Below are 56143 nucleotides of genomic sequence, written 5' to 3' on the forward strand. Positions count from 1 at the left end.
GGGAACCAGGGCAGCCACCCCCACCTGTTCCCTCAGCTCCACCTGAGGCCCTGGCACTGCTGGAGCCTCCCAGGCACTCGTCTGACGCAACCGGGTGCCCAGAGTGAGCTCAAGCTGTTGCCACGGCAGGGAGCTGGCTCTGCACGCTACAGCCCAGGGCGCCAGGCCTCTGGGAACCCCTCAGCCCCTCCGTGCGCCTGGACCACCTGAGCCCCGGGCAGAGTGAAGGGGTGACGGGTCCCCAAGGCAGGAGAGGAAACATCCACCACCTACTGGCTCCCGCTGGCTTCTCCCACTCCCAGCTCCTGGCTTGGGGGGTGGGGATGGGGCAGATGGACTTGGAAAAGAGTTTGTATTGGACAGAAATTCACAAATCCAAAAGCTAGCTGCTTTAAGGTGAGCATTTGAGCGGATTCACTGCGTTGATCACACTGGCTCAGTCGTAACACCATCATTGTCAAAAACCCTCCTTAAACACTGGTCCCCGCCTCTGATTTGTGACCTTACCCATCCTGGGGTCCAGCCAAGCTGAGTTTATTAGGGCAGTGTGGGGATCGAGTGAGGAGTTACTGTGAGGGGCTGGGGAGCAGGTGGAGGAATCAGCTGACCTCTGCTGACCCCAGCTGACCTGTACCCTGACTCTGACCCCAGCCCCATGCTGTGCCCACCTCCCATACCCCAGGGTCAGGTGTAGCTAAGGGGGCTCAGCACCAGAAAACCTTGAGAGTCCAGGGCTGCAGAGTGAGAAGACAGAGGTGGGATGGGAGGAGGACCGACCTGTCCCCGCTGCATCCCACACCTTCTGCCTAGCAGAAGTTTAGAGGCCACTTTATAGGCTGGCCTGGGAGAGCCATTCCTCCCTGCCCACCTCTGACCTCTGAACCCGGGAACTCAAATCAGATGCTAATGCTGCTTTGGGAGGCAAATCCTAGGCTTTTTATCCTGCCAAGGTTGGGTGGTGGGTGGGGGGGAGCTGGCATTATTCCTTCCTTCACTCCTCATTCATTTGTTTGGCAGAGGCTTGGGTGCCCTGTGTGTCCCTGGACAACACAGGTGCAGAGTACACACACTCCCTGGTGAGGAGGGGAGTCCACAGGCGATTCGGAGCTTAGCTTGGTGTTAGGGGGAGGCAAGGCAACAGAGATAGGTGGGGTCTGGGCCACTGGGCTCTGAGGAGCAGCTGCTTTAGGAACCTCCAAATGCCAGGGTCCAAGTGGGGTATGGCAGGCGGGGTCAGCTGCTTCCTCTTGGGGCAGGTGTATGACCACAGGCCCTAGGCCCTATGCCCCCGAGGCTGTCCCTGCACCTGCAGGATGCCCACCCCACCCCATTGCTTTGGGTCTCTTCTGCCCTGAGGGTCCTAGATCCAGGTAGGTATGGAATCTTCCCCTCCCAGCCAATCCCCAGGGCCAACCTAGCTGCCCAGGCCATGGCTTCCCACCCTGGGTCCCTGTGTAGCTGGAGCTGGTGGGCAGGGTGCCAAAAGGGTCAGGGTTGGAGGCACTTGGCAGCTAGGAGACGGACTGGGGCCTCGCTGCTGTGGGATTTCCTTCAGCTCAAAGACCTGTGGGCCTCAAGCTCCACCCAGCAGGACCAGGAGCAGGTTGGGGGGCTGGGGGCTCAGCCAGCACCCGGCCTGAAGACCCAGCCCACTTTTATTCACAGATTTGATTTGTTTGGAGGGCAGAAGTTAGAGACAGAGACTCAGAGAGAGAGCGCTCATCTCTGCGCACTCTCCAGAGAGCTGCACTGGCTGGGGCTGGGCCGGGTCTAAACGGAGCAGGGACCTGCTGGCCACTGTCCTGCCCTGGTATTGCCATGTCCTCGGCAAGGGCCTGGGCTGCTTGCCCCGACTCCTAAGTTCTCCGGACACTGCACTCTACTGCCCGGACAAGGGTCAGGGATTGCCAATCCTGGGGACACCCTGGGCTTCTGTCTGAGCTGACACCGAGCCGTCCTGGACGCCCAGTGGCTGCCCTCCTGCTGGCACTGCTTGTTCAGACTGAGGTTCCCAAGTCTTGGGCCCTGGTGTGTCCTTTCACCATTCTGCATGTCCCCAACACTCTCTCCAACCCCTTCTTGTTGGCCGGGCCATCCACCAAGGTCAGCTGTGGCTCTGGTCATACGTTCCTCCCAAGCCCATTGGCTTTCCTGATCTGCTGGTCATTCCTTACCACGACCCTCCTCCTGGCCGCTCCCCCCCTGCTGCCCTCCTCCCGGTCACTCTTCTGTTGTCCTCCTCTGGGCTCTGACCTGGTCTCTTGCATGTCTGCCTTCCCCGGCAATGGTGAACAATGCCCACATCCTGGTGAGTCCGAGTCTGCACATGTTCTGTCAGGGTCCTGGATAGGCATCCGCAGGAGAGTTGCTAACTTTCCCAGGATGATGTCTGCCTGCCAGACACCTAGGTCCAGGCCCCCACATGAGGCGCCTGAAGGAGCCAGGTGGCCTGCACTATGACACAGGACCCCTGGGCAGAGCCCCTTATGTGTCATCCTCAGTTATAGGTGGAGCCTCTAGTGCTTGCAGGCTTTGTGGGGAGGGTCCCTGCACATGCATGTGAACACAGACACGTGTGCACACACAAACATGTACATACATGCATAAATACACGCGTATACACATACTAATACATGTATGGGCACATGCAGTTACACATACTTGGACACATGTGTGCTCACACAGAGACACAAAGCATAATCACACATACATGTGTGGGCACACATATGCACGTAGGACACACATGAGCATATACATGTGTCGACACACGTGTATGAACGATACATATATGGACACATATGTGCAGCACCACATACATGTGTGGACAGACTCATAAAGCCACAGAGGACACGTATATGTATGGGTACACATGACATGTATGTATATGAACACATGTGTGAATACACAGACACGTGGGACACACATGCACAGTATCACATATATGTGTGGGCATCGAGAGACACACAGGGCACACATGCATAGGAACACATACATGTATGCACAGGCAGGCTGGAGCCCTGAGCTGAGGCCGCTTTGCTCAGCCTAACAAGGCCACCAAGCAGGAATCCTGGGCTGCTGAAAACGCCCTGGGGATGGAGCTGAGGTTCCCCCCTTGTGCATCAGCCCAGAGCCCTTGGCTGCCCTCTGGAACGCTCTCAACCCCATCATGGCCCCTCACCTGCTTTCCAGCTATGCCTCCAGCAGACCCTAACCCATCAAGAGGAGGGGCTGAGCCGAGGGGGCCTCAGGCTAGAACCTGCATCACTCCTCCCTGGGCTCCAGGTCCTGGAACCCCTCTCTCCCAACCCTCCCTGGGGCCCTCTCTGGGGACACTTGGGAACATGCATCAACCCATGGACCAAGACCCAGGACATTGTGGGCTGGCAGTGCATGCTGGCCACTGGGGCCTAGTGCGGTGGCCACATGTCTCCATGGTGGACAGGCTGGTGTCCAGCCTCCTCCCCATGATGGAAGACTCAGAGGGGCAAGCAGGGGGTGTAGTCTGGGCCCAGAGTGGGAGGCTCTGCTTAGTTCAGCACCAAGTTCCTTGGCTTGGGGCCCTGGGCCTCATGGCGCCAGGACCCCACACAAGGACGGCTGAGGCTGGTGGCCATACAGGAAGTGGGCTGGATGCTGGGCGGACAAAGGCCTTCTGTCCTTCCTGCCACGCCCCCAGAGGCCTGGGACCCGGCTGGGGCTGGGTGTTCAGTCCCCTGCATGCAGAAGGCTTTCACATGGCCCTCAGCCCACGCTTCCCTCTTCCTGCTCCCACACCCAGCAAGTGGGCGGCCGCAGCCTTTGTCTGTACTCACCTGCCTGGTATGATGCCTGCCCAGGGCTTGAGGCTGCCCTGAGGGAGAGAGAGAAAAAAAAGAGGAGAGAGAAAAAGAGAGCGAGTGAAAGAGGTGCTGATTAGGGTCCAACCCTGCTCCTGATGGAGCCATCTCCCTCAGTAAGAGCCTCAGGGCTGGCCTGGGCAGAAACCGGGAGCCCTGGCAGGGCAGCCAGGACTCCTAAGCCCTACAAACCAGTGTAGGACTCCCAGTGTCCCTCCCTGCCGGCCCTACAGACAGGCTAGATCTGCTGGATGACTCCATCCTGGGCTCCATAACCCAGACAGGTCCCTGGTCCAGAGCAGGTGGCTCCAGTGCCCAGGTCTGGGAGAGCCCAGAATGGGTGACCAGATGCCCAAGTTTGGGACAAATGCCTGGGTGATGAGGTAGGGCATGGCCACCACAGCCCATGGGCCAAGAGGCCAGATGGAGGTCAGAGGTCACTGCCACCCCAGGCCGGGTTTCCCAGGAAGACCTGGAGAAATGGGGTCAGCACAGCTTCTCTGGGGTCAGGGATGGAGCCTTCACCAGTTCAGTGCCTTAGATGGGGCAGTGGCTGGGGTGATGGCCCAACAACCTGAGCGTTGGTGCCTGGTGGCCTGTGACCTCAGGCCTCAGCCAGCTGCGCTCAGGCTGTGTGCAGTGGGAGCCCAGGGGACAGCTCCCCCACCAGGAGTTCGTTATGGAAAACTGCATGCAGGCCCCTGGGGCTCGTTAGGCCCCATCCATGGGGCCAGAGGCAAACAGCTCCCTGCCTGAGCCTCAAGAAACTCTTAAAGTGTCTGGGGGGCGGGGCACTGCCATCTGCCCCCAGCTCAGGGGTCTCTCAGGGCAGTCCAGCACCCAGCTGTGGGTCACCTGCCCTGGGGGTGTTGCTGGGCACACCTGCTGGGGTGGGCTCAGACCTGACAGAGCCACTGAGGACACTCTCTCTTTCTCTCTCTCTCTCACACACAGCCACTCGCGGGCAGGGGCCAGGGTCTGGGTGGGTGGGGACCTGGGGTGGGGGAGCCCCAGCTCGCGCCTCCTGCCTGGGGTCTGCTCAGCTGGCGCAGGGCTACGGTTGAGGCGGAGCAGGAACATGGGGCTGCGTCACCAAGCTGCCTCCCTCCCGGCCTATGGGAGCCCGGGGGACACACCTGTCGGTGGCCTGCAGCCGAGATTGGCCGCCCGGGAGCAGGCACCTGCGGGCGGGCGGGGCGGCTCATGTAAGCCCGCGAGGGCCCTGCTCTTCCCCCGGTCGCGCCAGCCCGGCTCGCGCCATTGTTCCCCGGCACAGCTCCTGGCTGCCGTCTGCCCGGCCTGCGGGCCGCCTGGCCGCTCCCTCCTGTACCTGCCCACACGGCCTCCGGCGCCCGCAGGCCGGGCCCGGCTGCAAGGTCTGCGGCCAGGGAAGCTCGGTTCACACCCTGCCCGGTGGGGCCCGGTGCAGGGACGGTGCCGGCAGCGGCCGGGGAGGGAGCGGTCTCCAGCTTGGCGGCTGCCGGAACCTGCCTGGGCAGGTAAGGGCGGGCAGGAGGGAGGCCCGGCCGCGCCCGCCGCGGAGGATGGGGTGACGGTGACACAGGGCGCCTTGGCAGCAAGGCGGCTTTCGGGGAGGCTCCGGGCGAAGAGGTGGGCGCGCAGGCTGGGCCGCGGCCGGTTCCGGGTGTGGAGCCATCTTGGCCAGGCCTGGGAGCTGCTCAGGGGCCTGTAGGCCAGGCTGCGAACCCGAGTTGTGCAGAAGCCCCAAGAGTGGACGTCCTCCTCTCCACCTGGTCACAGCACCTTCTAGAAGGTTCTTCCCTCCAGAGGTGGCCTCCGTGGCCTTGGAGGTGGGTATGGGATGGATTCTGGGACATGGCTGTCTCTGGCCCCAAGGTTCGGGGTTCTGGGCTTCTGATTTGCAGAGCTTGGTCCCGCCAGTCCCCAGGCCGTGCACGCAGTGAGGCGGCTGCAGCTGGCCAGGCCTGGGAGATGCCGCCCCATCCTGACCCTACCCAGCTTCATGGCCTGCAGTGCCCTGGGGCCTGAGGGCTTGGTCACCCTGCTGGTGTTGGGTGGAGGACCGACCGCAGCGTCTGTGTACACTTTCAGAGTTTTGCCTTTGTGACAGTCAAGCCACATCGAATTGGGTTTTGTCCCAGTGTCTACAGCGGCCAGGGGCAGCTGAGGCCAGGAGGGGTGGAGGATGCCTGCCACGTGTGGCGGGGATGAAATGGCGGCTTTGCCACTGACACGCAGTGCAGCAGCCTCTGGCACAGGCCTGGCCGCTCCGGGGAGGGTGGGCGGCTGGGTTCCAGGACTTCTGGCAGGTTAACCGCCAGGGAGCTTCAAGCCCAGAGACCGGAGACTGCATTCCTGCCCAGGCTGGCGCTCCCTTCTCCTCTTCCTGGTCAGCGCTGCAGGGGGGGCCTGGCCTCTCCACTCAGCCTGGTCTTTGATGATTAACCAGCATGGCGGAACCGGGAGCTTGGGTGCTCATGGTCTGTCTGCTGGGCTGTGGTCACGGTAACCCTGGGCTGCAGCCACACCCACACACCCACACATCCACACGCTCCCTGCAAGCTCTAGCACAGGAAAAGCCTGGGGGTCTGTTTTGGGCCTCAGCCTCATCCCCCTCCCCCATCTGCCCCTGTACCCCCAGGCCCCCAGGGGAGCTGGCTGGGCAGGTTGAGGGGAGGTTGGACTCAGTCCCTCTGGGCTGGGTCAGGCCAGGCCGGCTCAGGCTGTCTGTGCTCCTGAATGGCAAGGACGGCGCCCGAGCCCTGGGGGCTTTGTCTCAACCATGAAGGGTGGCAGTCCCTTCCTGCTGCGCTGCGTTATGGTGCTTGGGTCTCCTGCATGGACCAGAGAGGGAATGCTGGGCAGGGGCTGAACTGTGGCCAGCAGGAGCCTGAGGGTGAGCTGTGGGCAAGGCGCCAGGGCTTTTGCTGTGGCATCTAGGTCTGGAGAGCTTGGGGAGCCACCAAGAGACTGCCTGTGAGCGATGGCCGGCCCCCGGGGCCTGGGAGGGAGGGCTGCTAACCACCCACACGGTTAGGGGAGGGGCAGGGTTGCCCTGCTCTAGCCACAGGCCCGTGGCCTGGCCAGGGTCAGTGAGAGGACGAAAGCAGGCTCTCAGGGGTGGGGGCCCTCTCTGGGCAGCGCAAGTGGCAGGCATGGACACATACTGGGGCTCTCCAGGGGAGCTGGACCCACTGTCTCCCAGGCTTCCCCCGCCACCGGTGTCCATGCAGTCCCAGGTACAGGGCTACCCCCTTCCACGGAGCCCCCTTCTCCCCCTCCCTGCCTCCAGGCCTCTCTCCCCAGGACTCCCCATCCCTGCCCCCTGTTGGATGGCCCCGGACCCCTCGGGTGGCCGTGGTCATCTTACTGGGCAGCATTGGATGTATCTGATCTCTAATACTGCCTGGTAATGATGACGGCGGGGCCCAGCGCTGCACCGGGGCCGCCCTCTGTCCCCCTGCTACCACTCATGACGGCCTGAGCAGATGCCACTGCTGCCCCTGGCAGGTCTGGGCTGGGCAGAACCGCAGCAAAGGACTCTGCAGAGAAAGGTCACCTCACCCAGAGCCAGGAGCTGAGGCTGCTGGCAACTGCCCCGGTCCTGGCCACCACCTCCTACTGCTGCCCCAGAGAAAGGGCACCCTCGGAGTCCATGGTGGCTCCCCCACCAAGGACCTTTTCTGGGTCTTGTGCTGCCCTGTCTGCCCTCGGGCCTCTGTGGGCATCTTACTGGACAGTGCTGGATTTCTTGGCTCGACTCTAACACTGTCTGGTAACGATGTTCAAGGTGACCCACAGTCATCGGATTTAACTGGGAGGGAGCTGCCGTCCAGAGCACTCCGGTGGGCCTCTGCCGGGGCCTGGACCCCTCCCAGACTGGCCGTGGAGTGGCTGGTCTCAGCAGGTGGGGGTTGGGAGGGGTGGCCAGGCCTGGCTCACAGGCTATGATGGATGCTCCAGCTGCCCTGACCGAGGAACAGGAGGCTAGGCTGCAGGGCCTGGGAACCCCAGGTGGCCTCGCCTAGGGAGGGGAGTGGGTTTGGGGTCTGCCCTGGCCTGGCTGCTACACATTACCCTAAGGCGATGGACACAAGTCAGCCTTTGCCCCAGACGGCCCATTGTACCTGCAGTCAATGGGCTGGGAGCAGCCTGAGGCACAGTGGGACCCCAGGAGCTGCAGCCCAAGCCGGCGTGAGGGCCAGAGGCCCCCCCGGCCACAGTACCAGGCCTGCTGCCTGGAAGCAGGAGGCTGCCTGCCGACAGGCGTCTTACCAGGCATGGTTAGATGTGCGTGCTGTGTCTAATACTGTCTGGTAACCCATCTGTCCGCTGGACCCTCACCACCTGCTGGGCTTCCAGTACTGCCGTGCTCCAGCCCTGGCCCAGAGGGCACCTCCAGAAGCCACACTCCGCATCCCAGTCCTCCTCCCGCTGTGATCTCGGTGAGGGTTAACCTGGCTAAGATGAACACTGCACAAGGAACATGTCACCCACAGACTCCTGAGTTCCCTGAGTCCTCCTGGATCTGCTATCACCCTCAGACCCCTGGATGTACCCCACCTCTGCCTCAGTTGAGGACTCGCCATAAGAGCTGGGCCGGCCGAGGCAGGCCCTTGGCGCTCAACACGCCCATCCTACAGATCCCCCCACATGCCTCACAGGATCTGCTGACTCCGGGAACTGGGCACAGTGAGCCTGGCAGGAACAGAGCAGCATGCAATAAATGGCACCACAAAATCACCATGGCTGGCATCCTTGCTTTAGGTCACCCAGGGCCACAGCCAGGCCTTGGCAGGGGCAGGGGCCAGACTCAGGCCCCTCGTGGTGATGGGGAAGGGGAGACGGGGTCTGTGGGGTCGGTTTCGGGCCCTCAAGCTCTCTGCCCCCCCCAAGCCAAAGTGCACTCTGAAGAGATGGGGTTCCCCAGGACAGGTGGGGGTTACGGGGTGGAAGAGAGGCATGGGGGAGGATGAGGCCAGAACCCGAGGGGGAGTGGCCACCCCAGGGAGGGGCCCTGATCCTTTGTGCTCTGCAAGTCAAGAGTCTAAGCTGTGGGGTGAGGATGTGCATGAGGGAGTACCACCCATGTTTGGAGCTCAGGGTTCATTTCCCGGGGCTGCCATCAGAAGAGCACCTGCTGTGCCACCATTCCAGGTGGGCACTGGCCCAGCTCATCTGCTCCGCTTCCCGTACAACTCCCTGCTGCTGGAGTCATGCTTGGGCCCTGCACCCAGAGACCTGCATCAGGCTGCTGGCTTCAGCCAGCGGAGAAAGGGGATGGAAGAAATCTTGGCGGTCTCCTTGGTGGGTCATGAGGGCAATGGAATAACAGGCCACGGTTGAGCCCAGCAGGTGGGGGTACACATGGCTGCCAGCTGCCCATACCCAGGTCCTCCAGCCTGACCTCTCCCCCCACCCCCCGTCCACCGCCAAATCCACCTGAAACCCATTGGGGCCTTCTGGATCTTGTTGCCAGGTAACAGTTGCCAGGGAGGAATTGCCTGGTCACCACTGTTGTTTCTGGGCAGAGGGCGCTCGTGACCTTGCCAGGCAGGTGAGAGGAACAAGCCTTCTGCCAGCCGCACCTGCGGGTCCTGGTGGGTCCAGAGCAGAAAGAAGGCAGGAGGCAGGTCCTAGATACAGCCTGGGAGGGCAGACTGGCCAGTTGGGGGCCCTGGGCACAGCCTGGGGGGACAGACCGACCAGCTGGGGGGCCTGGACACAGCCTGGGAGGGCAGACTGGCCAGTTGGGGACCCTGGACACAGCCTGGGGGGACAGACTGACCAGTTGGGGGCCTGGACACAGCCTGGGAGGGCAGACCAGCCAGCTGGGGGCCTGGACACAGCCTGGGAGGGCAAACTGGCCAGTTGGGGGGCCTGGACACAGCCTGGGGGGGGGGAGCAGACTGACCAGCTGAGGGCTATGCGTCCAGGGAGGGCTGGGTACTCCCCAGGACCATCCATCCCCCCACACTGACAGCTCCCCTCCCACCCTACCCCATCCCCAGTGTCCATACAAGTCCCTGGCCAGGAGGTACCCAACTCCCAACCCACGTCAGCACCTCAGCTGTGTGGTCTACTGCCAGGCTTTGTCTCTCCAGGTAAAGATCTCTCCAGGACCCTGTCTGGGCGGCTCCTGCCTGGGACAGCTAGCTCAGTTGCCTGTGCCCCGTGTCTGGACCCAGCGCTGTAGCCTGCAGCACACACAGCTCAGAAATGGAGTGCGGCGGGGGGTGGGGGTGGGGGGATGGCACCCCCTAGCTCCCAGGACACCTCCACCCTCCTCCCCCACAGCAGGGCGGACGCGGCCCCACACCCACCTCTACTCTCCTGAGTTGCCCCAGCCCTTGAGCCCTGTAGGTGGTGGGGGGCTGCACAGCAGCCTTCTTAGGCTGTGCCCCCTTCCTGGAGTTGCCCAGGAGCCCCCCCGCAGGCTGCGCCCTATCCCTGGTTCCTGGTGGGGCTGGAAGGGCCTTCCTTGCAGCTCTATAGGGCTCCGAGCCCTGGTGTCCACGTGTTCACTCTCCAACCGCCAACAGCCCAGCCCCCAGGGCGCCAACAGTCCTATCTCCCTTGTGTGTGGGTGTTTATGTGTGTGTGTCCACGCCCTTGTCCACGTGTGTCCACGCCTGTGTGTAGGTGTCCATGTGTGTCCACACTGTGTGTGCAGGTGTCCATGTGTGTCCATGCCCTTGTCCATGTTGTCCACGCCTCTGTGTGTGCTTGACTGTGTGTGCAACCACGTCTTTGCTCATACTTGGAACTCTTCCCTAAGAAACCAGCTCGGGGTGGCTCTTGGGCTCCCAAGTCCCCCGCAGGATTTCCTGGCCAAGGCGCTGGGAGCCTGGGGGGTGGGAATGGGCCGAGCTCCATGCTGGCCTGCATGCCCATCCTTCCCGCTCTGTCCTCCCTACCCCAGCCCTGGACCCTGCTGAGGGCATCAGGCAGCCTGGCAGGTGGCCACAGGTTCCAGAAAATGCTGCCCAGGTGGCGATCCCAGGGAGGAGTCTGGGGCACAGCCACGGGGGCTGAACTGAGGACCCAGGCCCAGGAAAACGCCCTTCCCCCCCAGTCCTGCTACCTGGGCAGCACCCAGCCCGTCTTGATGGCTCCCTCCTTGCAGCCGACACCCAGGCAGCACCCAGCGAGGCCAGATGGATGGGCACAGCAAGGGGGGGCTTGCACCGCAGAGACCCACCTCCGAACACACCTCCGCCCCCACCAGTCAGCTGGGCGTTGGGGGCGGGCCTTCAGGGGAGGCCTCCACCCAGCCCCAGGGGTGCCGTCCTTCCTCGGGCAGGGGGGGGTCCACCCTGCACCCAGCCCAGGGGCCCCGCAGGAGGGGGGTGGCACCTTGCCAGCGGGACGCCTGCTCCGGCGCCCCCAAACCCCCTGTTTGCAGCCGCACCCGTTTCGTTCACCACCGGAGACCGTGCACTCGGGCCCAAGTCAACGGTCAGAGAAGCAAGCGGCCTCGGTTGTCTCGATGCCGCCCCAGGGTTCCGGGTGAGCAGACAGCGAGGTGGGAAGGGAGCATGGCGCCCGCCCTCGCTCGGAAGCCCAGCAGTGACCTCTGGGCACGCTGATGTCACCATGGACATTGTGACCCCCCAGCCCTCCCGGGGGTCCCTGCCTGCATCTGCGCCCACCTCCACCCCAGGCTGCAGCCAGCTGCTGCGGGGCTGGGCCAGGACAGGCGGCGCCTCCACCCACTCGCCCTGCCCCTCCGCAGGCTGGGCCCCGCCGAGACGCATGGGGAGCCGAGAGGACCTCCCCGCACGGGGCCAGCTGGGCCGGAGCGCAGGTGGGGGGCCCTGGCGGGGCTGGAAGGGCCCGGGCAGCTCCAAGGGCTCCGAGCCCGGCGAGGCGCGCACCCCTGACAGCCGCCCGCCCGCAGACCACCCGGACGCGGCTGTGCTCCCGGAGGAGCTGCCCGAGCCCAAGGACGAGAAGCAGCCGGTCGGCGCCGGGCAGGGTCCCCTCTTCTACATCGGGGGCTCCAACGGGGCCTCCATGTGAGTGGGCCAGGGTCAGGGGAGGGCCTGAGCGCCCCCCGCCGCCCCGTCACCGCGTCCGCTTCCCGCAGAATCAGCTCCTACTGCAAGGGCAAGGGCTGGCAGCGCACGCTGGACGGCCACTGCCCGGACTACAAGCTCAAGTGGTGCGAGGTCAAGAGCCGGGACAGCTACTGCAGCTTCCGGGAAGGTGGGCGGGGCCTCCGGGCTGTGGGCGGGGCCTCCGGGAGCGGGTGGTTGGAGCGTGGCTCCCGGTGGGCGCGAGTTGTGGGCGGGGCCTCCCAGGGCGGGCGCAGTTTATGGGCGGGGCCTCTGGGGGCGGGGCCGGGGGTTGTGGGCGGAGACCTCACGGGGAGCGGGCGGGCTGTGAGCGTGGCCTTAGAGATTGAGGGCGGGGTCTCCCTAGAGCTGTGGCTGTGGCCTTGTGGGTTGTGGGCGAGGAGCGGGCGGGTTGGGGGCGGGAGCACGGATTGTGGGCGGGGCATCCTGGAGTTGTGGGCGGGGTTTACCTAGAGCTGTAGGCGTGGCCTCCGCTGGGGCGGAGCGCGGGTTGTGGGCGGGGCACCCTGCGATTCTGGGCGGGGCCTCCGGGCGTGGGCGGGGCTCGCCGGGAGCGCCGTGAAGGTAGGCCGGGCTGTGCCAGAGGAGGCCGTGCAGGGCCGTCCAGGGCGCTGGCCCAGGCCTCTCCCATGGTGCAGGGCCATCCAGGGCGGTGCAGGGCGCTGGCCTAGGCCTCTCCCATGGTGCAGGGCGGTCCAGGGTGGTCCAGGGCGCTGGTCCAGACCTCTCCCGCGGTGCAGGCCAGCAGCTGCTGTTCCAGTTCCCCAACAACAAGCTGCTCACCACCAAGATCGGGCTGCTCAGTGCCCTGCGGGAGTACGCGCGGGTCTCCGGCAAGATCCACCAACCGGCACCCTGCCTGCAGGCCAAGTGAGCCCCGTAGCACAGCCTGCCCCCTTCCCTGTGGAGTGATCCTCTATCCACCCCCCTCGGCAGATGCCCACCAGGCCCCATCCATCCCAGAAGCGCCATCCCCCCACTCACTCCATGCACTGTCCCAGGGAGGGTCCGCTCAGGCCACATCCTGTGTCCCTGGCTCAGGTTTGCAAAAGAAGCGGCACCTGTCCTGGAGGAGCTGGCATGGAGCAGCCCCGGACACTGCCGGCCCTGCTGGGAGGCCCTGGCCGAGGGGGCGGTTGTGTCAGATGAGGGGTCAGGAGGTAGAGTGGGGAAGCACAGGGCCGGCCCAGGTGGCCAAGAGCTTCCTGACTGCCCACAGCCGGCGGCCCTGTCCTGGCACTGGGCTGGGGGCACAGTAGGCCCCCTTGTCTGGTTGGCCTCCAGGACACCGGAGGGGCTCGCCGAGTCCGGGGACCCAGGCCGTCCTGCCCACCAGGCTCTCCCCAGGGCCCTCAGGATGGAGGAGTTTTTCCCAGAGACCTACCGCCTGGACATGCGGGAGGAACGGGAGGCCTTCTCCACGCTGTTCCATGGTGAGGAGCCACTGGGCAGCTGGGACCAATGGAGGCTGGGGCCAGGACGCTGGGGCCGAGACAGGGCTAGGGGCCAGGACGCTGGGGCCGAGACAGGGCCGGGGCAGGATGCTGGGCCCCTGCAGTGGTGGTAGCAGGGCCATGGGTGGCAGAGGCTGAGAGCTGCTCTCCACAGAGTCACAATTGTGGATCTGCAAGCCGACAGCCTCGAACCAGGGCCGAGGCATCTTCCTGCTCCGGAGCCAGGACGATGTGACCGCCCTGCAAGCCAAGGCCCAGAGCATCGAGGATGACCCCATGTTCCGCAGGATGCCTTTCCGGGCGCCCCAGGCCCGGGTCGTTCAGAGGTGGGGGTCACAGGTGAAGGGTCAGAGGCCATGGGAAGCTTGCCCCTCAGTCCCTAACTCCCTGACCCCTGCTCAGAGCTGACGGCTCTTCTCCATGTACTTTGTGGGCTCAGGAAAGTCTGCTGGCACGTGCCCTGGTCAACCACGGGCCCTGGGCATGCTGTGTCCTCCCCCCATCAGGCCCTGCTGCCTGGGAATCCCTTCCCCTACAGGGAGCCCCCAAGCTGCATGCTGAGGAGACACCTTCTTGCCCACCCTGACCCTTGGTCTCCCAGTGCGGGGGACATGGGGAGGAGGCAAGGAAGCTGCCTTCCGGTCAGATAGGGGTGAGGGTCTTGGGCCGGTGTGGCTCCTGCAGCCCCCACTGCCCCCAGGTACATCCAGAACCCCCTGCTGCTGGACGGGAAGAAGTTTGACGTGCGGGCCTACCTGCTCATCGCCTGTGCTGTGCCCTACATGGTGTTCTTTGGCCACGGCTACGCCCGCCTCACCCTCAACCTCTATGACCCGGACTCCAGCGACCTCAGTGGTCACCTGACCAATCAGGTGAGCCTCCTCGGGCAAGATGTGGGGACTCTGAGAAGCAACTCCAGACAGCCAGGGAGCTTAGATGGAGAGAGGGTCACAGATCAGGGCAGCTGGCCTGTGTGTGGGAGTGTCCGGGTGGGCGGCTGGCCTGTGTGTGGGAGTGTCAGGGTGGGCCACGGGCCTGTGTGTGGAGGGCTGTCCGGGTGGGCGGCTGGCCTGTGTGTGGAGGGCTGTCCGGGTGGAGGGCTGTCCGGGTGGAGGGCTGTCCGGGTGGAGGGCTGTCTGGGTGGGCGGCTGGCCTGTGTGTGGGAGTGTCAGGGCGGCTGGCCTGTGTGTGGGAGTGTCAGGGCGGCTGGCCTGTGTGTGGGAGTGTCCGGGTGGGCAGCTGGCCTGTGTGTGAAGGGCTGTCTGGGTGGATGGCTGGTCTGTGTGTTGGGGAGGAGATCACGGGTGGGCGGCTGGCCTGTGTGTGAAGGGCTGTCTGGGTGGATGGCTGGTCTGTGTGTTGGGGAGGAGATCACGGGTGGGCGGCTGGCCTGTGTGGGGGGGGTTCCTGGGTGGGCAGCTGGCCTGTAAGGGGTAAGGGGTCCCAGGCAAGCTGGTAGCAGGCTTGTGCTGGGCTATGGGCTTCCTAGGCATGCAGCAGGCCAGTGGGCCAGGTAGGTGGGGGTCTGCAGGTCCTGCCCGCCCCTTCCAGTTCATGCAGAAGAAGAGCCCCCTGTACATGCTGCTCAAGGAAGACACAGTCTGGAGCATGGACCACCTCAACCACTACATCAACAGCAAGTTCAGCAAGACACCGGGCCTGCCGCGAGACTGGGTCCTTACCACCTTCACGGTGCGTCTGCACACGCAGGGGCCCGTGTGTGTGTGTGCGTATGGCCCAGCCTGGAGTATGTGTGTCACCGGGAGAGCAGTGTCCACTTTCGGTACCTCGCTGGTATGACCCCTCCCATGGGAAGGGCAGAATCGGAGAGGGAGAGAACCTGCCAGTGAGTACCCCATGTGACCACTAGGGAAGGGGTGGGCCAGAAGCAGGGAACCTCAGCTGGACCATCCTCTGCTCTCGCACTGGCCCTCAGCAAGAACTGGGCAGGAAGGGCTCCACTTGGTGCGTCTGCTGAAGCTGCCAGTGACAACAGGGCCCAGCCACTCCTGGAATAGCTTGATGTTGTGGGTGAAGCTGCCACATGCCAGGGCAGCACCCGACGGAGGACAGCTGAGGTGCCCTTATGGGAGACTGGAGGAGACTCCTTATTTCTGCCCAGCGAGCGGCAAATGGATGGAGGGTCTGTCTCCCGTTTTTTCCTCTCCATCTTTCTCTTTTCGTCTCTCCCTCCCTCTTCCTCCCCCAGCTCTGCCTTTCAAATACACAAATCTTTGAGAGGAGGAGTTTTTAGCGAACCAGGGGCGAGGGTCTTGCCTCTCTGAAGGATGAAATGTGTGGGAGACGGGGTAACAGAGCTGGTGTCCGCCTTCCTGCCTCAGCACGTGTCTGTCTGCCCCTCCAGGAGCCCGTATCTGGGAGCTGTCCTATGAGGACACGGCCGTTTGTTCTCCTTGAGGGGTAACAGTCCGCAAGTCTGCTGGAGGCTCTGGGACCTCAGAGTCATCGTCTCAGATCCCCAACCCCAATGATTCCCAAACCCAGGCTGCCCTGCTCCCCCTAAGCACCATGGTGATGGGAATTAGCTGACAGGAAGCTCCCTGAAGGCACACCAGGCCTCTGTCCTCAGTTGGGTGTACCGGGCTTTCGGGGCATCCCAGGATCCTAGGCTGCCTACAAGTGCAGGATCATAACACCGCTTTCATCGCTGTGCTCTCATTCTCTAGCACTCAGTCCCCCGCCATTCTCTCCTCCATCACTCCTCTCACACTGGCTCTTCCACCATGGCCCAGCCAGAGGTGGCCTGTCCCATCATGTCGTCCACTAGTGGGTGCTACAACCTAGCTTCACCCTGCCTGCCCACAGTCCCAGCTCTCACCGGTCCAGCCTGGTCCACCCCCAGCCATCATACTAACTGGCAGATGCTACACTACAACCCAGAGTGGCTTGTGCCCTGTCCTGACAGCTGCAGCCCAGCTTTGCCCATCCCATTCTGCCCACAGCCCTGGCTTTCACATTCACCAGTGGGAGCTGCAGCCTAGCAGGGAAGTCCCAGGAGTTCCCCTATCAGTCCCACATCCAGCTCTGCATCTTCTGCATGCTGCTGAGTGCTCCACTCCAGCCTGGCATGACCCACCAGCAATTTCAGCTCTTGCTGGCTGGTGTTGCCAAGCAGCCCAGCCTGGCATGGCCCACATCATGTCCTGCTCTTGTACATACCAGTGGGTGTTGCAGTCCTACAGAGGCAAGCCCACAAGTCCCCTACAGAATCTGCCCCTGGATTCAGTTCTCGTGTTTTTGGTGAGTGCTGTGGCCCACTCCCTGCTCTGACACAAGTAGGTGCTGTGGCCTAGATCATCCAGGCACCCCCGCCAGCCCCAGCTTTTGCACATACCAGCGGGCAGCAGGCGATGCTACTTAGCCCAGCTCAGGTCTTCCACATTGACGGGCACCTTGGTCTGATCCAGGCATGCCCTCCAGTTTTCTTCCTCTAAGCCACTCCATCTCAGCCACCTTGCCTACCTGTGAGTCCAGTGGCCCAGGCCATGAAAGCCCCAGAAGTCATGTCCAACTCGTGTTGGACAGTCATGTTGGACAGTCATGTTCCTCCCCTGTCCAACATGTCCTCAGCTGCTCCCACTCCAATACGTCCCCAGAACATCTGTTCCCCCACCCCCAACTGGGGCCAGGGTGGCATGTCCTAGCCAGGTGTTCGTGAGTTCCCCACATAGCTTTAAGAAAGAAAGAGAAGAAACTAGAATAGGTAAGTGGCACACTGGTGCAGTTAGCACAGACTTGGCATTAACCAGGCCCAGGATGCCCGCCGGCTGCTCTTCTCCCGGCGGTGTGATACTCGCCTAGTACAAGGCAACCTAGGCGATTGCCACAGCTGGGGTTATTTTATTTTTAAAATTTTAGTATTACAAAGGTGAGGGGGTTGCAGACCCACATGAGCTTCCAACTACAATGGAGAAGATTTTCTCTCCTCTGTGGGTGTGGGGTCAGGAAAGGTATACACCTCCTTGCCGGGGGACCAAGACAGTCATTTGATGTCACCTTGGAGACCCCGATGTGGGGAAGAATTCTCCAAGGGTTTTACCTGAGTGGGCTTGATGATTCTGACAGGTCGTGAGCTTCGTTGTGATAGAAGTGAGAAATTCTTTTTAAGATTTGTTTTTGTTAGAAAGTCAGATATACAGAGAGGAGAGACAGAGAGGAAGATCTCTGTCCATTGATTCACACCCCAAGCGGTCACAACAGCTGCAGCTGAGCCGATCCAAAGCCAGGAGCCCAGAGACTCTTCTGGGTCTCCCATGCAGGCGCAGGGTCCCAAGGCTTTGGACCATCCCCAACTGCTCTCCCAGGCCACAAGCAGGGAGCTGGATGGGAAGCAGGGTTGCTGGGATTAGAACCCACACCCATATGTGATCTTGGCGTGTGCAAGACAAGGACTTTAGCTGCTAGGCTACCACACTGGACCCAGAAGTAAGAAATTCTAAGGCCTGCTGTGTGTTCTTGTGTATCTCACTGCGCCTCAGGTCAGTTGCTTGTTGTATAGCCTGTCCTTTCCATCCTTGGAAGAGGCACTCGAAGTCTTCTGTTGGCTCAGATGAGCTGGCTGTCTTGTCTTTGATGTGCATGGATAGCCCAGTCCTGCAACACATGCTCCAGGATCAGACCACGTGTCTGTGGTTTCCCTGAGGTCAGGGATCAAGTGCAGCAGTCCAGTTAGGGAGCCTTTAAGAAAAGTCATCTGGTTGGTCCTCCGACCTGGCTCTCATGCCCAGACTGCCTCCTGCACCAGTCACCACACATACCAAAGGGAGCAGCTCCTGATCAGTATCACCCTTAGCCCTGACTTTCATGAGAACCAGTGGCTCTGCTCTCGCCTGCAGGAGAGTCCCCAAAGTTCCCCTACTAGGCCCACCCCCAGGCCCAGTTCCTGTGTGGCTGGAGGGGCTGAGGAGGACCAGTCTGGAACGCCTTCCCAAGGCCTGCCTGCCTCATTGTTCCTGCTGCTGCTGATGCTGGCACTGGGTTAACCTGCCATTCCCCAGGGTCAACATCCCATACAGGTGCCAGCTGGAACCCTGGCTGCTCCACCACTGCTCCAGCTCCCTGCCAGTGTGCCCAGGAAGGTGGCAAAGGATGACCAGATTCTTGGGCCGTTGCACCTGTGTGTGGGACCTGGAGTGAGCTCCAGGCTGCTGGCTCTGGTGTGGCCCGTGTCTGGGATGTGAGCGCTTCCTCTCTGTCACTCTGCCTGTCCAACAAGACAGCCGCCAGTCATGCTTGTCCAGGCTGAGTTAACTATGGCAGATTTGGCTGCGGCCCACAAGGGCGTCAGATGTGGGCACCCTTCCTCTTCTCTGAGACCCCTCTCTGCCTGTGCTATCCCTGCTGGTGCCCCTCAGAACTCTGCCTCAAGCAGGCCACATCCACCATGGACCTTTCCATTCCAGAATGCTCCATCCCCCTACATTCTGTCTAGGGGACACCCTTCGCCTTGGTCTCTCCCAGAGTCCGTCCCAGCAGGTGCATCCTGGCACCACAGACAGGAAGACAGACCCAGCCACCAGTGCCGCACCTCAGATTCCCAGAGCCGAGGAGCCAGGGCCAGCATCCCCTACGCCAGCCTCTCGGGGGTGGTGCTCTGTGTGCCTGGAGGAGTGTCCCTGGCCTGGACGGGGTGGAGTGCGGTGCCTGTGACGGCAGGGTGTCCTCCCACTCCACCCACAGAAGCGAATGCAGCAGATCATGGTCCACTGCTTCCAGGCTGTCAAGTCCAAGCTGGAGTGCAAGCTGGGCTACTTCGACCTCATTGGCTGTGACTTCCTGGTGGATGAGAACTTCAAGGTGCTGTCCTCTGCGCCAGGCTCGAGGGGGCAAGTGTGTGCCCAGGTAGGCCTCTGGGAGCTGGGGTCCATAGGGATGACCGCTGTGTCCTGCCCAGGTGTGGCTGCTGGAAATGAACGCCAACCCCGCGCTACACACCAACTGCCAGGTCCTCAAGGAAGTCATCCCGGGCGTGGTGGCAGAGACCTTGGGTGAGCTGTGGTAGCTTCCCACCCACCCACCCACCCAGCCTGCACCCCTAGGCCCTGAGGTAGCCCTGTCCTCCTGCCCCCAGACCTGGCGCTTGAGACCTTCCACAAGAGCCTTCTTGGCCAGAAGATGCTGCCGCTGCGCTCCCAGCGCCGCTTCGTGTTACTGCATAACGGGGAGGCCGAGCCGCGCCCGCGCCCCAGGGGCGCTCGCCCCCCACCCCGCGCGCCGCTCGCCGCCCTCCGGGCTCTCGAAGGCACCCCGGGAGGGGAGTCTGGAAACCTGGGCGCAGCGGAGGCGGAGCGCGAGGGCCGCAAGCGCGCTAGCCCGCGCGGCTCCTAGGGCGGGCGCCCGGGAACCATAAAGGCTACTTTGCTACAAGTTGGGTCAGTCCGGGGCGTTTGACAGGGCCCGTCCAGCACCGCCCCCACCACCATCATGGTCTGTGCCCTCCGACCTTACCACACTCTACCTGCTTCCCGGGTCAGACTGCAGTCAGGTCACTGGGGAGCCACGCAGGTGGTGATCCTGCGGCGCAGGAAGAAGAGGGCCCACACACCTGTGGGTCTCCGCGCTGTCCCCACCCCAGCCGCTTGGACCTTACTCTGCAGAGCCTCAGGCCCACCTGTGCGTCGGTTCCCTGGTGAGCCCGCCACCTCTCAGTGCCCCACCACCTGTGCAAGGCGCTGCCTGCAGCGCGGGGGTCTGCTCCGGTCAGGGCCATACGGGACTTGACCCTGGGATCCCGCGGCCGCCCCCACCCTCCCTGAGGGGTCCTCTGTCCAGGCTCTCAAGGGACTGGACCATGGCTGCCCTGGGCTCTGGGCAGGCACAGTGAGCCGCGAGGGAGGGGCCTGCCCCTGTAGGGACAATGGTTGCCACCCGCTAAGGTTGGCCCCTGCTCATTCACCCGCTCGGGCAGGCACCCTCCCTGCCACCCCAACTCAACCACACCTGGGTGCTCTCCGACCACAATGCAGCATACATAGGCCCCGCTCTCAGCTGGCCTGTCTGGCACAGCGGTGGACGCCCAGGTGCTGGCCACTGCAGCTCCCACAGAGCTGAGTACCACTGACACTTGCTGGGCACGGTGGTGTGAGCTGTGGCTGTGTCACCATCCTTCCTGCTATTGCTCATTAGCTACAGTGAATAAACGTTCCTTTTTAAAACAAAGGGGTCAGCCATAGGAGGAAGACTGGGGCAGTAAAACCTCTGGGCATTTGGGCAATAGAGTTTGGCCTCCACTTGCATCAGCCACAGCCTGTCGTCCCAGGCCTGGCTGCCACCTGCTTTTCAAGATTTTTTTTTTTTTTATTGCAAAGTCAGATATACAGAGAGGAGGAGAGACAGGAAGATCTCCCATGTGATGATTCACTCCCCGAGTGACCATAGTGGCCGGTGCTGTGCCGATCTGAAGCCAGGAGTCCGGGCCTCTTCCAGGTCTCCCATGAGGGTGCAGGGTCCCAAGGCTTTGGGCTGACCTCCACTGCTCTCCCAGGCCACGAGCAAGGAGCTGGATGGGAAGTGGGCCGCCGGGATTAGAACCGGCGCCCACATGGGATCCCACATGGGATCCCACCGTGTCCAAGACGAGCACCTTAGCCACTAGGCCACAGTGCCGGGCCTGACTCTGGCTCTCTGTCTGCTCTCTGCCAGCCCTCCTTCACACACCAGTCAGGTCTGAGGTCACTGGGTCATGGTCCCCCTTCCAGATGGAGCCCAGGGGCCTGAGGCAGGTGGAGCACATAAGTTCCTCATCAGCATGCCCTCACCTCCACATGCAACCCCTCACCTCCACATGCACAGCGTCACTCCACACACAGCACCTCACCTCCACAGGCACACCCTCACCTCCACACGCACAGCCTCACTCCACACACAGCACCTCACCTCCACATGCACACCCTCACCTCCACACACAGCATCTCACCTCCAAATGCACACCCTCACCTCCACATGCACAGCCTCACTCCACATACAGCCCCTCACCTCCACACGCTCACCCTCACCTCCACACACAGCATCTCACCTCCAAATGCACACCCTCACCTCCACATGCACAGCCTCACTCCACACACATCTCACCTCCAGACACAGCACCTCACCTCCACATGCACACCCTCACCTCCACATGCACACCCTCACCTCCACACACAGCACCTCACCTCCACGCACACCTCACCTCCACATGCACAGCCTCACCTCCACACGCACAGCGTCACTCCACACACAATCCCTCACCTCCACACACAGCCTCAACTCCACACACAGCACCTCACCTCCACAAGCACACCCTCAACTCCACACACAGCACCTCACCTCCACATACAACCCCTCACCTCCACACACAATCCCTCACCTCCACACACAACCCCTCACCTCCACACAGGCACACCCTTACCTCCACACAGACACACCCTCACCTCCACACAGACACACCCTCACCTCCACACAGACACACCCTCAACCCTCACCTCCATACAGACACACCCTCACCTCCACACAGACACACCCTCACCTCCACACAAACACACCCTCACCTCCACACAAACACACCCTCAACCCTCACCTCCACACAGGCACACCCTTACCTCCACACAGACACACCCTCACCTCCACACAGACACACCCTCACCTCCACACAGACACACCCTCACCTCCACACAGACACACCCTCACCTCCACACAGACACACCCTCAACCCTCACCACCATACAGACACACCCTCACCTCCACACAGACACACCCTCAACCCTCACCACCATACAGACACACCCTCACCTCCACACAGACACACCCTCACCTCCACACAGGCACACCCTCAACCCTCACCTCCACACAGACACACCCTCACCTCCACACAGACACACCCTCACCTCCACACAGGCACACCCTCACCTCCACACAGGCACACCCTCACCTCCACACAGGCACACCCTCACCTCCATACAGACACACCCTCACCTCCACATGCACACCCTCACCTCCACACAGGCACACCCTCACCTCCACACAGACACACCCTCACCTCCATACAGACACACCCTCACCTCCACACAGGCACACCCTCACCTCCACACAGGCACACCCTCACCTCCACACAGACACACCCTCAACCCTCACCACCATACAGACACACCCTCACCTCCACACAGACACACCCTCACCTCCACACAGATACACCCTCACCTCCATACAGACACACCCTCACCTCCACACAGACACACCCTCACCTCCACACAGACACACCCTCACCTCCACACAGGCACACCCTCACCTCCACACAGACACACCCTCAACCCTCACCACCATACAGACACACCCTCATCTGTATACATCCTTCCAGCCGCATCTTGCTGCAACACTCAAGGAAGGAGCAAGGAGAGTTTCTGGCCTGAGTTCATTTGGGGGTAGGGCCCCAGTGCTTGCAGGTCTCAAGGGAGAACAAGAGGTGGGTGTCAGACCCGCACACACTGCTGCCTCCATGGAGGTGATGGCCTAGCTGAGTGGCCGGCCCTCCAGGAGAAACCCCTCCTCTCTTCAGGGAGCCCAGCCAGGTCCCAATACCTGCACTAGCATGTGACCTACCTGGCGATAACGGGGGCAGCCAGGGACCACCTGCCTCTCAGAACTCTCGGGGAGGGACAGAGGTGGTTGGGAGCCACTGCTGCCTGGGGACCTGCTTCTTTGAAGCCTGGGGCCCATGTTGGGGGTAGAACAAGTGAGGTAAACTCCAGCGGGTAGAGCACTTCCTGTGGTTTCCTGGGGGAGGGGATTTCCATGGGAGCCTGCAGGGCCAGGCCGGCCTGGTTGTCACGCTCTGCACTTGGGCCTGACCGTCCCCTGCCTCAGCGCAGGCAGTGGGCCCTGTTTCAGTCCCTCCTCCACCCCAGCTGAGTCAGCCCTGGATGCTGCCCTCGGCCTTCCTCCTTTCTGCAAACCCTTAAAGGGCTGGGCACAGACATAGTGAGGGCGGAGATGGGGGTGGGGGGACTCAGGCTGGCCCTGCCTCCAGTCACGCCTCCCCCATATCCACACCATGTGGCAGGCATTGCCTGAGGGACGCCCTCTGCCTAGAGCAGAGGCTGTGCCTGCTGGGTCCCTGAGTTGCTGCTGGGCGAGGCCAGAGCCTTCTGCCAGGCGTGGGAGCGAGGCAGTACTGGGTGATGCCTGTCTGCTGCCACACCCAGCACAGCTGTGCCCAGGTGTTCCCGGTAGCTCCCTCAGGCCCAAGGGGGAGGGACACCCAGCACAGCTGTGCCTAGGTATTCTTGGTAGCTCCCTCAGGCCCAAGGGGGAGGGGCCCACGGGGTGGGGACTGGCAGGAGACTGAGGCAGGGTCCAGAAGCCTGAATCTTGTGGTCCTGGAGGAGTGCTGTGCCCAGGACTTAGCAACTGCCAGCTGGGCCAGCTGGGGCCCCTGGGCCAGCCTGGGTTGTGGTCCCGATGGACAAGGGGGCGCAGTGCCCTGCTGGGTCACTCAGCACTGAGGAGTGTTTATTGAGAACCTGCAGCCAGGCCCTGAGCTGGACACTACAACTCCTTGGGCACAGCCTCTGCTCTAGGGGAAGGGCTAGCCACCACACCCCAGCCCTCTGCCCAGCAGAGCCCCTCCACAGCCACTTCACTGTCCGACACCCAGTTTCACAGGCGCAGGGAGCAGGGCCAGCCCTGAGGCGGGCAGCAGGACCCCCAGGGCCACTGGGGTTCTGCCCCTGTGTTCAGGCCAGCTCACGCCTGCAGGATCCCTCGGGCCTTCTCCTCTGCTAGCCGCTCTCCACGCTCCTCCTCTGGGAACTGCCAGCTGCAGGAGTCCTCGGCTGCCAGTGGTGGTGGCTCCAGGGACAGCAGGGCCTCTGTGGGGAGCTGTGGTCAGCAGGTGCCCAGAGCGCCCCACCGCTTGCTCCCCCCTGGGACCACTGACCTGGGGGCCACCTGCGCCACCTGTTCAGCTGCCAGATGTGCAGGCCAAGCTGAGCAGCAGTCAGGAACAGGATACAGGCTGCCACGGCCAGTAGGACTGGCAGCAGCCAGCCGGAAGGCTCTCTGGGCACCGGGCCCAGGACGCAGGCTGCATTGTGGGTCTTGTTCCCTGGGAAGGCAGTCAGAAAACCAAGCAGGGAACAACTGGGATGGACAGGGTGGTCAGCCCCCGCCCCGCCTGGAGAGCTCGCCCCCAGGGCTGCATGCCAGGACTTACTCTGCCCAGGGCCTGCAGAGGGCCCCGCTGCCCGCGGAGAAGGTGCCCTCAGCACACTCCACACACTGGAAGCCGAAGCTGAAGCTCCCTGGGACAGAGAGTCGGGCAGCTGGAGCAAGGAGGTAGGTGCAGGGCAGCCCCACCGAGGCTCCCCAGCGGGAGCGTCCAGGGGAGCTGGCAACCAGGTGCTGGTGGTAGCCCTGGCTGACCCTCTCAGAGCCCTGAGGCCCCCAGGTGCTGGGTCAGGAATGTCCCATCAGAAAACAGACCTTGGGCTGCACCCCACCCCTCTCCACCCGCCTTTCCCCAGACCAGGCAGGAGGCATGGGACTGGGCCAGGTCAGTCAGCTGTGCCCCCTCCCCTGCCAGTGTTGAGGGGTCCGTGCCCCCTCCCAGGCACGGGAAAGGGAATGACTGGTGCTGCAAGGTTAGGGGGTGCATGACCCAAGTCCTACAACCCCCTCACTGCCCACAATCTCGGCGCCACCCCAGCTCACCTCGAGGCTGAGCCTCCTGTCCCGGCGGGCACACATGGTGTTTGCAGGTGCTGCACTGGGGGTCTCCGCAGTGGAACTCGGCTTGAACACACGTGCAGTTCCGTCCGGGGCACGGCGCCTCCCCTGGGCAGCAAAGGACACCCCGCGAGTCCCACCTGCCCTCCCGCCTCGCCCAGGCTCCAGGGCATGGGTCCGGGCCCCGTCCTGCTCCTCCTCCTCCTCGCGGCCACAGAAACGCCCTGGGCGGGTCCCGCGGGCCCCCACCCACAGCTGCGCTCCCGGGACCCCACTGCGGGCCGTCCCGCACCCCTCCGGCCCGCGCCTTACCCGGGGCGCAGGGGCCGCAGCAGCGCGCGGCGGTGCCCTGCCCGTCCAGGAAGCGCCCGGGGCCACAGCTCGGCATCGCGGCGGGACGCTGACCCAGGCCCAGAGCGCAGAGCAGCGCGACCCCGCACAGGGCTGCCGTCGCGCCCATCGCGCCCCTGGTAGCGCCCGCGCAGGGGATTTCAGCAGGCCCGCGCCCCGCCCTGCCCCGCCCCGCGCGATGGGCCCGGAAGCAGGTACTCTGCGGGCGCTCTCAGCCGCGCCGCTGGAGCTCTGGGGGTTCGGAGCCCAGAGGAGGCGCTGGCGAGGAGAGACCATGGCATGCACGATTGGATTTATTAGAGAGGAGAGAGAGTTCTCCCGTGAAGACCCCTTCCCAGATGTCCGCACAGAGGGACTGCTGGCTGGGGTAGGAGTTGAGAGCAGAGCTGACTCCCTGGGCCACCTCGCGGGCGTGCAGTCCCAAGCCCTGGAGTCAGGATTTGAACTCTAGACCCACCCTGGACTCACGTCTGGAATCCCAACCAAACCCCCTTGGACTGAAGAGCGGATCTGATTGTGGCTGCTGGGGTTCTAGGACGGACACAGCCATGGTCTGGGGCAGGGGGCTCCCGGGGAGGGCGGGGTTTGGTGAAAGGGGGAAAACCCCCAAGGAGGTGAGGTGTTCTGGTAGGGGGAGGGGTTCCCCCAGGAAAGGCGTGCTGGTAGGGGGAGTGAGGCCCAGGGAGCTGATGTCATGGTGGGGTGCAGAGGGGCCCCAGGAGCCACGCCCATAGCGCCCCAGGACAGCAACTCCTGTAAGCCACCTCAGCTGAGGCGGCAGTCCACCTGTAAACAGAAACAAGGTTTTTTAAAGACCAGAAGATGGAAAATCCTGACTGGACTGGCTGAAGCCAGGAGGCAGGGACCAGGGACCAGGGGCCTGGAGCTCCAGGTCACCCACATGAGCCCAGGGACTCAGATCATCCTTCGTGGCTTCTCAGATACAGCAGGGAGATGGATGGGAAGCGGTGCTGCCAGGACTCGAGCCAGCGCCCATATGGGATGCTCCGGTCCTTCCGTCCCCGGGGGCTGCCAGGTGTCAGCAGTTTATGAGCCCTAGGTCTCTGCGGGAGCAAAGCGCATGTCCAGGGCAGGCTGTGGCTCCAGGGAGGGGCCGTGCTGGCCAGGGCATGGGGGTCTCTCCAGGGCCCCAAGATCAAGCTCCTGGACCCCAGAAGAAGGGACAGTCAACACCAGGACAGGAGCTGGGGGCCTTCTGTGGCTTAGCCAGAAACCAGGGATGCCAGTTGCGCTTCCATCCAGCTCCCTGCTCACAGCTCTGGGAAGCAGCAGGGGAAGGCCCCAGAGCCCACCAGGGGAGACCTGGGGGGGGGCCCTGGCTCCTGCTTGCTCCCGCCCCGACTGGCACAGCCACCTGGGAGTGAAGCTCATACTCTCTCCAACTCTGACTTCAAATAAACCAATTTTTAAAAAGGATTTATTTATCTTTATTGCAAACTCAGATATACAGAGAGAAGGAGAGACAGAGAGAAAGACCCTCTGCCTGATGATTCACTCCCCAAGTGATCGCAATGGTCGGTGCTGAGCCGATCTGAAGCCAGAACCAGGAACTTGCGCCAGGTCTCCCTTGGTGGTACAGGGTCCCAAGGCTTTGGGCCATTCTCAACCTCTCTCCCAGGCCACAAACAAGGAACGGGATCACCGGGACCAGAACCGGCGCCCACATGGGATCCTGGTGTGCTCAAGACAAGGACCTCAGCTGCTAGGCTACTGTGCCGGGCTCTGTTTCTTTGTTTCTTTAAGAAGAAAGAGAACCACTGCTGTAGGCCCCTGCCTGGGTTGCCTTGTTCCTAGGCACGCAGCCGTGGCTGGCGGGCACCCTGGCCCATACGACTCTGTGTTAACTATGCTGGTATGCCAGCATAGCTACCTACTTAATGTTAAATCTGTGGGGGGCGGCGGGGAACGGGTCAGGGGGCATATGTGCTGGAGGAGGCCACCCTGCTGCATTTGGGGGGAACACATGGCCTGGGACTGGGGGTCTGGAAAGAACTGTAATGGGGCCACTGAGGGCTTGTCTGACATGTAGAAAATGACAGAAGAGAGGGAAGCTGCTGACCTGCCTGCTGGGCAGGTGCAGGGGTGCTGGAGGCTGGACTTCTGGACCTGCCCCTGTTGCTGCTCAGACCGGGGGGCAGGAACAGGCAGCAGGGACAGAGGACAGAGCAAGGACAGAAGGCAAGGGACAGAGTAGGGGGCAAGGGCAGGGACAGCGACAAGGGACAGAGACAAGCACAGGGGCCAGTGGGCAGGAGCAGTGGAGACAACTCCAACCCCCGTCAGTGCCTGGGACAAGCTCCGCTCCTGCTCAGTTCTCAGTGTAAGGTGTTTGGGTCCTTGCCATTCACACGCCGCCCAGCTGCAGGGCAGGCTCACGTGGCCCTGGCTGCTGTGGGTGCTAGGAATGGACCTAGATCTGTGGCGCTCTCTCTCTCTCCCTCACGCTTTGCCTTCCTCTCCTGCATCTAATAAACAGATAGCGGGGAGGCAGCACTGGAGCCCAGCTGCTCTGCTTCCCAGCCAGCTCCTACTGCTGCACCTGGGAGGCAGTGGCAAAGACGTGCTGACACCCACATGGGAGACCCACGTGGAGCTCCCGGCTCCTGGCTCTGGGCTGCTTGGTAAATGAATCAGCCAGCGATGGATGGTCTTATGCACCTCCCTCTCTCTCTCGGGTCGGAGGCATGGCAATGCCTCTACCTGCAAACCAGCACCCCACATGGGCACCAGTTCAAGTCCTGGCTGCTCCACTTCTGATTCAGTTCCCCGTCAATGTGTTTGGGAAAGCAGCAGAGGCCAGCCTAAGTCCTCGGGAGCCTGCACCACCGAGGGAGACCCTGGCTCCTGGCGTCAGATTGCTTCAGCTCTGGCCATTGTGGTCACTGGGGAGTGAACCACTGGATGGAAGCTCTCTCTCTCCCTGTAAAACCTTTCAAATAAATATTAAAAATGAAGAGCATTTGGTAAGATTAACTTTTAGTATCAGCACTGCCAGTGGCCTTTATTTTTGTTTTATATTGCTGCACAGGAAATTTTCACATAAAGCTCAAGTATTTTCACCTTTTACTCCCAGTAACTTGTTGTAAATTTTGCTCATTAAAAAAAAAGTTGATTTATTTACTTGAGAGAGTTACAGAAAGAGGGAGACACAGGGAGAGAGAGCTTCCACCCACTGCTTCACTCCCCAAGCGGCTTCAATGGCTGGAGCTGAGCTGAGCTGACACTGGCAGGCAGGAGCTTCTTCCAGGTCCCCCATGCAGGTGCAGGGTGGCTTCGGGCCGTCCTCGACTGTTTTCCCAGCTTACAGGGAGCTGGATGGGAAGTGCGGCCACCAGGACATGCATCTGTGCCCTTCTGGGATGCCAGCATTGCAGCGGGAAGCTTTATGGCTGCACCAGGCCTCAGCCAATGCTCACGGCTTGCTTGTAGGTGTTGGTCTCTCGTGTTTGGTTGTTCCGCTGAGTCAGGTAGGTGTGGGGGCGGCCCACAGGATGGGCGTGATGGAAACCCCAGGCGCAGGCCGGACGCAGGGCAGACGTCAGCCACTGGCCGTGCCCACGTCCCCTTCCTGCCCCCGGAAGCTCCTCACTGGGTGCTCAGCGGTTTTCGTGACCAAGGAGGTCTCTCCATGGTTCTCAAAGCCTCTGCTCACACCACAGGTGCCTGGCCCTGGGCAACCCATGCAAGGGCATACACAGCTGGAGGGCAGAGGACAACAGTGGACAGGGAGGCCTGGCTGGGGCAGCAGGTCCAGAGGGAAAGGCCTAGTCCTGTGGCCTTCGACCTTGCAGCCCAGCTGCCCAGCTCAGCCTTTGGGGAACCCGGGAGGGGGTGAGGGGTCAGAGTCCCCAGGAGAGAGCAAGCTGGGCTGCTCCACGGTCAGGGGAGGACACCGTGCCATCACGGGGACAGAGGATCAGGGACCTGTGCCTGGCTCGGTCATCAGCCTTCCGCCCACCTCTCCCACGTGCTCCTGCCGTGGAGGAGCAGAGCCCAGGACCCTGAAAGGAAGCCAAGAGTGGCAGCCAGTGGGCTCCGGGGCCACCGCCCACTCCCCTCCCTCATGGAGCCGGGCTTCTTCGCCATGGGGCTGCACATTCAGAGCCACAGTGGCTGGTGTGTTTATTGAGGCAGCACCAGGCAGGGTCCGCAGGACACACATGCCTGGGGGGCAGGGGCTGAGGTCCACCTGTGGCTTCCCCTCCCTGAGGCGTTGTTCAGATCTTGGCCATTGCAGAATGTGCATGCGCCTGCTCCTCCTGGACAGGGGTCCGGAAGCTGCTTCCCCCTGGGGATGAGGCAGGAGCCAGAGGTTGGGCGGGGGCTCAGACTCCCCTGCCAGGGGCGGTCTGGGCTGGCTCCACCACGGGCACTCACCAGGGGGCTTGGGGTTCCTCCAGGTCCTTCCAGGCAGGTATACAGCCAGCAGGGCAGCCAGTGGGGCCAGCAGGCCCAGGCCCAGGCCTAGGCTCAAGACAATGGCCAGCTCCGAGCCTGTGGGGAAGGACTTGGTGGGCGGGCCATGGGGACCCCAGGAAGGCTCCAGGACAGCCCTACCTAAGGCCGCAAGTCCCTTACCCCTGGAGGGTTCCAAGGCGGTGGGCAGAGGGTCCTGTGTGGTCCTGGGCCAGGCCGTGGTGGGCTGGGCAGAGGAGCTGTGGGTCTCCTGGGGTAGAGTTGACGAGGCGCCCCAGTCCGCGCAGACAGCGTCCGAACTGCTGCTGGCTGGCCGCAGGGTCCGCTTGCCAGCCACAGAACAGCTGGTGGGGGGACAGTAGGATGAACCAGGCTGACACCCCAGGACCACCCTGGACTACAGCCCAAGGCAGCCGCTCGGAGGGAGGTCCCACCTGAGCGCCCGCCCAGTGTTCCGGGCACTCACTCAGTCCAGGGCCTGCATCTCTGGTTGTTGCCTTCAGAGAAGTGGCCCTTGGGGCAGGGCTCGCAATCTGCAGCACAGAACAGGAGGTGAGGGGACAGCGTGCTGGGCTGGTGGGGACAGGGAAGGGGTGGCCACAGCACTCCCCGACGGACTCCCCAGCCCCACGGCACTCACCCACACCGGGCTTGTAGCCAGCCTGGGGCTGTGTGCCAGGCCGGCAGCGGCAGATCGTGTCCCGCGTGGGTGAACACCGCTGCCATAGCTCGCTCCCACTCTCTGGGCGGGGAGACGGACAGTCAGGGTTCTCACCGCTCCCGCTCACCTCCCCTTTCCCACAGCCCTAACCCGGTGCCAGCCCCTCCTGCTTGTGGTCTCTAGCCTGCAGCAGTGGAGGTAGAAGCAAGCAACTCTGGACCCGACTGGGGCCCTTCAGAGGACCCCACGTGACCCCGAGCAGGTGCTGGGGACCCCCGCCACAGTCTGTGGTTTGGGGGGGAGGAGGAGGCACGCGGGTCTCCCTGCGGTCGCACGGGGTGGAGGAGGGGCAGAGATCTCACCGTGGTTGCACTGCGTGCAGGGCTTACAGGCCTCATAGTTCACCACGTCGTTGTAGAAGCCAGGCGCACATGGGCGGCACTCCGTGTCCCTGGCATGGTCGCAGCGGCTGACCATCTCGCTGCCTGCAGGAGACCCCAACGTCAGCCCGCGCCCCCCGCATGAGGCTCGCACCCACCGTGTACGGCCTGGCCCCCCCATCCACACGCAGCCCTGGCAACCCACCCCTGTCCTCCACCACGAACCCCCACCCCTACCCTGATGGACCTGGCTGACACTCTCGGCAGCACCTATGGTCGCCAGGGTAGGTGTCCCCGACGCAGGAAGGCCTGGCCTGGGTGCTGAGCCCCAGCCCCAGGAGCAGGAGTGCCAGGCAGGGCACACCAGACCCTGCCCCAGTACGCATCCCAGCTGCTGCTGCAGGGCAGGAGTTGGGGCTGTCTCGCAGGATGTGGCTATAAGAGCTGGGGGAGTGGCGGGGAGAGGGGATGAGCGGGAGGCAGGTGCACACGTGTGCGGCTGGTGCGTGGGAGAGTCCTGCCCCTCCCGTTAGAGCCCAGGGATAGGGTTAGGCAGCAGGGTCTAGCTATGGCCACCACCCTGGGTCTTGGGCAGGGACAGAGAAGATGAGGCAGCCTCTGGGTTGCCTTTGGGCCAGGGTCCATGCGGTGGGTGTCACACGTGTGCATACACCTACACACACAGGCCATCCAGCAGGCATCACACGTGTGCACACACATGCCTACAGCACAAGGCCATCCAGCAGGCATCACACGTGTGCACACACATGCCTACAGCACACAGGCCACCCAGCAGGCGTCACACGTGTGCACACACATGCCTACAGCACACAGGCCACCCAGCAGGCATCACACGTGTGCATACACCTACACACACAGGCCATCCAGCAGGCATCACACGTGTGCACACACATGCCTGCAGCACAAGGCCATCCAGCAGGCGTCACACATGTGCACACACATGCCTACAGCACACAGGGTCACACATGTGCACACACATGCCTGCAGCACACAGGCCATCCAGCAGGCGTCACACGCGTGCACACACATGCCTACAGCACACAGGCCATCCAGCAGGTGTCACACCTATGCACACAACCACTACAGATTCACATGTGTGCACACAGCATTTTGCTGAGGAGGGGCCTGGAGTTTGGCAGGGGCAGTGGCCACTGCAGGATTGTTCAGAGTTCAAGCACAGCACTGGAGGGGGGGCGGAAACCCTGTGTCCTAGCCAGCAAACCCACCAGTGACACCAGCATCCCGTGTGGGCACCAATATGAATCCCGGCTGCTCCACTTCCCGTCCAGCTCCCTGCTCATGGCCTGGGAAAGCAGCAGAGAATGGCAAAATTGCTTGGACCCCTGCACCTGCTTGGGAGACTTGAGGAAGCTCCCGGCTTCTGGCTTCAGTTTGGCCCACCCCCAGCATTGCGGCCATTTGGGGAGTGACCTAGCAGGTGGAAGACCTCTTTGCTCTATCACCGTTTCTGATCGATAGGTCACTAAACAGATGGACAAGCAGGCGACTGATACATATGCAGACTTTGGAAAGAGGCCCAGCAGTGCAGTGCCCTGCACCGACAGGATGGCAGGGGAGGGTGGAAAGCCCCTTGCTCCTCCCTGCTCAGGCGGGGGAATTCCCAGCAGCCGGGAAGGGCTCGGGTTTGGGTAGAGGCTGCCCATGGCCCGTCCCGAGCTCCTGAGGCGCAGAGGGCCCAGGGTGGGCGCGGCTGGTCCCCACATGCCCATGTGTGTGTGGTAGTACGGTGTGTGCTGGTGTGTGCTAGGGAGCCGCTTCCATCTGCCTCAGAGGGGACAGTTGCCCAGGTTGTGTCCCCCAAGATGTCTCCCTGGAGGCTAGTCCAGGGCTGGCACTCAGTGCTCCTGACACCCTGGCTGCCCACTACTTGTTTCTTTTTAAAGATTTAATTTTTATTGCAAAGTTATATACAGAGAGGAGAGGACGGAAGATCTTCTGTCTGATGATTCACTCCCCAAGTGACTGCAATGGCCGGTGCTGAGCTGACCTGAAGCCAGGAGCCAGGAACTTGCTCCAGGTCTCCCACATGGGTGCAGAGTCCCAAAGCTTTGGGCCATCCTCGACTGCTTTCCCAAGCCACAAGCAGGGAGCTGGATGGGAACTGGAGAACTGCTGGGATCCCAGCGCATTCAAGGTGAGGACTTTAGCTGCTAAGCCACCACACCGAGTCCCCCAGTATGTTTACTTACTTGTTTGAGAAGCAGAATCACAGAGGGAGAGGGTGACAGGACACAAGCTCTCCAATCCACCAGTTTACCTTGCCAATGGCCGTGAGCACCAGGGTGGGCCAGGCCAGCACCAGAGCCTCCCACACAGGGGTACTAGCAGGGAGATGGATCAGAAGCGGGGTGGCTGGCACTTGACTCTGCACCCACATGGCATGCTGGTCGCACAGGAAGCTTTACTCACAACACCATAGCTCTGGTCCCTCCCTGCTCTTCTGATTCAGCTCTGTGCTAAAGCACCTAAGAGGCAACAGGCACGAGCCAGCGCCTGAGGCATTGGGCCTTGTAGGCGACCAGGATGGAGCTTCCGGCTCCCAGCTTCAGCCCAGCCCAGCCATCTGTGGCCATTCAGCCCGGCCCCACCAGGTCCATCTCCATGATCATCACCCCTTCGCCTGGGCCCTCCTGGGCTGCGACCCCTTCGCCTGGGCCCTCCTGGGCTGCGACCCCTTCACCTGGGCCCTCCTGGGCTGTGAACCATTCGGTCCTGGTGAGAGGTCCCAGCTCAGCACTGTTTTGGCTCCAGGAGACACTGCGGATAGGGCACTGGTCTTGGGGCAGGAACAGCTCGTGCCCCCAGACCACAGGCTGAGGCCTGCAGCCCGGCATCCTGCCCACACACACCTCAGGAGGGCAGCAATGGCAAGTCACTTCCACTCCCACAGAGACCTGGACCAAGTTCCCAGCTCCTGACTTCAGCCTGGCCCAGCCGTATGGGCACCGAGCGAGCAATGCACTTCAGCCTGGCCCAGCTGTGTGGGCACCAAGCAAGCAACACACTTCAGCCTGGCCCAGCCGTATGGGCACCGAGCGAGCAATGCACTTCAGCCTGGCCCAGCCGTGTGGGCACCGAGCAAGCATTGCACTTCAGCCTGGCCCAGCCGTGTGGGCACTGAGCGAGCAACGCAGCAGACAGCTGTATGGGCTCATCTGTGCTCTCAAGCAGTACAGAAAGGCACTGACTCCAGCGTGCAGTGGAGAACTGAAGACCCTTGGCCAGCCAAAACCGAAGCAGTCTGTCTCCGAGCCTGGAGCCACACAAGGCCAGCACGCTGCACAGTGCATCCGTGAGCTGCTCAAGATCGCCCCTGCACCAGCAAGACCAGCAGGACCAGCACAACCCCTGGGATGTGGAGGGCAGCTCCTTAGGGCCCTTCCTGCTGGCCACCCCATGAGCCTGTTCCAGGACAAGGCACCCTGCCTGGTGACATTCTTGTGTGCAGCCACTGGGCCCCTGGGGCCAGCGACAGCACCTGCAGGCCAAGCAGTGAGGAAGACAAGGAGCCTGCCTCTCAAATGTGTACACGATGCTCCCTGGAGTGTTACACAGGACAGAGGGAGGCAGATCCCCACCAAGTCAGGCCTGGCCAGGTTCAAGGCTGCCACGGGGCTGCCACGCAGACACAACAGCCCAGGGACACCGGCAAAGGGGCCTTCCCAGGCTGTGCTGCACCACCTGCCCAGTGTCGTTTGGAAGGACAAACCCTGAGGCCAGGGCTGGCAAGCTATCTGGGAGCCCTGCCCTCGGCTGCCCCTGCCCGTTGGGATACGACTTTCTGTCCAGGTGGTGCTGAATGACCGGGGGCGCTGCACAGCCAGCCGACCCTGGGACAAGGACCTCGGCAGTAAACCTCTCTGGCTCCGAGCCACAGCCAGGCATGACAGATCTTAAAGCAGAGCTGAGTCCACTGGTCTGGCCACCCAGGGGACAACGGTCCATAGCAGCCGGTAGGTGGGGTCCCCGCCTTCTTGCAGGGCACAGACTTGGAGGGCCTCTCCTGCACAGGGCCCCCAGGCACCCAACCCCCATGGTCACAGAGGTCCCCAGCCGTCGTTTGTGGGTTTTTTTTTTTTTTGTCAACAAAGAACCAAAGTGGAGAGAAAAAGGCAACTGTATTTTAAATTAATGTGACTTCTGTCACAACCCCTGTCTGCACTGCACCCGGCGACACCTGCGGGACCGGGGCCACTCCCCGCCAGCGCGCCACCGAGGACACCGCAGGAACGGCGCTTTCCCACGCCCTCAGAACTCCTCGTGCACGTTGCGCGCGTAGTCCATGAGCTTGCTGCCCGTGAAGAACTCGCTGTAGCGGAGGATCTCCTCGAGCTCCAGGTGCTGGTTTTGGTTCTCGTCGGCGATGGCGATCATCTGCTTGGCCTCGTTGAGGGCGTTGTACTCGTTCAGGGGGTCCATGTAGCTCTAGGGGGGCGGGCTGGTCACACCGCCCGCCCCCGCGGAGGGGCCTGAGCCACCAGGGTGCCCAGTGCTCTGCCCCCGTCCTCCCCGAGGACAGAAGAGTCAGTGCCCATACGCAGGGCAGGACGCACAATGACCACACACGGGGCACACGCCTCAGTGCCCACACATGGATACATACACGCTTCAGCGCCCACACATGGATACATTCACGCCTCAGCGCCCACACACGGGGTACACGCCTCAGCGCCCACACACACGGGGCACACACACGGATACATACACGCCTCAGTGCCCACACATGGATACACACGGGGGACACACGCCTCAGCACCCAGGTGGTGCAGCTCACACGTGGGCACAGGCAGAGCCCCTCTCACCTCCAGCTCCTCCGAGGTCACAACCCCGTCGTGGTTGGAGTCGATGAGGTCCTCAAACTCCTTCCTCCTGTCCCTCACCCAACTGTCGTCCATGTCCTGACCCTGCTGGTTCTCCACGGTGCCCACGGGCAGGGAGATGAACTCGGGCAGCGAGAGCCGCTTGTCCCCATCCTGGTCTGAGCAGGGACTCACATGAGGTGCCAGCCTGGTCCCACTCAGTGCCCCAGTCTTCCCTGCCAGGGCCAGAGTCCCCACCCTGTGCCCCAGCCAGCCTCACCCAGGTCACGGATGATCTCCTTGACCATGAACCTGAGCATGCCACGGCTGTGCTCGGGGTGCAGGAAGGACAGGAACTCCTCCTCGGTCAGCAGCAGGTCAGCAGGGGGGTTGTCCGCCTGGTACCAGCGGTCCTTGAGGTTCTCAAGGGCTTCCTGTGCTGAGGGGGTGGCCCATGAGCACCGGGGCCCACACTTCCCAGGATGCTGTCTAAACTCGGTCCCGCCAGAGCCCCAACATGGCCCAGGACACCCCAAGGAGCCCGGATACTGTCCAGGACACAGCCCTAAGGAGACCCAAAACAACCCAAGGAGCCCCAACATGGGGCCAAGGACGCCCCAAGGACACGACCCTAAGGAGAACCAGGACTTGACCAGGACACCCCAAGGAGTCCAGGACACGGCCCAGGATGCTCCAGGGAGCCCAGGACACGACCCCAAAGGGCCCAGGACATGGCCCAGGACTCCCCAAGGAGCCCCGACATGGCCCAGGCTCCCCCTCCCCCCACGGCTGGGCCCTGGGAAGACGGAACCAGCTTGGCTGACTCAGCCGCCAAGAAGCGCAGCGTCTGCAGAAGGGTAGCGTCCCCGCCTTCACGTGCAGCCAGGCAGCCCGAGCGGGAAAACCCAAGTCTGGAAATGACTTGTAGCAACCTACACAGCCACCCGCGGGACAGGGCTGGAGGCGACCATGTGTCCACCAGATACTGTGGGGACACTGCAGACTGGCTACTAACCCAGCTGTCACCACGTCCACTACTGTCGCATCCACCACAGCCCTCACCACATCCATCACAGTCCTCACCATGTCCACCACAGCCGTCACCACGTCCACCACAGCCAGCACCATGTCCACCACAGCCGACACGTCCACCACAGCCATCACCACGTCCACCACAGCCATCACCACGTCCACCACAGCCGTCACCACGTCCACCACAGCCGTCACCACGTCCACCACAGCCGACATGTCCGCCACAGCGTCACCACGTCCGCCACAGCCATCACCACGTCCGCCACAGCCCTCACCACGTCCACCACAGCCCTCACCACGTCCACCACAGCCGTCACCACGTCCGCCACAGCCGTCACCACGTCCGCCACAGCCCTCACCACGTCCACCACAGCCCTCACCACGTCCACCACAGCCAGCACCACGTCCACCACAGCCAGCACCACGTCCACCACAGCCCTCACCACGTCCACCACAGCCCTCACCACGTCCACCACAGCCCTCACCACGTCCACCACAGCCCTCACCACGTCCGCCACAGCCAGCACCACGTCCGCCACAGCCCTCACCACGTCCACCACAGCCCTCACCACGTCCACCACAGCCAGCACCACGTCCACCACAGCCATCACCACGTCCACCACAGTTGTCACCATGTCCACCACAGCCGTCACCAAAGCTCTCACCACATCCACCACAGCCCTCACCACGTCCACCACAGCTTTCACTCATATGGTGACTCCAGAGCATGAGCGCTGCTTTCCCCACCCTCGACTCCAGCCCCCAATTCCATCCCTCTCCTCTTCTCAACCCAGACCCTGATTCCCCAAACTCAGCCCTATCTACCTTTGTCCTCCTCATGGCTGTACACACTTCACATGGAGGGCTCATCTGGTGTCCCATGCCCTCCCTCCTCATAAGATGTCCACACCTACCCTCTCCTAGATGTGAGAATGTGCCAGAGCCCATCAGGGTCGGAAGCCCCCCATGCTGCAGCCTCGGCACCCCCTCCGTCCCAGGTGCCTGGGGACAGCCCAAGTGGACTGCTCAGTGCTGCAGTCAGTACGGATGACAACACTGACACACGGTCTCACAGGACACAAAGGCACACCTGGCGTGACAGTGTGCACTGCAAGGGTGCCCGCTCCCATCGCTTCCCGCCCGGCCTGTGCACTCACTCTCCTCGTCCACCTGGAGCCCCTGTTTGCTCTGCAGGGCAGCGGCGACCTCCTTCTCACTGTGGCCTTTACTGACCAGGAACTTCACTTTGTACTCGTCCCATGACACACGGCCTGAGAGAGACATGGCCAGTAGGGGTCAGGGGCAAGGGCCTCTGGGGAGCAGACTCAGTCACCCCAGGAAGCCAGCTGCCCGTGCCTGAGCCACAGCATCGGCAGAGGCCCAAGTGGCAGGCGGCTGGCTCCGACCACACAGCCGTGCCCAGCACTAGGGGACAGAGCACTTGGGCCACATACAGGGCTCCCCCGCCCACCGTCGCCATCGGGGTCCACGGCCCGGAAGTGCATCCTGTTCTCCCGGACAGCCTCCTGGAAGTGCTCGGCCGTCTTCTCCATGATCCAGCGCTGCATCTCCTTGGCACTGACCTTCCCGTCTGCGTTCACGTCCACCCTGTGTGTGGGCAGGTGTGGTATCACACGGAGCCCTAACACAGACCCCACCCAGCAATGAGGAGGGGAGCCCTCAGGAGACACGGGCGGGCTGAGGACGGCCCTGACCCTGCCGTCGGCTTGCTACCCGGTCTCTACAGCTGCAAGGAAAGGGGCCTTTGGGGGTGTAGAGAAGACAGCCGGGAATCCAGGGTGCTGGAGAATGTGGCCTGTAGGTGTCAGTGCGAGTCCCGGGTGCTCCACTTCCCATCCAACTTCCTCCTTACGGTCTGGGAAAGCAGTGGAGGATGGCTCAAGTGCTCGAGCCCCAGCACCCACGGAGGAGACCGGAGGAAATCCCTGGCTCTGCCTAGGTCCAGCCCTGGCTGTTGCGACCATGCAGGGTGAACCAGCAGAGGGAAGATCTCTCTCTCTCTCTCTGTCGCTTGCTCTTGTTCTCACTCTGCCTTTCAAATAAATAAATCTTCAAAAGACAGAACCTTAGGCCTGGCATGTTAGCCTAGCAGCTAAAGTTCTGGCTTTGCATGCCCAGAATCCCATATGGGTGCTGGTTCTAATCCTGGCAGCCCCAATTCCCATCCATCTCCCTGCCTGTGGCCTGGGAAAGCAAAGACACCCAAAGCCTTGGGACCCTGCACCCGCAGGAGACCCAGAAGAGGCCCCAGGATCCTGGCTTCAGATTGGCACAACTCCGGTCATTGCAGCCACTTGGGAAGTGAATCAGGAGACGGAAGATCTGCCTCTCTATCTGACTTTCCAGTAAAAATAAATAAATCTTTAAAAAAAAAAAAAGCCAGGAACCTCCCATCACAAGGCAGAGGGGCCACGAGGAGCGTGGGCGTCATCTGCAGCTCTCACCCTCCCCTAGCCCGCTGCCCCAGTCCCCATCTGCCCCCATCTGTCCAGGATGAGCACGGCTGGCCCGGCCCTGGGGACCCACTTGGAGAAGATGAGCACGAGCTTGCTGCGGCTGCGGCGTGGTGCAGCGTCCTCCTCGAAGCCGTCCACATCCTTGCCCAGGAAGACTTCCTGGTGGAAGTCCTTGTTGAGGTGCCCGTCCATCTCCAGCTTCACCCCGTTCAGGTGGTCGGGCGGCACGAGCTCGTTCTCATCCCGGGCTGATGAGTGGTTGGTGGGCCGTGCAGCCGCGTCCAACAGGAGGACACCGCCCAGGAGCCAGAGGCAGAGGGGGGGCCGGGGACGCGCCATGGCCTGAGGGAGAGGAAGAGGAAGGACACGAGCGGCTGTCATGACCAAGGAGGCCGGCAAGTCCCCCCTTCCCAGGACCCAGGGCTCTGGGCGAGGCTGAACCGTCACCACTGCTCTGGGCATTGCTTCTGCTGCTCTTGCCAGGCCCAGGGAGGCGCCCCACCCTGCCCCAGGGGGCCCAGCTGCTCCCGCAACTCAGGGGTAGCCCTCCCTACCCTGCTGTGTCCTGAGGCATCTGGCGGGGAGACTGGGACCTTCCATGCCAGCACCCCATGGGGGCTCCACCTCCTGCCCAGCTCCCTACCACCTGCCATGCCAGCACCCCATGAGGACTCCTCTTCCCACCCAGCTCCCTGCCATCTGCCATGCCAGCACCCTGTGGGGACTCCGCTTCCCACCCAGCTTCCTGCATGCCAGCACCCCATGGGGGCTCCACCTCCTGCCCAGCTCCCTGCCACCTGCCATGCCAGCACCCCATGAGGACTCCTCTTCCCACCCAGCTCCCTGCCATCTGCCATGCCAGCACCCCGTGGGGACTCCGCTTCCCACCCAGCTTCCTGCATGCCAGCACCCCATGGGGGCTCCACCTCCTGCCCAGCTCCCTGCCACCTGCCATGCCAGCACCCCATGAGGACTCCTCTTCCCACCCAGTCCCCTGCCAAGCTAACCCACGCAGATCTAGAGCTCCAAGCTCAGCTATTCGCAAAGTGTACAGGGGTACAGCTGCTTGCCTCTCACACATATACAAGAAAGATGACCCCAAGAGATGTGAATGCCACACACTGCGGTGGGCAGGGGTGTCCCACAGGAAAAGAACTTCACCTCACTCCACCCCCCCTTGGGAAGTGGGAGCTGAGCCCCCAGACAACAGGCACGGGGCACCGCTGGTGCAGTGGGCTCTAGGACTCAGGAGCCCCGTGGACACACGGCGAGCCCACGGGAGCCTCCCTCGCCTCCGGCCGGCCCCCCCGACCTTGCAGTGGATAAGCGGCAGCGGCAGCACTCCGGTCATGTCCCACACCGGCTCAGGTGCCCGCAGCCCACCCTGCCGAGGGCGCACGTTAACACGCCGGCCCTGCCGCTGTCCCGAAGCCCGAGGCCGGCGTGGGCTCCCTCTGGAGGCTGCTGGCCCCTACCGGGCCCTCAGGGGAGCTGCGTGCTCGGGCATCGCTGGCGGACTCGGGACGACCACGAGACGACGGCCACTGCCGTCCGGGGTTTCGGCTCCCGCTGCTTCCGGGGCGGCCTGCGGGCCCTGCCTGGGCGGAAGCGGAGGCGGTCGGCCACGGCCCAAGGTGACCTCGCGGGCGGCCCGGCTCCCTACGCATCGGCCCCGCGGCCGCACCCCAAGGTGCGACGCAGAGAACGCGGGGCCGGACGCGGCCCGAGCCTCGGCCCGCAGCGCCGCGGGGACGGCCACGGCTCCCCAGCTCAGGCGCGCGACGCCCGGCGCGAGGCGAGGCTCGACCGCAGGCCCGCTCCGCGCAGGGCAGCCGGTACGAGGCCCTAACGTGTGCGGCGGCCGCCCGGGCCCCTCACTCACCGGCCGCCCTCCCGCGCCCGTGACCCGAGAGTGGACCCAGCGCCTGCGACGCCTCGGACCAGACTGGGGTCAGGCCGCGGCCATCTTTCTTCCGGGAGGAGGCGGGCCGGCGGACAGAGCGCACCACCTCGCCGCGCTGACGCCGGCGCCGCCATGGCACGTCCGGGAGGAAGCGGCCGCCCGGCGCTGGAAGGCCAACCAATGAAGAGGGGGCGCGCTGCCACGTGACGCCCGTCCCCGCCTCCGCCGGTGTGCCGCGGCCCCGGGCGGGACGGAGGCTGCCGTGGGGGCGCGCGCGCGGCCCGGAGCTCCACGCCGCCGGAGGCATGAGGCTGCCGCGGCGCGCGTGGCGGCGGCGCGCGGCGCTGCTGGGGCTGGGCGCGCTGGCGCTGTGCGGGGCGGCACTGCTGTTCCTGGCGCGCTGCGGCCCCGAGGGCGCGCGGGCGGCGGCCAGGCATGGCCCCGCGCCCGCCGAGCCCGCCGCGCCCGCCGGACCCCGAGCCGCCGCCTTCCTGGCCGTGCTGGTGGCCAGCGCGCCCGGCGCCTTCGAGCGCCGCAGCGCGGTGCGCAGCACGTGGCTGGCGGCGCGGCGCGGCGGCCCTGGAGACGTGTGGGCGCGCTTCGTGGTGGGCACGCGCGGCCTGGGCGCCGAGGAGCTGCGCGCACTGGAGCGCGAGCAGGCGCGGCACGGGGACCTGCTGCTGCTGCCCGCGCTGCGCGACGCCTACGACACCCTGGCCGCCAAGGTGCTGGCCATGCTGGTCTGGCTGGACGAGCACGTGGCCTTCGAGTTCGTGCTCAAGGCGGACGACGACTCGTTCGCGCGCCTGGACGCCCTGCTGGCCGAGCTGCGCGGACGCGACCCCGCGCGCCGCCGCCGCCTCTACTGGGGCTTCTTCTCGGGGCGCGGGCGCGTCAAGGCGGGGGGCCGCTGGCGCGAGGCCGCCTGGCAGCTGTGCGACTACTACCTGCCCTACGCGCTGGGCGGCGGCTACGTGCTCTCGGCCGACCTGGTGCACTACCTGCGCCTCAGCCGCGACTACCTGCGCACCTGGCACAGCGAGGACGTGTCTCTGGGCGCCTGGCTGGCGCCCGTGGACGTGCAGCGCGAGCACGACCCGCGCTTCGACACCGAGTACAAGTCGCGCGGCTGCAGCAACCAGTACCTGGTGACACACAAGCAGAGCGTGTCCGACATGTTGGAGAAGCACCAGACGCTGGCACAGCTCGGCCGCCTGTGCCAAGAGGAGGTGCAGCTGCGGCTCTCCTACGTCTACGATTGGTCTGCACCACCCTCGCAGTGCTGCCAGCGCCGGGAGGGCATCCCCTAGCGCCCCCCCCCCACGCGCTTGGCAGGCACTGGGGACCTGCTACCATCTCTTCCCAGCTGAATGTGGAAGCCTGGTGTCGTGCCAGCCCTGCTTTGCCCGGCCCACGCTCCCGCGGTCTGGACCTGCTCAGTGTTTGCCCAGCACTGGACTTGGCATGAGTGGTCAGCGTCCCTGGTGGACGCACATGTGCAGCATTCGCCCGCGCCAGACTGACCAGCGTGACCTGGAGCCCGGCCCGCATGTGGCTTTGAAGGGCTGCAGGCCCCGTGGGGGTGGAGGCCGTTGAGGCTCCTGAATCCGCATCAGGGCTCCGTTGGAGAAGAGAGCTTACAGGTGACTGCACTGTCCTCGCCTGCCTCGTGTCTGCTGGGCTAGACGGGAGGAGTAATTACTGCTTGAGCTTTCGCTGACCCCCCACTTGGGCACATGAAGAGTGGCTGCCTGCAGGAGCTCCTGCACCCTGGGGTCTGTAGGTGCCCTGTGCCTCTCCGTGAGGGGCCGGGCTTCCTGGGGCTTTGCATCTTGGACCTGTGCGGCAGCAGTGGGATGTTGGGGGAGGTTGAGTGCAGCCCACTGGCAGCCCTGAGGTGACGGGTGCTGGAGGGCAGTGTGGCAGTGCCCTCAGGACACCGGCCTGCGCAGCTGGGGTGCTGTGTGTCTGCGATGCCGAGTCAGCTCCCTGCTGACAGCCTGCGAAAGTGTCAGGGAGCCGGATGCAAGTCTTGGCTGAGACCAGGCAGGGGAGCGGACCATCTGTGCTCCTCTTGGGGACTCTGCCTTCCGAATAAATACCCTGTCTGTGGTCGGCGGCCAGGCAGCTCTCCCACCCACCTCTGTCCCCAGGAGGCTTGAGGTGCAGGCCCTGGGAGTCCAGCTCTGCTCAGAGTTGAACTGTGGGGTGCAGGGTCACCTCCAGGAGGGAGGGCACAGGCCCTCGGGGACTGGGCAGGAGACCCCTGAGGTCAGACCTGGCTCTGCTGGCCTGGGCTCCTACAGGTGGGGTTTGCTGTGATGGGGACCATCCCCCACTGGACAGATGACTTGACAGAAATGGCTGGCCTGTGGTCCAAACTGCCACTAGACACCCGAGATGCCAGAGTGGCCCCCGCGGTCAGGTGCCGAGTGGGCACAGCCCTGGTCATTGTTGGTGGCCCCTGCGGTCAGGTGCTGAGCAGACACAGTCCCGGTCATCCACATGTCCCCTATAGTCGGATGTCCACTAGACATGGCCCCACCATTGGGTGCCACGGTGATACAGCCCTGGTCTGCATGGCCCTGTGGTAGGTGCTGAGTGGACACAGCCCAGTGGCTCCCGCAGTCAGGTGCCACGTGGACACCGCAGACCTATCGGAGGCTCTGGCTGACCTCCTTCAGGAGTTCCCTCCTGCCAGGGTCTGGCGTCAGCTGTCCACCTACACCACCCCATCTGTCCCCACACTGCCGCCTCGCCCTGGCCCTGGGTCCTGAGCCTGAGGGACAGCCAGGGAGTTGGGGGGGAGGCTCGCTGCTCTCTCCCACCTCAGGCAGCAGATGCTCCACCTCCATGTCCTGAGAGCGCCCCCTACCGCCTGCTGGCTCCCCAAGGCCTGTCCAGTTCTGAGGAACCCAAATGGGGCCTACACCACTCCCCAACTCATTCCTGCAGGCCCCTACCCTCCCTCCTTCCCTCTTAGGTCAAGTCCCCACTGCTGACTTGAGCCCCTCGGAGCCCCCTGGGTGTCTCTAGAGCTTACCTCTCCCGTTAGCTCCATGGGTAGAACCACCCAAGGAGGGTGGCCGTCTGCAGCATGGATACCTGCTCTAATGGGCTGCATTCAGGGTAGACAGGCCACAGCAGGCCCTGGGTGCTGGAGAACAGTCAGCCCTCCCTGTCCCCTTGGCACAGGCCAGGCTGGAGCAACGGGGACCCAGCCCTGCCCTGCAGTGGCAACCCAGGGTCTCAGCCAGGGCCCCCACTGCCTACCTCTGAGCCCAGAGGGCATGACAGGTGGCTGGGGCCAGTTTGTCATCCTGCAGGCAGCCAACAGAGGGTGGCCTCACCAGGCACCCATCCCAAAAGAGCCCTCAGGAGCCTGACCCTGGCATCCTGCCAATTGGGGTATCTTCCCTGGGCTGGCCACCTTCTGAGGTCCCATAAGGGGGCAGATGAGGGCCGGGCTCCACCCTGCCTAGGTCTGTACATGAAGACCCTTTGTCACCAAGTGCTCCCAAGCCAGGGAGCAGACACACAGGGCCTGTGTCCCTCTCAGAGCCAGAGGCTGGGGGAGGGAGCTGACTGCCCCTGCCCTGGCACCCGGCTAGCCCTGGGAGGCGACAGCAGGGCCAGAGATTCTGGGAAGTCAGCCCTGGTGGAGGGTCAGCCTGATCGCCAGAGTAGCCCCTAGCCCCTCCATGGGGTCTGGGGGCAGCCAGAGCCATCCAGTACTATGCTGTCCTTAGGCCCAGGTCAACAGAGCCACAGCCCAGCTACAGAAGCACACGGCAGCAGGTGGATGGGGCAGTGCTGAGCCTACAGCAGCCCCTGCACTCCACTTTGGGACTGGACCTTCTTGGGCAGCCCCAGCCCCACCCTTCCTCTGCCCCTGAGCCCCAATGAGGGGCGGGCTTCACCCTAGCCTAGTGATTAGTGACCCCGATGAAGGGAAAACAGGGACTGGACAGAGGGGCAGTACCTGGATAAGGGTCCCACCCACTTGTCTACAATTCTAGGCTGTGCTTTCCTCCAAGTGGCCGCTTGTCCTGCAGCTGCTTACAGTTTCAGCATCCTAGGGGCCCCCACCTGTTGTCTGGGTGAGGCAGGTGGGGGCAAAATCCCAATGCAGGCCATGTTCCTATCTCATCAGCCTGCACTCAGAGAAGGGGCCAGGGCTCCAGAGGTACAGGCCCTGCACCCCGGCCCCTCAGTCAAGGCCTGCGCCACAGGCTCCCTTCACAGCACCAGGCTGGGACCCTTGGCAGGTGAGACTCCAGCCCAGCCCCAGACACACCCTGGGGAGGAGGCAGAAGTGGGGGATGGGACAGCAGTTAACCCCCTGCTGTCCAGCATCACTGTTGAGAGCAGCCTGCACCCACAGGTCCCCAGTAAACATCCCCTCCCCCCAAGTTGGCTTAGGGTGAGCTGCCTCCACGCCTCAGCTCAGACCAGTTCACACCAAGCACTGTCCCAGGAACACCAGAGAGGCCAGAGCATTAGATACCCACCTGTCCTCTGGTGGGGTTTGCAAAGACAGGACAGGGTTGGGTCCCCAGCCTGAGGTTGCCAGACCCAAGGTCCTGCCTTGGAGGCGAGGGGGAAGAGTGGTGCCTGGCTGCCTGTCAGGTACAGCTCGGGCACCTGGCTCAGGCAGGCCTACCTAGCCCACAACTGCTCCCCAGTGTCCATTCCTGTCCCCCAGCCTGGAGGGGAGGTCCCGGGTGTGGAGCAGGAACTGACATCTCTTCTGGGACTCATGGTGGACACAGTGTCCAGGCAGCTCCGGGACGGTCAGGAAATGGACAGCTGCACCCACCTCCTGGTCTCATGCCATTCTGGGCTTGTGCAGACGCTCATTGCTACCCCAGCCTCTCCTCCAAGTGTCCATAGGTGATTGGGACAGCAGGGGCAGGGGGGGGAAGAGTCAGGATTAATCCAACAGACAAGAACATGCCTGGCCTGTGAATAGCTCCCTTGTCCACTGATGCACCCAGCTCCTTCATGGAGGTCACCCTTTGTCCATATGTGCCCAGCAGCAGCACCAAGCAGCTTGAGCCAGCCTGAAAGGGCAGTTCTGCCCTGAGCTACTGTCCAGGACAAAGAAGTATACTATTCCGTGGGCACCTGCAGTGGACATCAGGCCCTGGGCTGGGTCTCTGGCATCCTGAGCCCAACTACCTGCTTGAGGCTGGCCCTGCCCAGCTGTGCTGGGCCAGGGGTCACTGGTCCCTGGGTGTGCTGGCTCATCCCGGCTGTGAGTGGCCATGCCCAGCCATGCTTGAGATGGGACCTTGTGCACCCTTGTGGGAACAGACCCAATGAGCACTGTCAGTGTCTCCTGCTAGGAGGGGGACAGTCGGTATAAAAGGGCCTGGGGACTGCCTGCTCAGACAGGGGACTTGGAGAGGCCCCTTGGCACAGTGTCCTGGCTTGAGCAGGTGCGGCTCCTTCCAGGGGTGCTGGGAGAGGCAAGCAAGGTAGGAGCTCCTACCCCTACCTTTGAAAAATCTCTTTGCTGCACCCTGTGGGAGCACATCCCAAGGGGCCTGGGCACCCTGTGTGGGTGGGAGCTGTGCTCCTTGGAAGCCCCGCGGCGCTCCAGTCAGAGCCAGCCGCAGCCCACGTCCCCCATCCAACCCCCCACAGAAGTGTGGGGGGCCAGCTGCCTGATGCCCTGGGGAGAAGACTGGATGGCCCTGACAGGCAGGCAGGCATGGGTGCCTTACCACCTCCCAAAGCACTCCAAAGGCAAAGGGGTGCTGGCACCCCAGGACAGGACTAGCCACAGCGTCCACAGCCTCAGAGCTGCAAGGCACCAGAGTTCTCAAGAGGGGCCTACCCTGCCCCCACCCCTACCATGCGCACTGAACTCAACTCAAGAAACTGTATCTGGGGCCCAGAGCAGTGGCCTAGTAGCTAAATCCTCCCCTTGCATGTGCCAGGATCCCATATGGACATTCGTGTCCCAGCTCTCACTTCCCATCCAGCTCCCTGCTTGTGGCCTGGAAAAACAGTCAAATATGGCCCCAAACCTTGGGACCCTGCACCCGCATGGGAGACCTGGAAGAGGCTCCTGGCTTCGGATCGGCACAGCACTGGCTGTTGCAGCCACCTGGAGACTGAACCGGCAGATGGAAGATTTCACTATCTCCTTTCTGTATATCTGACTTTTCAATAAAAATATATATTTTTAAAGATTTATTTTTTACTGCAAAGTCAGATATACAGAAAGGAGGCGAGACAGAGGAACATTTTCCATCTGATGATTCATTCCCTAAGTGGCTGCAATGACCAAACTGAGCTGATCCGAAGCCAGGAGATTCTTCCAGGTCTCCCACGCGAATGCAGGGTCCCAAAGCTTTGGGCTGTCCTCGACTGCTTTTCCGGGCCACAGGCAGGGAGCTGGATGGGAAGCGGGGCTGCTGGGATTAGAACCAGCGCCCGTATGGGATCCTGGGCGAGCAAGGCGAGGACTTTAATCACTGCGCCATCACGCCGGGCCCCATGTCTGCCTTTCTAACGAACCCTACACGAGGGGAAGGGAAAAGGAAGACGGCCAGGTGCTTGGTCCAAGAGGCCACCACAACCCTTTATTGATGGGTGTCGCGGGGTCACGCAGCGTCTGGGGGCAGTGACATGGGAGAACCCCAGGGGCATGGTGCCACAAGACACTGGGATGGGGCAGGTGCACCCTGCAGGCTCCAGTCCCAACCTGAAATAGCTGCTCTGCCAGCAGCAGATCCTGTCCAGGGTCCTCACACAGGCCAGCCCTGGCGAGACTTGACCTGGGTCTGCCTACAGGCAGCCTAGGCCTGAAGGCTGTGCCGCCCATTGGGCCTGGCAGGCTTCCTCCCAGCCACGAAGGGAGTCGTTCCCCAGCAGCCCCCACTGTAACCGTAACCCCTGACCTGGCCCCCTGAGACCTGTGAGGTCCTGAGAGATCAGGATGCCCCCTGTGCACAGTCGGCCCTACAGGGACCCCAGGGGCTGGCTCCAGCTACTGGGCCCTGTGGACAGGCCGGGAGCGGGCTCCCCAGCGGCTGGGCACAGCAGACGGTGACACCTGCAGTTGCGACCAGCTCCTTCCAGTGCCAGACACGGCTCCGTCAAGAATGCACGCAGAGGACGTGATGGGCACCAAGCTTTATATTTATAAGTGACCGCTCTCAGGCAATGGACGCAGGCCCAAGACAAGCCAAGGGACTGTGGCCTGGTGGCCCTGACTGGCACCGCTCCCAGCCTGGGAGTGCACAGGGAGCCAAGAGCCTTATACCAACTCCAAATCAAATTACACATTTTGGTTTTTGCTTTTTCTTTTAAAGTTTTTAAAAAGCTAAACCCAGGATCCCAGCAAGTCTGCCAGTGCCAGCTGCATGCCCGGCCCTGCTTTCACACTCCAACACCTGGCGTCCCTTGGGGGAACTGCCCCTGGTGGCCACGGCTCGGGGAACCCTCATTCCTGCGCGATGCTCCTCAACACGTACTTGACCGTGTAGGCAAAGGCAGCGAACCCAACGATGACAAACAAGTTCGCCAGGGCACCGCCCAGGAGTCCATGGTGTCGGTGGGCCTGCTGCAGCCCTGCCAGGTGGGGGCCAGCCCCCGGCGCATGCCCGTTGAGAAGTGGCATCCCATTCTGACCGTGGTGTAAGTCCCCATCTGGAACCACGTCCGGCAGGGGCAGGCTCTGGGTCCTGCTCAGGCGGTCCTGTGCTTTCTGCTTCATTTCCTAGGAGACAGCGAGAAGCCGGGGCTGGTCAGGGGTACCTGGTGGCCATGGTCACCAATGTCACTAGCCCACCCGGACTAGGCCCTCAGCCGTGGGACAGGCATCCACCTCAGCCCTGGCCCTCTGCAGGCCACAGGACTCTATGCATGCAGGCTCAGGGCCTGGCGTTGTGGTCTTACCTCTACAACATCGGGGAACAACTCACAGAAGACTTTGTCTTTCAAGTTAAACGCTAGGCTCTGCACGGCCAGCTGTCTCTTCTGGGGAAAAAAAGGCTGAGGGTCAGCGTGGCTCCCTCCCTCCCTCCCTCCAAGCCCTCATATCCACTGGACACTGGGAGCCCAGGCCACGGTTGGCCCCCCACTGCCACAAGGCCTCCTGTAAACAGGCCACCACCCCTCACAGCCCCTCGGTGCCTGCCGTGCACCCAGCCCCTGGCCTGTGGCCGACACGTGAGATCTGTTGGGCAGAAAGGCAAAAGGCAGAGTGCGATGGTGTGGCCATGCTGGGCACCACTCCCAGGACACACAGGGCAAGAAGGGCGGTAGGAGGCCACTCCCAGGAACGCAGCCGCCCACCCCTCACCGTAAAGTCTGAGGTCTCCACACTGCCCAAAGTGGGGCCCTTCTCCACCATGAAGCTCAGGAGCCCGGTCAGGATGGTGGACACGGACCAGGCTGGGTTCCACGTGTCCGGGTGGAAGTCCGTGATGGAAAGACATAGCCTGCATGGAGGGGCTGCATCAGCCGAGGCTCACATCCCCACGACCACAGCCCAGCCCCAGCCCGCAGTACCTTACCTCGTGTTGCACTTGAACCTTCCATTGGGAGTTATCATGTAAATACTAGGAGGTTTGAAAGGAAATTCTCTGGGGAAAATCAGTTTCCCATGATAATAGCCACCTGGAGGAAGAGAGCAGAGAGCCTGGCCACCGTGCACCCCGAGCCACAGTGCACCACCCCACCCGGTGAGGGGGCCCAGATCTCCTCCTACAAGTCCCTGGGGCCCACGTTCTCCTGTGGGCCTGGTTACAAAACTGAAGCCCACTCCTTACCTGGAGAAGACTCCTTACTTACACACCAACGGGCAAAGATACGCAGAGTCCCACTCACAACACACTCCACCCCCGCCAACTGCCCACACGTCTACCCCGTCCTGCACCAAGCTCAGAGAGCTCCCTGGCCTGGAGACAGCTCACAACGTGCTCACGGCCATCCACCTGGCCTCCCTCACCTCCTCGCACCAAAGGCACTGTTGGCCCGAAGCCTGCCAGGCAGCTCGGCCACTGGTGGCCTGTCACTGATCAAAGGTGCCTCAAGAGCCAGAGTTCTGCCCAATGGGCAGTGGCCCTGCCTGAGCCACTTGTAGGACACTGTGCATGGACTGTGCCTCTGGACCTGGCCCACCCTTCATGCCTCTGCAGGCCCAGGGACCTGCTGCAATGGCAGAGGGGGCCTCCCCAGGAAGCACCAGGAAGAGGGGCCTCAGCAGAGCTCTTCAATGGCAGCCCCAGGGTCAGAAAAACACAGCGGACACTCATGCCTCCCCAGTTCCGAGCCGGGGCTAGGCAGCACTCCAGCCCTCCTCTCATGCCCGCAGACACATGCTGGCACAGCCACCCTCCGACCCCACAGAGGCCCACTCAACACAGGTCTGTCCCGCTCCTTACCTTCATAAGGGGTCATCTCAGGACCTCGGACGACATAGTGCCTAGGGGAGACAGGAAATGCCCACTGGAGAACAGACCCGTGTCCTCCCAGCCCCGTAGGTTCCCGCAACTCCTGCACTCACCCTCAGGCTGTCCAGGCCTCCTATCCACCTGCAGCCTCTCCACTCACCAACATCGAGGACCCTGACACCTCTACGCAGCAGTCACGCCCCAGGCTGGGACACCCAGGTGTCTTGTCTCTGTCTCCCACCCAGTGCTTAGATACCACCCAGCCTAACACCCCCTTCAACTGGCAGTCCATGTCATGCCTACATGGTCTAAAACACCGCAGGCCACACAGGGCACTGCGACCAAGCAGGCTGTGTCCCCAACCCCCACCCCAGAAACCAAGGACTGACTCAAAGCTGTTGCGCCAGGAAGGAGGCAGCCAGCTGAGGGCCGTCACACAGAGCCGCAAAGTCCCTGGGCCACAGCCTTGGGCCAGAGCTCCAGGTGGACACACGTGGGCTCTGTAGGGCTGTGCTGGCCACCCTGCGCACTCGGGCGCCTGGTCTAAACGCACAGCTCCACTTCCAGGCCAGCTTCCTGCTAACGCGCACACACAGCCCATGTGACCTGCTAGCTTCCAACTCTGAGCACTTGCTTTTGCTTCCTACTTATTCAAATCTCAAACAGGTTGTCCCCCACCCCCCACGGCTCACGCCAGGGCTGGACCAGACCAGGAGTTCCCACACACTGGCAGGGACCCCAGGGATGGGGCTGCCCACCTGCTGCCTCGCAGGATCAGGAGCAGAGAAGTGAGGACCCAACCAGGAACCCCAAGCAGCTCGACGGCTGCACGAGAGTCTACGACAACACCTTCCCCAGCCTGCAGATACCAAAACATGTGTCCAAGAGCCCAGCGCGACGGCTCAATTGGCTAATCCTCCCCCTTCACGCATGAGGATCCCACATGGGCACTGGTTCATACCCCAGCTGTTCCACTTCCCATCATACCACACCACACAGCAGCTCTGCAAGCAGCTCCCTCCCTGCAAGCTGCCCTGTCACCCACCGCTCCTCAGCTCCCTTACTCTTTCCTCAGGATCAAAGTGTCAACTCTCTTCTAACAAAGTGAGCATGGGCACTCAGCACTCACACCATGAGTGCCATGTCCAGGGCTGCTTCCCTGGCACAAGGGGGGTGACAGTGGCAGGTAGCAGCCCGCAGCCCATGTCCGCTCCCTCACCATGAGCCCCAGTCAGTGGGGGTCCTGGGACCTCACCATTCCAGGATGTTGGAGGGGAGGGGCTCGGCACAGACGTAAGGCACTGGGTCTTTTTTGATCCGCAGGTAGTCCTGTTTCAGCCGCTGTGTGGCAGTCGTCGGGGCTCTCTTGCTGCTGTTGCCGCTCATCTGCCAACACAGGAGCACAGAGCATGTCACTACACTATGCCCACCACGATCGTGGCCGACGGCCAGCCCAGAGCCAGGCCCCCAGGGGCCCAGCACTCTGTCCTGCCATGACCCCTGCTCACAGGAAGCACGGTCAGGTCCCTAAGCCAGTGGCAGCCCACTGATGTCAGGACAGAACCAGCCCGAGGGCAGCACCACGTGTCCAGAAGTCTGCAAGGGGCCGGTGTGCAGAGGCCAGCTAGGACAGCACCGCCAGCAGCACCCGGAGCCCACGCTGGCCACACCCACACAGGTGTCAATGTGATCCTGACTGCCGGCCGTCCAAACCTGCTCCTGCCTCAGTCCCTCGGAAGGCCGTGCAGGGCCACTGCGGACGCCCACACAGAAGACCCGGGAGAGTTCCTGGCATTTGAAGGCTAAACCAGCAGCTGGAAGACCCTTCTCTCTGACCCCCACCCCATCACTCCGCAAGGAAGCAAGCAAAGGTCCAGGCTGGGGACCACGCAGAGATCAGCAGCTCAGCTGACGGGGCCCGCGAGCAGAGTGCGGCCAGGACACAGGTCCCACTGCCACAGACCTCACTATGGCTCCTTGCTACCAGGTCAGGGCTGGCACCAGACACTGGGAGCCCCACTCCCAGGGTGTGTGGGCATCTTAACTCGCCCCTCAACTCCTGTCAGAGAGCACATGTGGGAACAGCCAGCAGAACCACAACAGGCTATGACTGGTGCCGCCCCACCATCTCCTGGGGAGTTCCTGAGCCAAATGCCTCACCGACGGCCCTGGGCACCAGGGGCCAGCCCAGCAGTCAGTGTAAACCTGAGCCCAGCCCAACACTGGGTGGCAGCTCTGGCCAGGATGGGGGCTCACTGGGAGCACCCAGTGCCCTCATCACACATGTTCCCACTGAGGCCAACCAACCAGAGAAAGGTCCACATTCAGGTACCCACTGTCCAGCGACCACCAAGGCCCCTCTGCCTGCCCATCCCACCAGTGCTCCCAACTCCCACATGACCTGCTGTCCGTGGCCACTGGAACCCTCAGACCCCACAGCAACCAGCTGGACACACTCTCCCACCTCAAGAGCAGGGAGGGACAGGGTGGCTAAGGGCCCGGTGGGACGGCTAAACCCTCGCCTTGCACGCGCCGGGATCGCATATGGGCGCTGGTTCGCGTCCCGGCTGCTCCACTTCCCACCCAGCTCCCTGCTTGTGGCCTGGGAGGGCAGTGGAGGACCCTGCAGCCACGCGGAGACCCAGCGGAAGCTCCTGGCCTCGGAAGGCTCAGCCCCGGCCACTGCAGCGACCAGGGAAGTGAAAACGGGGGCAGAACTTTCTGTGCATCTGCCTTTCCAATACGAATGAACAAACAGGAGGCGGGAGCGCGCACAGCAGGGCCGGGGGCCTGTCCGCCAGGGCGGAGCTCACCGACGAGGGCTGCAGGCGGACACTCGGCCCGCCTCGCCCGGCCCCCCCGTCGGCCCGAAGCGCGGCCGCTCCGCCGTAACCGACCGCAGGCGGCCCGAGCCCACCTCTTCCTGTCGCCGCGCGGGGCCGCCGCCGCGGTCCAGGCCGGAGCAGGGTGCGGACGAGTGGGGCCTGCGACGGAGCGAGCCCGGCCGTGCCGCTGGACCGACCCCGCCGCACCCGCCGCCGCCGCCGCTCCCAAGATGGCCGCCGGGGCGGACCCTGCCCCGCTTCCGCTTCCGGTCCCGCGCCTGCCAGCCGCTCTAGGCGCCCCGGAGGACGACGCGCCCGTCTCTGTCGCCGCCGGCGGGGAGGACGCATGCGTACTAGTAGGCCGCCCGACCCACGGCGGGCATGACCGCCGAGTGCCTCCAGGGCCGGGATTGGAGGCGGTGTGCAACTGTCTGTATGTCAGTCCGTGGGCGCCCAGCTGCCCCGCCCGGGCTACATGCGTGCGCCCACGCCGGGGCAGGCAGCGTGGAGACTCACACTCCAGTGAGGGGCCAACCAGAGGCAGAGGGGGGACGGGAGTGGCTGCAGGTTCTCCACCGCCCCAGGTGAAGAGGCTGAGAGAACACCCCAGCCCTGCTGACCCCGCCCCTGGGAAGGAACAGAAGTGGGACACCCAGCTGACCAGCAGCGGTGGGCCAAGAGATCTCTCAGGCACCAAGCAGGGGGTGCACACGCCCAGCCCCTCCCTGCAGGGCCCCTCACCCCAGGACCCTAGGTCTGGCTCTGCAGGGCACATGCAGTCCCTGGGGAACTGACCCAGGGTCAACGCTGGGCCTCAGCTGGGGCAGCCAGCCCCCTTGGCTGACATCCTGGCCCTGGATAACCTTTCTACAGAGCTGAGCCACAGGGACAGAGCTGAGCTGAATGGGCCTGGGAGTGGGAGTGGTCCCGGCAGGGGCTAAGCTGGAAAACCCTGTCCACCCCCTAGCAGTGATGGTGCGTGCATCCTCCTCAGCCTTGTCAACACCCTGGAGCATCCCTGTTCCTGCTGTTACCTCCCACCCCGGGATGGCCCCGGAGCCAGTGTCCACCTCACCTTCACTCTGTAGCAGCAGTGACCGTGACCCCAGCCCAGAGGCCCAGGCAACACCCTGCAGTCAGCCCCAGCCAGCAGGTGCAACCGCCTCACTCTGGGTCCCCCAGGGGCTCAGCCTGGTATCCAGGATCAAGCAGCAGGCGTGCCTCTCCATGCTGTCCACAGAGGCTGGCATTGCAGTCCAGCTGCAGAACTGAAGGCCTAGAACTCAGCATTGGCTCAAGGCCAGCCCCTATTCTTGGGCCAGATAGCAAAGCACAGTGGAAGCCCCACCCTCACAGGACCATTTGTGGCCCAAACAGCATGGCAGTGGCTGAACCCTTGTCAGTGAGCTTGAGCCAGCTGGAGAAGTGCTGTGTACTGAGGGCCTTGGAGTGGGCTCAGGGGGTCCTGGAGTAGGCTCAGAGCTTCCCGTCTGTCCAGGCAACCCCAGGCGCTGCTGGGCCACTCACTGGGCACTCAAAGATGTCCATCTTGGCCTTGCCACTTGGGGTGGGGGTGGGGGAATGAGGCTTGGGGGGGCCTTGGAGAGGGCTCAGGGGGTCCTGTAGTGGGCTTGGAGCTTCGCGCCTGGCCAACTGGTATTCTGCTAACAGCCCTGAGGGAGACCCTCTTCTCCCGCTGCTGTCTGCCCCCTGCCGGCAGGTGCCCAGCACTGCAGTGGCCCCACTCTAGCCTGTGGGAGTCCCCTAGGGCACCCCTCTCCAGCTCACTGCTTCTACCAGGGTTTGTCTGGGCACACAAGACATGTCTCTACCATGGGGTCTTTTTATTTTTTAGGTTTTAAAATTTTTAGTTGAAAGAGGTACAGAGAAGAGGGACAGACCCTCCACCTGCTGGTTCACTCTCCAAATGACTGCAACTTTCAGGACTGGGCCAGGATGAAGCCAGAAGCCAAAAGCCACACCTGGGTCTCCCCTATGGATGCAGGTCCCAAAGCTTTGGGTCATTCTCCACTGCTTTCTCAGGCCCAAAGCAGGGAGCTGGATGGGAAGTGGAGCAGCCGGACAGAAACTTGTGCCCATATGGGACACTGGAACTGTAGGTAGTCTTAGCCAGCCACCAGGAAACCTTCATCCGGCCATCAGCAGAGACCTGCTTCCAGGGTCCCTGCCCTCACTCCTTTCTGGTGCCTGGGGGATGGAGGTGGCCCAGTAAGACCTGGATCCTGGAGGTGCTGGCCCAGCAGGTCCCTCAAGCCAGTGCCAGAGGAAGGTCCTCCCTACAGAGGTGTCCTGGGTCCCCAATGAGACCCTCCTACCCTGAAGATACTGGGTACCCTCACTCTTCCATCCTCACCCCAAGTGGCAGGGTCAGGGTGGACATCTTTGAGTGCCCAATTGGCCCAGCAGGGCCTGGGTTGCAGCAGGCAAGCCTGCAGTTCACCATTCCCTTGGAGGCCATGGCAGCATAGCCCTGGGCACCAGATCTGTCTACCTCACTGCCCATGGGTAGCCCCTGGCTCGACAGGGGGAGCTCCTGCTACTGGGTCCAGCCCTGCCTGCAGACCAGCACACATCACAGTGAGGGACAAGCCAAGTCCAGGCCCTGGCAGGCAGACCTCCCACAGATGGTCCTGGCAGTCTTGGTGGAATTATACTACCGAACTCCAACCCCCTGCCCCAGCATCTGAGGGACAGAAGCAGGGACACTCCGTGGACACAGGTTGGCCCTGGGGGGCTG

At 63.0% G+C, this 56143-nt stretch overlaps 6 protein-coding genes across 7 annotated transcripts; 2 read left to right on the plus strand and 4 right to left on the minus strand.

Annotated features, from left to right (window-relative positions):
• Positions 1-4914: 4914 nt before the first annotated feature.
• On the plus strand, positions 4915-25870 carry TTLL10 (tubulin tyrosine ligase like 10). Its single transcript, XM_040987579.1, has 13 exons — positions 4915-5212; positions 11554-11836; positions 11908-12026; positions 12637-12766; positions 12938-13005; positions 13240-13329; positions 13505-13676; positions 14051-14222; positions 14902-15042; positions 19051-19167; positions 19265-19358; positions 19442-19677; positions 25286-25870. Exons 1-13 carry the CDS (start codon positions 4915-4917, stop codon positions 25868-25870), a joined length of 2505 nt encoding a protein of 834 aa, XP_040843513.1.
• TNFRSF18 (TNF receptor superfamily member 18) lies at positions 23833-25565 on the minus strand. 2 transcript variants are annotated; one of them, XM_040987747.1, is made up of 5 exons: positions 25381-25565; positions 25054-25176; positions 24557-24644; positions 24281-24448; positions 23833-24212 (listed from the first exon to the last, which is right to left on the minus strand). In XM_040987747.1, the coding sequence occupies exons 1-5, from the start codon at positions 25526-25528 to the stop codon at positions 23981-23983; spliced, it is 759 nt and encodes a 252-aa protein (XP_040843681.1). In that variant the 5' UTR covers positions 25529-25565; the 3' UTR covers positions 23833-23980. The 2 variants fall into 2 exon arrangements, with proteins under 2 accessions (XP_040843681.1, XP_040843682.1); XM_040987748.1 differs by having other exon boundaries at positions 23997-24212; positions 24281-24483.
• A 3674-nt stretch (positions 25871-29544) lies between the features above and the next one.
• TNFRSF4 (TNF receptor superfamily member 4) lies at positions 29545-31292 on the minus strand. The gene is made up of 7 exons (XM_040987637.1): positions 31145-31292; positions 30880-31002; positions 30497-30598; positions 30323-30389; positions 30019-30200; positions 29818-29934; positions 29545-29728 (listed from the first exon to the last, which is right to left on the minus strand). The coding sequence occupies exons 1-7, from the start codon at positions 31281-31283 to the stop codon at positions 29658-29660; spliced, it is 801 nt and encodes a 266-aa protein (XP_040843571.1). The 5' UTR covers positions 31284-31292; the 3' UTR covers positions 29545-29657.
• Positions 31293-35038: 3746 nt separating this feature from the next.
• On the minus strand, positions 35039-41234 carry SDF4 (stromal cell derived factor 4). The gene is made up of 7 exons (XM_040987749.1): positions 41130-41234; positions 39318-39589; positions 38242-38378; positions 37928-38041; positions 36019-36177; positions 35742-35917; positions 35039-35364 (listed from the first exon to the last, which is right to left on the minus strand). The coding sequence occupies exons 2-7, from the start codon at positions 39584-39586 to the stop codon at positions 35188-35190; spliced, it is 1032 nt and encodes a 343-aa protein (XP_040843683.1). The 5' UTR covers positions 39587-39589; positions 41130-41234; the 3' UTR covers positions 35039-35187.
• Positions 41235-41423: 189 nt separating this feature from the next.
• On the plus strand, positions 41424-43589 carry B3GALT6 (beta-1,3-galactosyltransferase 6). The gene has a single exon (XM_040987750.1). The coding sequence runs from the start codon at positions 41456-41458 to the stop codon at positions 42458-42460; it is 1005 nt and encodes a 334-aa protein (XP_040843684.1). The 5' UTR covers positions 41424-41455; the 3' UTR covers positions 42461-43589.
• A 4692-nt stretch (positions 43590-48281) lies between these two features.
• UBE2J2 (ubiquitin conjugating enzyme E2 J2) lies at positions 48282-53602 on the minus strand. The gene is made up of 7 exons (XM_040987751.1): positions 53478-53602; positions 51816-51946; positions 50552-50592; positions 49682-49784; positions 49468-49606; positions 49062-49142; positions 48282-48882 (listed from the first exon to the last, which is right to left on the minus strand). The coding sequence occupies exons 2-7, from the start codon at positions 51944-51946 to the stop codon at positions 48607-48609; spliced, it is 771 nt and encodes a 256-aa protein (XP_040843685.1). The 5' UTR covers positions 53478-53602; the 3' UTR covers positions 48282-48606.
• Positions 53603-56143: the final 2541 nt, after the last annotated feature.

Source organism: Ochotona curzoniae, unplaced genomic scaffold (assembly GCF_017591425.1).
Source record: "Ochotona curzoniae isolate NIBS_2020 unplaced genomic scaffold, NIBS_Ocur_1.0 contig_4792, whole genome shotgun sequence".
Classification (NCBI taxonomy): domain Eukaryota; kingdom Metazoa; phylum Chordata; class Mammalia; order Lagomorpha; family Ochotonidae; genus Ochotona; species Ochotona curzoniae.

Excerpts from the sequence above, each read along its gene's own strand:
- TTLL10 (XM_040987579.1), top strand. The coding sequence starts at position 4,915 with ATGGGGCTGCGTCACCAAGCTGCCTCCCTCCCGGCCTATGGGAGCCCG. Across the intron at positions 13,006-13,239 it reads CCCCGGACACTGCCGGCCCT|CCAGGGCCCTCAGGATGGAG; the intron begins GCTGGGAGGCCC and ends ACCAGGCTCTCC. Across the intron at positions 13,677-14,050 it reads CAGGCCCGGGTCGTTCAGAG|GTACATCCAGAACCCCCTGC; the intron begins GTGGGGGTCACA and ends CACTGCCCCCAG.
- TNFRSF18 (XM_040987747.1), bottom strand. The coding sequence starts at position 25,528 with ATGGGCGCGACGGCAGCCCTGTGCGGGGTCGCGCTGCTCTGCGCTCTG. Across the intron at positions 25,177-25,380 it reads CTGCGGCCCCTGCGCCCCGG|GGGAGGCGCCGTGCCCCGGA; the intron begins GTAAGGCGCGGG and ends TTTGCTGCCCAG. Across the intron at positions 24,213-24,280 it reads GTGGCGCAGGTGGCCCCCAG|AGGCCCTGCTGTCCCTGGAG; the intron begins GTCAGTGGTCCC and ends AGCTCCCCACAG.
- TNFRSF4 (XM_040987637.1), bottom strand. The coding sequence starts at position 31,283 with ATGCGTACTGGGGCAGGGTCTGGTGTGCCCTGCCTGGCACTCCTGCTC. Across the intron at positions 30,599-30,879 it reads CTGCACGCAGTGCAACCACG|AGAGTGGGAGCGAGCTATGG; the intron begins GTGAGATCTCTG and ends CTCCCCGCCCAG. Across the intron at positions 30,201-30,322 it reads AGATGCAGGCCCTGGACTGA|CTGTTCTGTGGCTGGCAAGC; the intron begins GTGAGTGCCCGG and ends TCCCCCCACCAG.
- SDF4 (XM_040987749.1), bottom strand. The coding sequence starts at position 39,586 with ATGGCGCGTCCCCGGCCCCCCCTCTGCCTCTGGCTCCTGGGCGGTGTC. Across the intron at positions 38,379-39,317 it reads CTCGTGCTCATCTTCTCCAA|GGTGGACGTGAACGCAGACG; the intron begins GTGGGTCCCCAG and ends GCCCACACACAG. Across the intron at positions 38,042-38,241 it reads CGTGGACCCCGATGGCGACG|GCCGTGTGTCATGGGACGAG; the intron begins GTGGGCGGGGGA and ends TGTCTCTCTCAG.
- B3GALT6 (XM_040987750.1), top strand. The coding sequence starts at position 41,456 with ATGAGGCTGCCGCGGCGCGCGTGGCGGCGGCGCGCGGCGCTGCTGGGG.
- UBE2J2 (XM_040987751.1), bottom strand. The coding sequence starts at position 51,946 with ATGAGCGGCAACAGCAGCAAGAGAGCCCCGACGACTGCCACACAGCGG. Across the intron at positions 50,593-51,815 it reads CCCTCCAACATCCTGGAATG|GCACTATGTCGTCCGAGGTC; the intron begins GTGAGGTCCCAG and ends TGTCTCCCCTAG. Across the intron at positions 49,607-49,681 it reads AGGTTCAAGTGCAACACGAG|GCTATGTCTTTCCATCACGG; the intron begins GTAAGGTACTGC and ends CCCTCCATGCAG.